This window comes from Zingiber officinale, chromosome 8B (assembly GCF_018446385.1).
Source record: "Zingiber officinale cultivar Zhangliang chromosome 8B, Zo_v1.1, whole genome shotgun sequence".
Lineage (NCBI taxonomy): Eukaryota > Viridiplantae > Streptophyta > Magnoliopsida > Zingiberales > Zingiberaceae > Zingiber > Zingiber officinale.
Window position 1 is genome coordinate 5,209,637 of NC_056001.1, and position 70,980 is coordinate 5,280,616.

Below are 70,980 nucleotides of genomic sequence, written 5' to 3' on the forward strand. Positions count from 1 at the left end.
TTTTATTTTATTTTTGTATTGTATATATTTTAATAGTTTGGTATTTAACTATCTCTAATAAAAGCATATTATTATCAAAAATATTTTTTGCCATCTTAGATGTTAGTTAAATTAAACAAAATCTACATATAATTATAATTTTTTTTGTCACCCCGTTATTTTAATTATTCAAACCTAATTTGTTAAATATATTTTTATTGTGAAATTATATAAGCAATTATATATGAAAAGGAAATATTATAAACCTTTTCTTTTTTCCTCTCTCTTACTTACTTGTTGAAATGAATATATATATTTGTATTTATAGGTACATAATCATCTTAAAAGTCCTCATGAATTTACATAACTTAGGAGGTTATTTAGAGATGATAGATTATGGAGATGAGGGAGTTTATGAAGTATTGAGGGTTATGGGTATCCACATACTTTATTTTACAACACTCCCCCTTGGATGTCCATAATTAAGAAATTCGTCTCGTTAAAACCATACTAGAAAAAAAACCCAATGAGAAAAAACCTAGTGAGAAAAAAGAGTACGTCATTCCGCAATTGTATCACTATGAATTTACCGGACAACATAATATGGTATAGTGAAAATTTACTTCTCCTATTTGAAATATCATTTGAGATCTCTGTACCGCCGCATTCCAATACCATATACTAATTCCGTAAATGTTGTTGTCGGTAATTCTTTAGTGAATAAATCTGTCAAATTATCGCTAGAGTGAATATGTTGAACTTTAATATCACCATTCTTTTGTAGATGATAAGCAAGGGCGGAGCTACGTTCATGGCTACTCAGGCTGTAGCCCGGGTAGCCAATGACGGTGAGAAAGAAAATTATAATGGAAGAAAGGGAAAAATGAGGAAAATGGGGGACTAGCCCGGGGCGGCGATGTCGGCGTTGGCGACTAACCCAGGGCAGCAATGTCGGCGTTTACGGCTAGCACAGAACGATGACATTGACAATGTCTACATCAACGCTTGTGACCTACATCTTGAGATCAGCCCAGGTAGTTCACTCGGGCTAGCTCCGCCATTGATGATAAGTGAAGAAGAACTTTGGTGAACTATATTTAATTATATCCCTTTTGATGTACCCTTCCTTTAATTGAGCTATACATGCCGCATTGTCTTCATACAATATTATTGGACTTTTCTTGTTCGTAGTTAAACCACATTTTTCCTTGATATGTTGAATCATCGATCTCAACCAAACACATTCCCGACTTGCTTCATGTATTGCAGGTATTTCTGAATGATTCAATGATGTAGCGGCTATGATTTATTTGATAGATCTCCAAGATATGCCTGTTCCACCATATTTAAATAAATAACTAGTCTGAGATCGACCTTTATGTAGATCAGATAAATATCCTGCATCTGCATAACCAATTAACTCTAAAGTAGACATATTGGAATAAAATAAGCCAAACCGATGCTTATGGCTGTAAATGAACCAAGCGTTCGTGAACAAGCTTGGTGTTTGGCTTGGTAAGAGCTTGTTTATGTTCGTTCAATATACATAAGATTAATTAAACAAACAAGCTTGAACAGCTCGTTAAGCTAAACAAACAAGCCTGAACACATATGCATGTGTTCTGCTCGTTAACGTTCGTGAACAACGTTCGTGAACAATATTCGTGAACAACGTTCGTGAACAATATTCATGAACCATATTTATTAATAAAACTCTTTTCAATATGCTAAATAAACAATAAAATAAAATAAAATAAAATAAAATAAAATAAATTTAAATTATCAATCTTAATAACCAATCAAACAATCAAACAAGCTTGAATTGAGAGCTTAATAACATTTAAATGAACCAAGCTCAAGCCAAGCTCGAACCAAGCTCAAGGCAAGCTTGAATTGAGAGCTTGATAACATCTAAACGAACCAAGCTCAAGCCAAGCTTCAAACAAGCTCAAGCTCATAAAAAATAAACCAAGCCAAGCTTGAACACTCATTTCAAAAGCTTGGTTCATTTTAAGCTCGGCTCGGCTCGGCTTGGTTATCTTATCAAACAAGCTTGAACACCCCAAAGCTTGGCTTGACTCGTTTACAGCCCTACCGATGCTACCTTGAAGATACCTAAATATATGTTTAATTCCATTCCAATATCTATGTGTTGGAGAAGAACTATATCTTGCTAATAAATTTATAGCAAATGCAATATCTGGTCTTGTATTATTAGCAAGATACATTAATGTACCAATTGCACTTAAATATGATACTTCAGGACCAAGCAGTTCTTCATCATTTTCACTTGGTCGAAAAGGATCTTTGTTCACATCAAGCGATCGAACAACCATCGGGGAACTTAATGGATGAGCTTTATCCATATAAAATCGTTTTAGAACCTTTAATATATAAGTTGGTTGATGGATAAAAATTCCATCTACAAAATGTTCAATTTGTAATCCAATACAAAACTTCTTTTTCTTAGAACTTTCATCTCAAATTCTCTTCGTTTTAGTCCATCCTTTTTTATAAAAAAACATGGACATATTGGATCATTTTGATATTTATGTTGCACCAAATAATCACTTAGATGTTTATACCATATACGTCTAGATTGCTTCTGTTGGAACCCCAATGTTATTTTGGTGTGATCAACAAGTTAAGTTAGGTCCTGCGTTGTTTCTAACCTTGTGTCTAAGTGTGCAGGAGCTTAGGAGCACAGGTACTCGAGCGGAAGACGCAGCTAGCGAAAAGGACGACACGTGGTGCGTCCGAGGGACGAGGTGCTGCGGAAGAATACCCCGGTGGACGAGAAGGAAGCGTGCGGTGGTTCTGAGGGACGAAAGCCAGAGCGGAAGATTGCTCGGGGAGTAAGAGACGCAGCTAGCGAGAAGGTTGGCATGGGGTGTGACCGAGGGACGAAGACTGCGGATGAGTACGCTGGTGGACGAGAAGGAAACATACGGCGATTCCGAGGGACGAGAAGCCGGAGCGGAAGGCTGCTCGAGAAGACCGGAAGTTGGGTTCGGGTGAGCCATATTCCGGATGGCAGAGATCACTCAAGGAAGCGGATCCGGAGCAGAAGACTCGGACCGAGGCGGGGCTGAAACGAAGCAGAGGTCCCGGACGAAAAAGTCAACTCTGTTGACTTTCGGGGTCCGGGGCGCCCGGAGCTAACCGGGGCGCCCGGAACCCTTCCGGACGCCTGGACCAGTAAAGTTGACCAGATTGAGATTTATCTCGATCTGAACGTTGGGGGATAAGTTTTATTCCCCCCAGGGCGCCCGGAACCCTTCCAGGCGCCCCGACCAAGGCTATAAATATAGCCTTGGTCCAGAAGCTTTTTATGAACTTAAAATTGTAATTCCAAACACTTATGCGCTTCAGTTCTAGTTTAGCTTCTGTTTTCTGCACTACATTGCTGTACGAGGCTTCTCCGCCTGAAGGAGTTTTTAGTGAGTTTAATCTTCCTTGGATTAATAACCACATCAGTTGTAACCAAGTAAACCTTTTGTGCCTCGCTTTTTCTTTATACTTTTAATTTATCAGCTTACTTTATATATGCAAGTGTTAGTTTAAAGAGTTCGAGGAGGGTTTGTATTTTTGATTTTATAGGCTATCCAACCCCCTCCTAGCCGGCCGCAACGGTCCTACAAGTGGTATCAGAGCCGAGATGCCTCAGAAGGACTAACCGCCGTCTGAAACACCAAAACGATGGCCGGAGCTAGCGAATACCCACCAACATTCGAGGGGGAGTTTTCTTCATGGAAGAAACAAATGGAGGTATACCTTAACTCAGACCTTGGTATTTCTTTAATTTTAAAATCTGGTTATGAAGAACCGAAGAACATGAACGGAGAAAGACTCGATCTACGTCTCTGGAACAAAAAGCAACGTAACGAATCGATGGCAAACGGACGGACAGAATTTCATCTCCTAACCGTGATACCAAATGAAGATCTCAAAAGAATCGGCGAATACAACAGCTCAAAAGAACTTTGGGAAAAGTTCTTAAAACTCTACAAAGAACCGATTGAAGTCGTCCCCTCAATAGACATCGAGCCGTCATCAGAATCCGAGACGGAAGAAATTACCGAGACAGCCCCAACAGCCGAAGTACATCCCGAGATCAATGAAGGGAGAGAATCTTCGGAAGAAAGTAATTCATCAGGGGGAGAACCAACGGCCGACGAGGTAAGTAAGGTATGGACTCGAACCTCTGAACAACTGGTTCAATTAATCAAATTACCTGAAGATTTTTGCGAATCAAAAATTGAATCATCGAAAGAATTTTTCGAATTACAAAATGTTTTGACGAAAAATTCTTGCGAATCACAAAGTAATTTTTCGAAAACTTTTTCCGGATCTAAAATTTTTTCCGAAATACAAATTATCTCGTTGAAAGAGTTTTTCGAATCGCAAAATGATTTGACAAAAGAATCTTGCAAATTACGAAATATTTTTTCGAACAAAGTTTGCAAATCAGAAGTATTGTCGGAAAACTTTATCAAGTTTATATTATCAAAATATCTTTGCAAATTAGGAATTCAAAATACAATAGAAAATGACATGTTACAATTTGCACAAATTTCTACATGCTCAAAATTTCTTGCTTCAAAGTTAAGAAATTATGATAAATTAAAATGGAAATTTAAATTTTTCTGATAAAAGTATTAGAATATATAAATAAATAAATGCATAGAAAATTTCTTTTATGTTATCAATTCTCTTAAATTTTCTTGCATAAAATTTTTCGGCTTAGAAAGTTTTTAATTATTGATGACGAATACTTAGAAGTTTTTTTTCAAAAGTTATTTCTTGACTTAGAAATTTTCCTTGACTTGGAAATATTTTCCTTGAAAATCATTGTTATATATTTTCATTATATTAACCTTTAGATCTTGCTTTGAACCCCATTTTTTTGTGATCAAAGGGGGAGAAGAAAGTATAAGTCTAGGGGGAGGTACAAATTGAAAATTAAAAATTTTTCTATCCTGTTGCACTTTATTGCAATAACTTGTTTTAATTTTATGTCTAGTTTTGACCCTAGCTTAACTTGGGTTGATCACACCAAAAAGGGGGAGATTGTTGGAACCCCAAGCTTATTTTGGTGTGATCAACAAGTTAAGTTAGGTCCTGCGTTGTTTCTAACCTTGTGTCTAAGTGTGCAGGAGCTTAGGAGCACATGTACTCGAGCAGAAGACGCAGCTAGTGAGAAGGACGGCACGTGGTGCGCCCGAGGGACGAGGTGCTGCGGAAGAGTACCCCGGTGGACGAGAAGGAAGCGTGCAGTGGTTCCGAGGGACGAAAGCCAGAGCGGAAGATTGCTCGGGGAGCAAGAGACGCAACTAGCGAGAAGGTTGGCACGGGGTGCGACCGAGGGACGAAGACTGCAGATTAGTACGCTGGTGGACGAGAAGGAAACATACGACGATTCCGAGGGACGAGAAGTCGGAGCGAAAGGCTTCTCGAGAAGACCGGAAGTTGGATTCGGGTGAGCCCTATTCCGGATGGCAGAGATCACTCAAGTAAGCGGATCCGGAGCGGAAGACCCGGACTGAGACGGGGCTGAAACGGAGCAGAGGTCCCGGACGAAAAAGTCAACTCTGTTGACTTTCGGGGTCCGGGCGCCCGGAACCCTTCCGAGCGCTCGGACCAGTAAAGTTGACCATATCGAGATTTATCTCGATCTGAACGTTGGGGGTTAAGTTTTATCCCCCCAGGGCGCCCGGAACCCTTCCAGGCGCTCCGACCAAGGCTATAAATATAGCCTTGGTCCAGAAGCTTTTTATGAACTCAAAATTGTAATTCCAAACACTTGTGCGCTTCAGTTCTAGTTTAGCTTCTGTTTTTTGCACTACATTGCTGTACGAGGCTTCTCCGCCTGAAGGAGTTTATAGTGAGCTTAATCTTCCTTGGATTAACAACCATATCGGTAGTAACCAAGTAAACCTTTTGTGCCTCGCTTTTTCTCTATGCTTTTAATTTATCAGCTTAATTTATATATGCAAGTGTTAGTTTAAAGAGTTCGAGGAGAGTTTGTCTTTTTGATTTTACAAGCTATCCAACCCCCTCCTACCCGGCCGCAACGGTCCTACAGCTTCAATCCATACAAAGATCTTTGTAATGTAATGGAATAAATATTTTTAAAATTTAAACTTGGTGCTTCTGGCATCGTGAGTCCTTCAAAGATTTTCATATAAATATCATTATCAAGTTTTCTATACAAATAAGCTGTTACTACATCCATCAAACGCATTTCAAGCTTTTCTTGTGTTGTCATACAAAGAAGATATCGAAATGTGATTACATCTACTACAGGGGAATATGTTTCTTCATAATCAATACCAAATTTTTGAGAAAAAACTTTTGCCACTAAATGAGTTTTATATCTTATGATTTCATTTTTCTCATTTCGCTTTCGTGCAAAAACTCATTTATACACTATAGGGGTTACACCATTTGGTGTTTGGACTACAAGTCCCAAAACCTCATGTTTTGCAAGTGAGTTTAATTCCTCTTGAATTGCATCTTTCTATTTTGGCCAGTCATGCATACTACAACATTGTTCAAAAGATTTAGTTTCTTAATCATCATTTTCATAAATAATTTCAAGCACTACACTGCATGCAAATTTATTGTCGATAACTAATCTTGATTGATTCAATTTCTTACTTGTCCTGACATAATTTATTGAGATTTCTTCATTATTTTCAAGTATCTGGACCTCTTCTAGAGGTTTATCAATAGTTATGCCAGTTGTCTCTATAGGAGACCTAGGCGCTTCAAAATGAACATCTTGATTAGTTGTTCCTTTTCTTTTTCGAGGATTTTTATCTTTAGAACCGATTGGTCTACCACGCTTCAAGCGAGTAGTAATCTCATTAATTGATTGTCCAATTGGTACATCAATATGAGTCGGAGCATTAATAGCTGGTATTTGTGACTTAGTCACTCTCTTCACGTCAATGAATGCATCAGGCAATTGATTTGCAATATTTTGCAAATGTATTATTCTTCAAGTTCACATTGATTTGTACGAGGATCAAATTGCGATAATGATGCATGCAAGTGACTTCTTTGGGAAACTTTTTATTTTCTCCTCTAGGTTTGGAAAAATTGTTTCATTAAAGTGACAGTCGGCAAATCGCGTCGTAAAAACATCTCCAGTCATTGGTTCCAAATATTTTATAATTGAAGGAGAATCATATCCAATATATATTCCCACTTTCCTTTGGGGTCCCATTTTAGTGCGTTGTAGTGGGCTAATTGACACATATACCGCACATCTAAATATTCTCAAATGGGATATATTAGGCTCCTGATCAAAAGTCAATTGTAAAGGAGAGAATATATGATAACTGGTTGGCCTGATAAGTATAAGTGTTGCTGCATGCAAAATAGCATGCCCCTAAATGGATGTAGGGAGCTTAGTTCTCATAATCAATGGTCTAGATATTAACTAGAGGCGTTTAATAAATGATTCCGCTAAACCATTTTATGTATGAACATAAGCAACAAGATGTTCAACAATTATTCCAATAAACATACAATAGTCATTAAATAATTGGGATGTAAATTCATCAGCATTATCAAGATGTATTTTCTTGATAGAATATTCTAGAAATTGAGCTCTCAACCAAATTATTTGGGCAAGCAATCTTGCAAACGCCAGGTTGCAAGTTGATAATAAACATTCATGTGACCATCTTGTAGAGACATCAATTAGAACCATAAAATATTTAATTGGTCCACATGGTGGGTGAATAGGCCCGCGTATATCACCTTGTATACGTTCCAGAAATGCAAGGGATTCAATTCCAACTTTAGATGGTGAAAGTCGCATAATAAGTTTTCCTTGAGAACAAGAAGCACATGAGAATTCATTAAATTGAAGAATCTTCTTGTTCTTTAATGGGTGTTATGTGAATTCTTAGTAATTTTTTGAAATATTATAGAACCAGGATGTCCCAATCCATCATGCCAAAGATAAAATCATTTGAACAAGTAAACTTTGAGTTTACTATTGCATTTGTTTCTACTGCATATATTATTGTATAGTACAAACCCGATAAGAAAGCGGATAATCTTTCATATATATGTTTCTTACCCAACACTAATTTTGTCATATAGGGATATTCAATATTCTCATCATATGTCTCAATGTGATATCCATTTCGGCGAATATCTTTAAAACTTAGCAAATTTCTTTGAGACTTAGGAGAAAAGAATACATTGTCAATAACAAATTTCATTCCTCCAAATAATGATATATTAGCTCTTCTAGAATCTTCAATAATATTTGTATTACCAAATATTGTATTAACATTACTTTCACCCATTTCTAAATAAGAAAAATATTTTTTCTTTCCGAATATAGAATGTGTCGTTGCACTATCAATAAGACATAAATCTCCATTATTAAATCCAAAAGTCATGATATTCTTCATTAAAACAAAAGAAATACATAATGAGAAACACCTAAAAGATTACTAAAGAAATATAATAGCAAATAAACTAATTTATTTTAAAATATTTGATCATTTTAGACATTTCCATAAATATCTTCATTTCCAATCAAATTATCTGTCCCTCCATCAGGGTCTGCAAAGAAATCAGAAATATACAAATGTATTGTCATAGAAGGACCAACAATTGTGTTATTATCTTCAAAGACAACATTTGTCTCTATATCTTTTGCTTTGCCCTTTAAAGAGGCTTGGTAGAGATCAGTAAAGTATTTTAGCGTACAACAAGTACGTGACCAATGTCCTTTCATGCCACATCTATAACATGAATTTTCTGATTTCTTTTTGTCATTATCTTGCCCACTTTGAACTCTTTTACCATTGCCATTTGTCCACTTTTGGTGAACATTATTGTTAACCCACTTCTTGTGAGTTGTCGTGTTTCTTTTATTATAACCACCTTGATTTTCTTGAGATCGATCATTTATGTATCTACGACCATGCCATGACCACGACCATGATGAAATTTTTGTCTGTGTTGTCGTTTATCATTTTTACTAGTTATCTCATTTACTTCAGGGATTGGACTAACACTAGTTGGATGAGTCTCATGATTTTTCATCAAAAAAACTCGTTGTTTTGCTCAGCCACAAGAAGACATATAATCAACTCAGAATATTTCTTGAAACCTTTCTCTCGATATTGTCATTGCAGGAGCATGTTAGATGCATGAAAGGTAGAATATGTTTTTTCTAATATATCTTCATCAGTAATTTTTCTACCACATAATTTAAATTTTGAGCTAGCTAATTCTAAATATTGCTGAATTATATTCACTTACAGATTTAAAATCTTGTAAACATAAACGAATCCATTCATAACGAGCATTTGGAAGAATCATGGTTTTATAATGGCTATACCTTTCCATCAAATTATTCTATAGCTAAGTGGATATTTAATCGTCAAATATTCAATTTTCAATCATTTATGAAGATGGTGACGAATGAATATCATTGCTTTTGCATGATTTTGTAAAAATTCCTTATTTCCATCTTTGATGGTGTCTCCAAGATCTATAGTATCCAAATGAATCTCCACATTCAAAATCTATGATAAATAATTTTTTCCTGAAATATCAAGATCCACAAACTCTAACTTTAAAAAATTAGACATATTGATAATCTATTACAAAGAAAACTAAATTATTAATAATAATTATCATGCATTATATATATTTACTAATAAATGATAAAACATGATATAATCAACAGATGATTTTATAATACTTAATTGTAAAATATTAAAAAAAATTTGAAACGTTGCAAGTCATGCAAATAAGTAACTAACTAATAGTTAATCGACAAATAGCTAACAAATAATAAAAAAATTATAAATTTAACTTCTTGACATGTGAATAATTTTGATGGATATACATGTAAAAAAAATAGAACTTTCATACTCATAAGGTGTTGTGAAATTATAAAAGTAATTGCATATGAAAAGAAAATATTATTAAACTTTTCTCAATCCCTCTCTCCTTCTTACTTATTGAAATGAATATACATATATATTTATAGGTATATAATTATCTTGAAACTCTTCATAAATTTATATAACTTAGGAGGTTATTTAGAGATGATAGATTATGAAGATAAGAGAATTTATGAAGTACTGGCATACTTTATCTTACAACAATTTTCAGTTTATTAACAATGTGAAAGAAAGATAATTATTTTATTTTGAAAATTATGAGAGAAAAATATGGTATATTTTGAATTATAGAATAATCGACGGTAAAATGAAATTTTCCCTGATTTTGAAAGAGTTAAATTGCTCCTTTATTATTTATCAGAATTCAGAAGGCGTGGTCTTCTTGAACAGTCGGACAACGAAAGTCGAAAGGAGATGGCGTCGGAGACCTCATCGACGCCTTCTTCGTCTCGTGCGTCAGCGGAGCCGTCTTCTTCCTCATACACCGCCATCCGTGATCCTGGAAGAATCCTTCAATTCGATCCGTTTCAGAGCCTGGTGGATGAGGGTTTCTGGCATCGCCTCTCTTCCCTGAAGCTAGATTCCCTCGGCCTCGACCAATCCCCCATCTCTCTCACCGGTACAAGCTCTCTCTCTCTCTCTCTCTCTCTCTCTCTCTCTCTCTCTCTCTCTCTCTATGTTTTCTAAGTAGATTCCTCTGCGGATCTGTGAAAATTATCCTCCATGGATCAACCTTACATTGTGTAGGATCATAACCGGGCTCTATATTGTGAATTCATCTATTTGGAAGATTAATCGTTTATAATAGAAATTGTTATCAGTTTCTCCTCATTTGCTGTGTAATTTATCTGCGCTGTTCTTTGCTTGGGCAATTTCTGTTTACCGCTCCTTTACCTGTATTTTTTTGTTCTGCTGTTGCAAATGAGATGAAAAATATTCCAAAATAACTTATCATTTGGACGTTCAGCATAAACCCAAATGAAATAAATATAACCCCGCAAAGTGGCATGATCAACTTGATGAGAAAGAAAGCTTGTTGCTCAACAAGGATCAGTACGAGTATTATGTTATAAATACTTATAAATATTTCTCTTGTGGGTTTCAAGTTTGAATTGCAATACTTTTTCACTTATACTAACAGATTGAGTCAAAATAATGTGCTAGATAACTAGATTGGATAACACTATCCCTTTGATGCGACATTAATCATCAGATTGCTTTGGTAGGTTTCTATGCACCCTGTTCACATTCTGAAGTATCAAATCGCTTGACACTTCTTGCGGAATCATTGCCGCCTGATCCTAAGCAGCTAGAATCACCACTCGAGAGAGTTCATGGCAATCGGAATAGATGTCCTGTTCCTGGAACTCTTTACAACATGAATACGTTGGAGAGCTTCAAAGCCCTTGACAGAGTATCTCTGCTCAAAATGGAGGCACAAAAGGTATTCTATTGTTAAATTTGTATTCCATCAATAAGTTCATGATCTTTTTTGGCCTTCTACTTGTAATGTTGTCTACCTATGTGAATGCTTTCATTATCAACTATGACATGCACTTTTTCTTTGAATTGTCATGATAACCTGTGATTTTCTTTTCATAATTATATCTGAAATAAATGGAGGAGAAAAATAAATCTCTTGTTCACGTGCTAATTGCATGTTATATCCATTCAGATATGGGATGATATACATTCTGGGAAGGTAGAGGAGGATAGTGCTGTGCTTTTGAGATTTCTTGTCATCTCATTTGCTGATCTGAAGAAGTGGAACTTCCTTCACTGGTTTGCATTCCCTGCTGTGGTTCTTGATCCCCCAGCAATGATACTCAATATTCAATCAGCAAAAGATGCACTCAATCAGGATGAGGTATAATGATTTGTAGAGTGTTTCGTTGTACTTTCAAAACATATCAAGGTGGCACACCTTAATTCTGTAATTTTAATATAACAGGGACAATCCTTGTCTGCGGTAATGAATGAATGGCGCAATTCAAGCTTAACAACAGGTCTGTGTTTTGACTTCTTTTCCAATTTGGTTAGTCTGTTTCCTATTTGAACTGGTTTTAGTTAGGAGAATATAAGTCCTGTGTTCTGGTGACATGCCATTCTCCATTCATTATACAGATGTGCCATTCTTCTTGATCATCATATCTTCATCACATGCCACTGTTAGGCACTTGAAGGATTGGGAAGCTTGTCAACATGATGGTCAAAAGGTTTGTAATTCGGAAAATTTCTATTTTTGATTTTATTATGTTATCCGTGGTTGAAAGTTGGCTACATAGAGAGTGGATGTTATCTTATTTATAAAAATTTCTTTAGCGAAGTTTTGAGCTGAATCATTGTCTAACTATCCTGTTCAATTTTGTATTGATCTAGTTGTTATTTGGATTTTATGATCCAAGTTGTCGTGCAACTAACCCTGGATGGCCTCTTCGCAATTATCTTGCTTTCATTAGTTTGAGATATAACATTGGGAAAATCCAATTCTTTTGCTACCGTGAGAAGCATGGTTTTGCTGATTTAGGTTTATCTCTTGTTGGCGAAGCTGCGGTCTCACCGCCACAAGGTAGATGAATCAGTATCACATGATTATTTGTGGATGCTACAAGTAAGCCTATGTTTTCCTGTTTGCTTGAATGACCAATACCTTTATTGTTCTTGTAGACTGGAGAGAACCACAGAATATTCCCAAAGCTGTAGGCTGGCAGCCAAAGCCCAAAAATATAAGGCTTGCAGAATCTATGGATCCAGAGAGGTGATTCTTAATTGAGGGAACATCGAACTCACAATTAAATTAAAGAGTTATAACCATGCAAAGATGCTGAATTTTCCTTCTATATCTGCAGGTTGGCTGTATCAGCTGCGGATTTGAACTTGAAATTGATGAGATGGCGTACTTTACCATCTTTGGATTTAAATATTTTGTCTAATGTTAAATGCCTACTTCTAGGTGCTGGTACTCTTGGTTGTCAGGTTGCCCGTATGCTTATGGTCAGTAGTTTCTGCTGTGGTTGACTGTTAAGAGTATATTTCTTACCCTGTTCAGTTAATTATGTTATTCTTATGGTAGGCCTGGGGTGTGAGGAAGATGACACTAGTAGATAGTGGCAAAGTAGCCATGTCTAATCCAGTGAGACAATCTTTATATACATTTGATGACTGCCTTAATGGTGGCAGTTTTAAAGCCGTTGCAGCTGCATCAAGTTTAAAACAGATATTTCCAGCTATGGTGGGCCTTTTAATGGGTTAGCTTTGCTGATACAGTGATATCATATCCCTAATTGGCTACCATAACTTGCAGGAAGCAGAAGGTATACAACTTTCAATACCAATGCCTGGACATCCTATACTTGCCAATGAAGTAGATCGTGTTCATGAAGACTGCAAGCAACTCTGGAACTTGATTTCTTCCCATGATGTGACATTTTTGTTGACAGACACAAGAGAAAGCAGATGGCTCCCAACACTGCTTTGTGCAAGTGAGAACAAAGTGAGTTGTTCTGTCATATTGCAAGAAAGATTGGTGTCGATCATTATGATAATCTAGTAGCTGCAATCATCTTGGGATTTTATGTCGTCAGTTTGTCTTTTTTTTGTGTCCAAAAACAAACAAAAAAAAACCTGTATCACAAATATAATAAACTGAACATCATTCAATTTAATTTTCAGCTCCTTTCATTGTGAGTATATATTGTTGGTGAAAGATAGGGACTTAAGTTAGTTCCTCATATGTAGTTCTGAATGTGTCTTTGATGCTACTGCATGGGTTTCTACATTAGCCTTTAAGCAAAAACCTTTTGTAGAAGAAAAAGTTAGAAAGCATTACAAATTCACTGCAGCATGTAAAATAACTTGGTCAAAATTGAAGTAATGATAAAAGCATTTCAAAAAATCTTGTTCTAATCTTTAGTCCCAGTTGCTAATCAGATAGAGTGCTTCATTAGAATGAAAAGATGATTACCGCTAACATCTAGGCTTCTTTTTTGTTTCATTTTATAGGTTGCTATTACTGCAGCTTTGGGTTTTGATAGTTACCTGGTCATGCGCCATGGATCTGGTCCACTTATCACTGTATCAGATCAGACAGACAGCCCATCTACCCTAGATGATGGCGTGCAGCGGTTGGGGTGTTACTTCTGTAGTGATGTTGTTGCACCTATTGATGTAATTCTCATCATTTATATCTTCTGAAGATGCTCATTCGTAGATAATTATCATAGTGCTCTTTGCTTGCTGAAATTAATCACTATCTGTGCAGTCGACATCAAATCGCACATTAGACCAACAATGTACTGTTACACGCCCTGGGCTTGCACCCATAGCATCTGCCCTGGCAGTGGAGCTTTTGGTTGGACTTTTACATCATCCAAATGGGTAATTTTCTCAAAATAGTGCTGGAATAGGATAAGAGGAAAAAAAAACAATATTTCATATTGCTTCTGTATTATTTGATCAGTTTGTTCATCATTTATTTAATTTTCCAGAGTAATGTGATGCAAGTAGTGTACCAAAATGAGACATAAGTCAACCCTGCTGTTCTCGTGTTTTTTCAGAGTGGTGATGAATCATTTCTTTGTGTCCTTTTTTTCCAGGATACATGCACCGGGTGAGATTGCCAACTCCATTATGAGCTCCAGTAAGGAACCACTTGGTATTTTGCCGCATCAAATTCGAGGTTCACTTCCTCAGTACTCCCAACTGACACTCCTTGGCCACTCATCTAATAGCTGCACAGCTTGTTCTAGTACCGTGAGTATTTTCCTTGTTCTAGCTGTTTTGTTTTATTTCATCATGTCACTAAATCGTCATAGACATTTCCAGTTTGGTTATCAATATTGGGCAAACAATTAGTTGACTAGGGATTAGGAAGTGTGAATAAAAGTGAAAAGAAAATTCCTTTGCTGTTAAAATGTAAATGCATAATAGTTTCGATATTATGCATGGTGAGTTCTAGTAAATGCCAACTGACAGACTACAAATTGTATAGAAGGGGACCTCTCATTAGCAAATCCTAAGGGTTCCTCCTCAACTGTACAACTAGATCTATTTTTAATCTAGGCGGCTTACTAAAATCTGGGTTTGAGTTTTTGGGATCACTTCATCAATGTCATGAAAAATTGTCTGGATCATGTGTGGGTTGGAAGGAATATGTCGTAACATTTGCGATAGAGGTTACTCCCGTAGGATTTGCATTCAAATGAGGGATTGCACAAGCTCATACATGACCTTGTTGTTTTCAATTTATGCTTTTAGACAGTTTGTATTTTTGACATGTTTCCCCTGCTTCTGCAGGTGGTGTTAGAGTTCAAGAGGCGAGGCATCGAGTTTGTACTGCAAGCTATTAACCATCCCACTTACTTGGAGGATTTAACTGGACTAACAGAGTTAATGGAATCTGCCAAGTCTTTCAATTTGGACTGGGATAAAGAAACTAGTGATGACGATGATGCTGATCTCTAACTTCACTCAAAATTTCATCTTCCAGTAATAACTTAATCAACTAAATCATCTTCATCCCAAGGATCTCTATCAAGAACATTGCTGGTGTTTTTTTACTTAGCCACATTGTTTAATTTATAGATTTGCCAGTGTACAAACTGATTATTAACTGGTTTACAAAAACACACAAATTCTTTGGTTACCGACAAAGGTATAGATCATCTTGAGGGTGTATGAACTAAAATATTTAGTGCTTAAGCTATATTCTTCTTTTGCTCTTCTTATTTGTAATATCTGTACTCGGAACGTTCCAAATTGTCAATTTTTCCCTGTTCTTTTATGCGTTTTGTCCTGTTTCTTTAGTGATAATTGAACTAACCATTCTCTAGAAACAGACATCATGAGTGAAGTTCACTGGCTATTTTTGCACAAATCTATTTTCCAAAAAACCTACATGAGCACGAAGAAAAAATACACTATGCTTCAATGTCTTTCAAATGTGAGGGTTCAGGCTCGTGTCATTTTCCATCTGGGCCTACAATAACTGAATCCAGCATTGCTCAGACAGTTACTGAACACTTGCAATTTGGTCAATAAAGTGAAGTTGGAGCCCTGACACAGCTGGTTCATATAAAAGTATTGTTATTAATAGATTTGAGGTCGATTCCCAACAGTTGAGGAATATTTTACTAGCTGTCTCAACTTCTCCTTTCTTGTCCTTTCTTGTGTTGTTATTACTTGGCAAAATTCTTTGTGATTTCTCTCCTCTCTAAGACAGAGCTCACTCTTGAGGAACCTCCGCGACCAAATAAAGTGAAGTTGGAAGAAAGCAAATATAAGTGAGAAAAAGTCTGTTGTTTCCCCCTTAATTATGCATAATTTTTGTATGAGGGAGAAAAATAAAAAGAAAATTAGTGTTAGAAAAAAATTTCAACGACATTTATTCATTTTGTTTGACAGAAAAGCTAAACAAAAGAACAGGGGAAACAAATCATTGCTCACATATTGTTTGCACTCGATTTGGACATAAACTCATTTTACCTACAACTGAATTTAAAATTTAAAATTTAAAATTATTTCCTTTTTTCAAATATATTTTTATTTATATTTTTTAATGACTATTTTGCCAAATGAAAATTTTGAAATATAAAATTTCCTTTTTCTCTAAAAATAGCCGCATAAAGATATCTTATAATTGTATTAATCAATTTTTGCCCCCCTCCCAACTGAATAACTTTCTCCTTCACGGGAGTAAACAGTGCCCATGAACACAGCATCCGCATGTTCCCATGGATGTTTACAGCTCAGTTGCCATTTTCTTCAAAAGCCATCTGGAGACAAAGTTCTGAATCCCAACAGATTATTAAGATAACTCAAATGTACTTTACAAAACTTACACCAAAAACAATATTAAGTTTACGGACTAAACTCTGATCGACACCTTTTCTTATCTTCAGCATGCATGTGATATTTCTACAATATGATCTTTTTTACATACATGCACACCATGAAGAAACGTTTATATAAGAACCTTTATTGTCCTTTCTCATATGTTTAAATATGGTCTATATACATAGTTTGGGATCAAGATTTCACATCCATTGCCTGACAAATTCTTCAACATCTTCCGCCATCCCAGTAAATTCACCATTCAGAAGGCCCATGGAGGGATTGGATCTACAAATAATCAACATTAAAAACTGGAACTCAAGTACTCAAAAATTTGAATTTATGATCTCAGAAGGGAGGATTAAGATGTAAAATTCTCACTAATTAATTGAGCATTACCCAATTTCCACGGGAGGATCACCTTCGAGAGGTTGAAACTCCAATTGATCAGCATCGATATAGTTGTTATCACCCTCTTGCATTGAGCTATCGAGGAAATCATCGGCAACTATTTCTTGCAACTGACAACAAAAATGAAAAAAAAAAAGAAAAAGGATCCCTCATTTTGACATTAAATGTAGACAGAAATTAAAGTGCGTCTTTTTCATATTCTTCTGTTTTTGTCATATAAATAGGACGTTCAGAGCAAGTAATATTTAATCAAATTTTTAGCATCTGATGCATTCAGTAAAGTCATGAACAAAATTATTACCATGAAAAATAATTATTAATAAATGGATAACAAATATTTTGAAATCAGAAACTTCATGTACTACCTTCTTTCTCAGGGTTATGTTAGATTCTTGCAACATGTTTTCCTGCATACATTGAGAAGTGGTGAGGTCACACAGTATATGTATCTTGTGGCAAAAAAAAAAAACAAATAAACAAACAAACACAGTATATGTATCTAGATTAAATACCAGGAGATTAAATGTAAGCAGCATTAATCTGGACTGTAAAATACCTTACATTTAAGCTCAGATATCTGATTAGTAATTACTTGGCTCTGCAAGGCAAGAAAAACAGTGAAGTTACACATTAAATATAATTAAAATGAGAATTTTCTATTTATATTTCTAATTGAGCAATACCGAATTTATATATGTATGCACACAAACCTTTCTTGATCTGATATGGCTTAAAGATACTTCAATTTGATTCTCAAGTTGATCAAGCTCTTTATCGTTTAGGGACAGTAGATCTTCACCAAGCAAGTTTCTGAATATTGACATGGGTAATTAAATAGCAGATAATCTTAAATATTTAATAAAACGTTTCTCCAGCAATATGAATACTACAATAAATCTGCATAAACAAAAAAAGATTAAATTCATGAAGGAAAATTAAATTAAAATTTAAAGAAATCAAGACCTCTGAGAACGTTGTAGAAACTCAACTCGTGTTTTCAGCCTCAAGAATTCTTGATAATTATCCTGTTTTTAAGAAACAACAATCAATTTATGATACAGGGAATAGAAATTAAGAGTCACTAATGAAGGGAATGCATATGAAAGCATAATATTACAAAAGAGGGGGTGGAGTTAATTAATTTACCTGTATCTCATTATTTGATGAGACCAAGGATTCTGAAGGAATATCATTATGGCTACACCTTCGATACCGTTCAATTATTTTAAGCAAACTGGTTCAAAGTGACAAACAGTAACCAGAATGTTAAAGAATTTATAATTAAGGGAGAAAATCTTTTGTGATAAAAATGCACCGGTAATTATTTTAAGAAGTATGTAGATGGCTTAAATAAAAAGCGGATGCACTAATGCACATAATGAACAGAACATATACCTATGTAATCTATAGAATGAATTTACATTAGATAGAAAAAGAATAAACAAACAAAATCGGAAACACACGGTCTATAAAACGATTGCATATATGAGGATTTAACAACAAATAAATATGATCTGAGTAACAAATGTACAAGTGCTTAATTATGATGCCCCTTCATAACTCATAAGCCTAAGACGATCTTTATGGAATTGCACGCGAAGTAGGATGGTTCACAGTTTAGAGGGTTAATTTTTAGTCAAAAACTTATGTGAGTTATCTTGTAGGTCATCTGAGAGTTTTTCTTTCTTTAATTAATAAAACATGATTGTGATTTAATAAATTGAGTTTTTAAATATTAGTCTATATGAATGCTTTTGAATTTGATTACATATTGATATTTTTTCCATCTTCTATTTCATATTTCTTTACTGTTTCAAAATTAAAATTGAGAATGTAAAAAAAATGATAACCAGAATGAAACAGATGCAATATGTAAAAAAAAAAAAAAAAGAAAGGGATTTTTAATTAAGCCTTAATAGCATCGGTGTCTCCTTTATATCTTTTCTTTTTTTATTTATCTTTCTTGCTTTATCTAACGCCTTGGATCATGAACAACACCCAACCCTATTTATCACCACCATGAATCAATGCAGCAAAATAAAGATACAGTTTAAGACGATCCTGAAAGACGGATATATTCGAGATGGTGAATCAGAGATTTGAAAAGAAAAAAAAAACGGCGATAGTTACGGAATTAGGCATCGAAAACTGAATTAAAAAAAAAAACCTAGAGGGTGGAAATTGAATTACAAAAACCTGGAGGCGGTGGAGAAGTCGAAGAGCTTGCCGCGGCTGGAGAAGATGATGAGGGAGAGTTCGACGTCGCAGAGAACAGAGAGCTCGTAGGCCTTCTTCAGCAGCCCGGCCTTCCTCTTGGAGAAGGTCACCTGCCTATTGATCTTGTTCTCTATTCTCCTCACCTCAACCCTCCCCCGCCCCATCCTCAATCTTTAGCAATCAGACGATTAAGAAGAATGAAAAGAGGAAACGAGAGGTTTTGAAGATGACCGTGTACCCAGCAAGCGAAGAGGCCGAGAAGGAGAAAATGAAGCACGGAGAGCCCTTTATGCCTGCAATTTTAGGGTTTTAGCAGGCAGACATACTTCGTTATTCTCGCACTGCACTCGATCTCTCTGCTTCAGAAGAAGAAGGAGACCCCTTTATGCTAATTGGAAGACGTGATTTTCAAATAAAGTATATTCGAAATGTAATATTACCAAACCGCCCTCTTATATAATATAATCCCATTTAAACCCAAAAATCTCGCCATAAACCAATTTAAAAATTAATCTAAAAAATCATTCTGTATAAATATATACATACCGTATTAGTGCTGTTTTCCCTACCATTTAAATGGAAGAAACAAAATTATGTAGCCGTCTGTCATTACCAGCATGGAAAGATCTCAGAACAGATGACAATACAACTGAATTATGAGCCTGGCCCAAACGAGGAAGAAAGCTTAAAGATGAACAAGAATACGTGATCATCTCACATGGGACTGATCCAACAGGCTAGGAATAAGATGTTTGAAACAAAATCCAGCATTCATCTGTTTGTTCCAATTCGATCGTCCCCCTGCTGAGAAAAATGTGGCATGACTGATCTGCCTTTTGATCTTCGTGTCCGCCACCAAGGTGGCGTCAAAACGGCATGGAAAAGTTGCTTATACAGCGATTGCATTTCAGTCTGCATCAAGCAACTGCAGCCATTGAGAAGGATGAGAAAAGGCAGAATGATGGCGACTGAAGGACCAAAACGTTCCAGAAAACTAAGTTGAATGCGCTGTCACTTAATTTGTTCTTATCTCTTCTTTTTACATTGAGACAGGTTGAGTTTTTTTGCCATCGGTCATTAGGAATCGATGGATGCCCAATTGAGCCCTCAGATGTGGTGTAATGATAAAGTAATTTAAAATAATAATATAATAATAATCAGAATTTAAATATTAGAAATCGGCTTTTGAAGATGTATAAATTATATGTTAAATTTGAACCTCTAAATTATTTTTAAAAATGTCTCGCTACTCTCAGCCACTAGAAAAATCCCACTACTTATCTAAATGTCGTCAGATCTTTCTTTAACTAACTTTTAAAAGCTGATTGTGGAACCCTATCTTACATTATCTCCCTAAACTTTCTCCTGCCTGTCACCTCTGTAGAGGTCATTTGTTTCTGCCCCTGCATTTCTGTAGGCCAAAGAAAATCATGCTGATGTTCTTTTGAAGACTGAGACCCGGTCGTCCATCACTACCAAAAAGAAAGAATCAATAATATAGTTATCTTGTTTGTACAATTTAGTCACTAGATTGTCCAGAGTGATAAATTAATTATAATGTGATATAGATTAATTTTTATGGATACATGCTCTCGAAAAAAATTTCTCTCAGCTTTTAATTATTTCACGGTTTATAATTTATCTTTTTTTATATAATTTAAGGATGAACTGTCAAATATCTGAGAACAACTTAATCATCTAACAGACAGCAGACATTAAAGTTGATTGACTAAAACTTAAAGTTACTCTGCTGCCAGGATATCCCAAGTATATAAAATTAGGAAATAATTCAGTACAAAACAATTTGCAATTGCAACTCGGAGACAAGGTCATCGAAGTTAATTGATGCAATTATGCTAGTGACAATATTTAACAGGAAGGTAAAAGAAAAACATTTGGATGCGGATGTTTTTACGAAAGGATTGGGTGAGAAACCCGACGGCTGTAAAATCAAGGGATGGGGAAATCGGACTTTTGCCCGCATAGTTTTTATGAAGCGGCGAGCTCAATTTCATCCGCGCTGCGATAGACCGGGTTCGATCGAGTGTTTGGTCCGAGTCACCTAAGCGCAGGCCATCGTGGTTTATTTGGACGAATCAAAAGGAAGCGCTGGAGATCGGGAGAAGGGAGGCGAACTGGTCAACACCCTACCTCTATGGCGCCCCCGGCTTCTCCCTTCTCCACTGACACTGGGTCGTCGATCACGGTGGAGGAATGGAGAGGATCGTCCTCCACCGAACTGTCCTGCACTTCCGTCCTCATTGCCGATCGTTCCTCGTTCAAGATCCACAGGTGAATGTTACCTTATCAAGTCTTGCGATTCTATCCATTTTTAGGTCATTGGCTTCTCATCGAGCTGAGGTTCCCTTGGCATGCTGAACGGAGCCTTGCGTTGGATTTCAGATCGGGAAGTCGATGGAACGAGATGAGCAGGAAGATTCTCGAGGCATTCATCCCAGAGGTATAATTAGCCTTAAATCCCTGAAAAGGTTGCCATCATCGTATTTATTTTTTAAAAGTACCATTATTATTTTACTCTTTCTTCTGATTTCTGTATATCTGAAGCCCCATCAGTACAGATTGTCTAAGGCCAAGTCCAAGAGCATCAAACTCGATTGTTAAACTATTTCCTAAAGTGAACAGCTTGGATCTCAAGGTTTTTTGGGAAGCGACTGCACTAATTAATTTTTCTTGATCATATAAATTTAGGAGGAAGACAACTAAGGTGGCGTTTGGTTTAGGGGTATGGGAATGGGGAATTTGAATGATTCCTTTTTGTTTGTGTTTGGTTAATGGGAATGGGAATGACATCCAAATTTTTGGGAATGGATGAAACCCATCCCTCCGCTCAGGTTTGATATCCCATTCCAAAAGTAGAGTTCTTTCAACTTCCAACCAATTAGATTCGTCGATATATTCAATGTGTTGATGGTGGTCTTCAAGGTCACAATTTGCCGAGATTTGATTGTTTAGGCTGAATTTTTTAGCTCCGTCGTGGCGACGGCAAGATGATATTGATTTGAATAACAGAAATGTTCCTCCACAGATCTAACAAACGTGGCATCAATGGTGCTGCCACCATTGTCAATGGCGGCGAACCCCACTTTGCTCCCTTTGAAGTCAATGATGTTGACGAAGCTGGAGGAACCAGGCGCAGTTCTGATGTCTTGGTACATGGTGGTGATTAAGGCCGTGGCATTGGTAATCTTGTGAAGCTTCTCGGCACCGAAATAGTCAAGGAGGATGTTGACGGAGAGGGCATTTTTTGAGAGATGAGAGGACATTTTTGTGAAATGAGAGGACATTTTTGAGAGAGGAGGATGTGGACAGATAGTGGTTTTCAAGGGCATTTTTTGGAATTTCAGTTAACCAAACACTATATTGAAATAATGATACCGATTTCCATTCCAGTCTCTTATCAAACCCATTCCGATTCCTATTCTTGCAGCCTAAACCAAACGCCAGCTAAATGTGTAGTAGAAGGAAAACTCTCAAGATTGCTAAGGGGCTTTTGGAGTTATAGAGATTTTCATAGAAATAATTTGATTTGTTCAGTTGTTCTTTTACAATGAAAATATTCTGAATGCAGGGATTTCCAGGCAGTGTGACTCCAGATTATGTTCCTTTCCAAGTATGGGACTCCTTACAGGTACAAACATGGATTGGAACTCTGCATGATTTTATTATGTCATCACTTACCTCATTCACTCTGTAAACATGATAGGGGCTTTCTACATATATACGTGCCATGCTTTCAACTCAAGTAAGTTATTATCCTATATCTTGTTAACATAGAAGCCAAGTACGTGCATAACCATTTCAATGAATAATGTGGTTAACTTGCATAAGGCTCTTTTGAGTGCTATTGGTGTTGGTGAACAATCTGCTACAGTCATCGGTGCCACTTTTCAGGTACCTCTTTTCACTTCGAGTTATCTTGCTAAGTAGATATGTCTAACTACTTAGTTGGTTCTTATGCTTAATATTTAAGAATTGAAATATTCATCTCTACTGTGTTATATCTTTTTCTAGCTTTTATTATGTCTTACATGGATATTTTTTGTTTTCCTCTTGTCATATAAATTTAATTCAAGCTAAGTTCTATCTTTACTTATAGATAGGTGAAAATGTATGATATTCCAAATACTTGCTACTCACATGTGAATTAAGGCAACCGTCACTTAAAAATGGGATAGGTTCAATCTATGGCTGGTGGGAGTCCCCTAAAAGGATTTAATAAATTCATCAAGCTTGTTTATGAACATTCTGTTTGCTCATCACACTAACTTAACTTTACAACAATAAAGAAGTACCACCTCAATTAGTTTGATTGTGGTATCAACAAAGTGGAAATTGCATAGTTGCACTGATATGAAGAGACTTTTTTTCTCTTTTTGAGTCCTTTCTATTTCCTCTTTACCCTGCAAAGTCCTAAATCTTCCGATGAAAATAAGTATTATCTTTGGGATTCCATGTTGGTTGCAAACTCTACATATTTTTATATGCTGACTCATGAAGTTTTCGTTCTTTTTTTTTTAATGTTTCATCTCTCTTTTTATATGTTTTTGTATGATTTGTATGGTGGTTTCAGTTCTTTTTCTTTTGATTATATGTTTCTCTCATGTTTGTAACATATTGTGAAGGCTTTGACAGTGGTTCTTGAGGGATTTCACTGGAATGCTTGGAGGTATTTTATTCACATTTTATCAGGTAAAAGTATATCTTGCAATAAATACTGTGAAAAATTTGGACATGGGCGGTAGCTCTTCTTCAGATGTTTGTGGTACGGTGCCATAAATTTTTTGGCACCGAGAATTCAAGTAGCACTTACGCTATATTCCTACTTTCTTTTACATAAGCATTTGTTTTGAGGAAACCATGACCTTTTTTCAGGGTTCTAACCTTGACAGTAATGCAAAAATGTGGCGGTTAGTAGCAGATTTCATGAATGATCTTGGTATGGCTTTTTGTAACAGATAAATCTGATGCTTTTTGTGATATTGTCCTGATCTTGTTCTATGTAAGTCCAAATTTCGATTAAGTGATTAGTTAGACGTAGCAGTCAACTGTTTCTTCAATTGTTTTTACTTGTTGAATTTCCGTTTCCTGTGCTACTAGTTCATAATTTTATTCAGCAACCTAGCTTCATCTAAATTCTATCAACTGGCCTTGAGATTTGCCAACAAAAATGAATTTCTAATGTTGTGATTGCAGGAATGCTGATGGATCTTGTGTCCCCTCTCTTCCCATCAGCTTTGCTAGTAATATTCTGCTTGGGGAGCTTATCAAGATCATTCAGTAAGTTCATGATATTCTCAAGCAAAACAAAATTCACTGGTGACTGAATTTCAGAATTGCCTCTAATATATAATCTGACTTTGGCTTAATTTCCTACTTCATATGTCCTGTACTGGCAGTACATAACATGCTTTTGCAATTATTATATTGTTGATAATGTGTCACACCCCACGGGTAAGGTTGTCCGACGAAAATCGGACAGCACCTCCCCTATAGCAGAGACAAATGACACCAGTATACATTGCCACATGGTTACTCACAAGCTATCAACAACATCCCTTCTGTCCAGCCGTCGAATTCGAACCGTCGAATGTCACATCAGCTCTGACTCTTCGATCGTGCGGTGACGGCGGTAGCGCCACGTGGCGCTCGCTCACGGGGAGGCATTTAATGAGCGCCATTATTAGGCGTGGGCGCATGCTCGGACCTTAATGGCGGGATTTGCACAAATTCCGAGGATATTTGGGCGACCTCAGCATTGACCGCGCGGGTAGCGCCCATCTGAAGACTCCAAAGGAGAAATTTCCCAAGTGTAAATCCTCAGGGTGTCGAGCGGCCTAGGAGATCAGCCCTACGTGGGCCGATCGAGACACAACCAGCCCTTAGCCGATCGGCCAATCGGTCACCAGACTACTTGTCCAATCAGTCGGACTTACACCCTCCTTAACTAGATTTGAGAGGAAGGCACGTGATCCGGTGGTAAGGGTGGGGCTCGCCTTGTAGAAGGTCATCGTCACGTGGAGGGTCATAGTCAAAGTGGTCAACGTCCTGGGCACTCCTCCGATCAGGCAAACCACCTTCCCGGTCGGCATGAAGAGTAGCCGATCCGACACTTCGACAGCTCAGTCAAATACCGAGCTTTCGACGCTCAAAAAGCTCAAGCATGGAAGGACAAAGGCCGAGCGACTGTCTCGCTTGGTTAAACGGTGGACGTAGCCCCGACCAAGCAGGCAGGGCTCCTTCGCTCGACAGGACAGAGTCGGACAGCAGACCATTGGTCGAGCGGACGCTCGGCCCGACCACGATATCGCCCGGACAACGGATTGGCCGAGCGACTCTCCCGCTCGGCCCAATAACGGACAATAGGAGCAGTTGGGGAATATCTTCCTAGGGACTAGTGTCGTCGACAGGCGGCATGATTGGCGGCATGGTCAGACAGAATCGTATGGTGTAAGTTTTCACTGTCACGTCAGGGATATGCTCGGGCTGTTAAGGTATGACGTTCGGTACGCTTTTCTGACACATCCTTTCCAGGTATGCTCTGAGTAGTGTGCACGCCTTGGGAAGCATGCACGCGTCTCTCGGGAGCCCTATATAAGGACCCCCAGATTTCGACGGAGGTATGTTCACTTTGACTGTAGCTACAGTTACGTTGCTGCTCTTTTCTCTTCTCCGCTTCATTCGCTTGCCGCCGGTGACTGACTTGAGCGTCGGAGGGCCATCGCCGGGAACCCCTCCCCGGCTCGACACTAACGACCTGTGGTTGCAGGCTTAGCTCGTCGGAGGCCCACGTCATCCAGTCAACATGAGCGCCATCTCCCCAGCGTCCGTCGACTCGACTCTCGGACAGGATCAATTATATTGTTGATAATGTGTCACACCCCACGGGTAAGGTTGCCCGACGAAAATCGGACATCATCTCCCCTATAGCAGTGACAAATGAAACTAGTATACATTACCATATGGCTACTCACAAGCTATCAACAACAATCCACACTGCTGGAATATACACAACCATGTACACAGCCGACACGACTGGAACAAAAAGAGCATAACCACACAGTTGTATAATAAGCATCCCACACGGCTGTAGCAAAACACAATGGAAGACAAAATAACGAATGCAAAACCACAATACAATTAACTACAAACCGGCCCGGCTTGACACAATCACATCAAAACAATTACAGGAAGTCAAAGCTAAACTCCATGCAAAAGATATCTATACACGAAACAAATCCAAAGCTAATAATACGATTGGAAGCAATAACAGAAGAAGTCGCTCGATGTGACATGGGACTGGCGGGCAGGATCTCCAAGCACTGCATAAATCCTTTACCTCGGTGTGACATGGGACTGCTCCAGGCACTCCATAAATCTTTTATCTGCTTCCCGGCAAAAGAAAATCAGTTTATGGGGTGGTGAGTGTTAGGACTCAGTGGGTAATAGATAGATAATGCATAAACATAATAAAGAACTAGAGATATAAAGGTATACAGTCTCATAGGGAATAATAGCATATGTTATAGTGATATCATAATAAATGTTCATACTTGAACCATATCCTAGGCTAGTAATAGAAGGTCAGGAGTAATAAAGATCTGCTATAATACTGCTCATAACTACAAGGATAACATGTGAGGTATATACATACTACTAACAAGTAAGTCTAAGCACATGCAATAGGTATATAACTCAACATATGTAAGCATATCACATGGATATAATAAAACAACTGCATAAGTAAGCAATCAACAACATCAACAGGTATAATAATAACAACGTATGCACGGATGTTCACCCCGCCCATCCCTCTGCACCACGACCCCTATGGTCGAGAGATCGAATTGATGACAACTGTACTCACTCCAGCCGCCACTACTCTCGAGTGACTGAGTGGACAGGCGTATAGTAGTTAACTAGCTATGTAGCAACAAGGGTCCTTGCTGCTCGCATTTCTAGCCGCCACTACCCATGAGTGATCCAGTGGGACTACTACAGGACAGGTCACAAGCAGTATCTGCTCCAGCTACCACTACCCATGAGTGGCTGAATGTGCGGCGCTGGTCAACAACTCTCTCGACCACAAGGAAGAATTTGTCGTTGATATGCATGCAATGATATGATGCATAAGATGCATATATATATATAAACAGAAACCAGGTATGCTGCAGGAAGTCATGCTCAATAAGGTATGTAAATAAACAACAATCAAAGCAAGTAAACATGGTATCTAGTATCTGCTAAATAACAAAGAAGTCAATGAGAGACTATATAGACATCAGATCGATTATATAAAAAATCAAGTGGATAAGTATCAAGCTCAGGAAAAATACGAGTGGAGTCAAGATAAATACAGTTACTATCCAAATATAGCTCATGCACTAAGGTCAAAGAACTAAAAAATCAAGGTAAGAAGTATCCGCCTTGATCTGTCAATCGTAATAAACCAATCCCATATCGAGACGCTCGTCTCGAATCAACATCCTGCAAATCATATATTGTACAGTTTAGTTAATCAGATAAGCAATAACTAGCTAAATCCAAAGATCCAAACCCATAGGAAAAATCCTATATAAATTAATCATTAATCAACTCTAATTAATGATCAACTTCAATTAATCCTCTATCCATTCTTCCTGTGAATTAATCCATTTGATAGCTATCAATCACCCTTAATCTATAATCAAATTATAACCATCATCATCACAATACAACTCCATTCAACAATCATCCAATCGTTTAATCCATTAAATCAACTACTAAGCATTATAAACCCAACATATATAGTTCATCCACATAATCAATTGCTAACCATCAAATCTGATAATTAATCTCATTCATTAATTAGACTAGGTTTAACTAAATGATCCACCCAAATCACATCCGAAATTCCAAGAATCAATTAATCTCATTCATAAATCCTTTCATCACTTATCACAATTACAATTAATGATTTCCTATTCAAACTGATTAACCCAAGCACCACAAGAAACTGAGATCAAATCCCTATCAACAACAATAGATTAACAATCTCTAATCGGGTAAAGAAATCCAAATCAATCCCAAGTTAACCACAAGCACAGTAATCCACCTTTCAATTTGGTCAGATCTAGTTTGTTACCTCGGTTTGTCTGCAACAGCTCGGTGGAGATCCCAATCATAGCTTTGATGAATAGGAAATCCCCCTTGTCGAATCCAAAGGAAAGATGGCTGGTTATCGTCCAACATAGTTGCCCTAAATCAGTATCGAGTTTAGATCCAATTCTCAAATCCTCTGCTAGGGTAAATTAATGACCTCTACAGTGGCAGCAAGGCAGCAGAGCACACCAACGATCGGCGGTCGAAGGCAACAACAAAACAATAGAGTAGTAGCCGTTACCCTATATTCGTCAACGTGTGAAAGGGGCAAATCGATCTCCCAACTCCATCTGTGGTCCTTGGCAACCACTGCTCCAAACCACTGCACAGATAGCAAGAAGCTGGAAATGGCGTGGCGTCAGGCACAGGTAAACCAATGGTGGAGATTGGAAGGGGAAATCGAGAAGCCAACGATTTGTCCCCCGTCACTGGCTCGAGCGCTTGACTTCCAGCAAGCTCCGGGTGTCCACGACTAGGAGGGAAAAGGTGGTAGCTGGATCAGGGCTCAAGTGGTCGGCATCGATCGAAGTAGAAGAGAGAGATCTCAGTCGGCAGTGAATCGAGCTCTAGGGCAAGTGTCGGTGTTGCTTGGCGTGAGGAGTGGAGCGTCGGTATCTCGCGGTTGGGCGGCGGCTGCTACTTCGCTGGTTGATCTTCATGTTGTGCTCCGACCATTGGTGCTGGAACAGCCGGCGTCGGCAATCGAGTGGTGGCGGCGAAGGATTGGGAGGAGAAGAGATGAGTCGACAATGAAGGATCGGGAGAAAGGGGAGTGAGCGAATAAACTTAGGTTCTGCTTTTATACCTTAGTTAATTAATCAAAATCTTAGGTTAATGAAATTAATCAACTCCTAACTTAATTAATATTCCAAACAGACTTTTTCTAAGCCCCATTTGATTCATCCCCTTAAAATATGTTATACGATCTCCATTTAAATTTCAAAAAATTTCAGAAAAATTCAATAAGATTATTTCTCAAATAACTTTATTATTTAATTATTATTTGGGTACCATATTTTACATAATGATTGCATGATCAATGCTTAGTGCATCTACGTTGGTTTGCTGAGAGCCTGAGAATACTCCAATGTTTGTGACAAGTCCATAAAACTCAAGTGGAGATGCATCTTAATTTTATCCAGCAACATTGTGTATTTTAAGTCCGTATAGTTCCAGATTTCAACAATACCATTGAATCACTGCTAATTTCAATTCTCCAAGGGATTCATTTATCGAATGGCTAAATGCTATGCAGTTCTTCATTAAATTTGCTGTTTCAAGGTAGTTTAGCATTTTACTAAACATTTTTGGGTAAATAAGTGCTGTTATATAGGAGCTTCTACACCATGTGTTACATATTCTTTGAAATAATCTTGCTTGTATCCTTGGTATAGAGCTCCAACATCCTTAGATTTTGCTCCACTCTCTTTGAAACATAGTCTTTAATGCCTACAAAGAATTTTAGTTGTCTAGTCATCTAGACATATTTAGATTTGGTGTAAAAGTTCAATTCCTTTTTCTAGAATATTTTCTATTTCTTATTTGGTAGCTGGCGTTGCTAGTGGGGCTACTAGAGCGGCATTGACCCAACATTTTGCACTAGAGAATAATGCAGCAGATATATCTGCTAAGGTACATGGGCAAATAAGTTCCCACAATTATGCCAAATAACATTAACAAGCACACTATTTGTAATTTCGGCAGGAAGGTAGTCAAGAAACACTTGCGACGATGGTAGGAATGGCTCTAGGAATGCTTCTAGCTCATATCACAAGAGGCTATCCTTTGGGTGTGTGGATTTCATTTCTTTCCCTGACAATGTTTCACATGTATGGTGAGTTTCCTCTCTGCACTTTCTAGCCTTATAGTTTTCATGACCACAAGTTAAATCCTCAATTGTTATCATCATTGACTGTGGCCTTTTAATGCCACCTACTACTGTTAATATGCACTACTTTATATTCATCAATTAGATTTGGCTTTTTCCTTTTGTACTGCCATCAACCTTAACCTGAATGGTCCAACCAAACATTATTTGATATCATATGAGTGGAGGATGTATGAGAGCATTGAAAGTTCAATTACTTGCAATTTCTATTTTGGTTGGACCATTTTCTTCCATATCTATGATTTGATGGGATGTATACAGTATATCTAACAGAATAATGTCTTTGGCTGAATAACTTCTTTGATTTGTGCCAACTAATGGGTTTGCGTCAACAACACTCATAGACACATACTATAGTGTGCTCTGATTCAGTTATTGGCTACAACATAGGGAGCTGCCGATATTCCTTTTGCATAAACATATTTTTGCCATAAGATTAGCAAGTAGAAACTGGGTGTGCACAGTTGCTTGTTGCACGGGGACACAGCGGGTATTTTCCTCATTTTTTATTTTTTTATTGTTGCACGCATTCTGCTGTTTCAGCAAATTACAGGGCAGTCAGATGCCTTTCCTTGACGACATTGAATAACCAGAGAGGTTCAATTCTGCTACAGCATTACATGCAGAACAAAACAGGTAACAGCCCTTTTCTAGTCGAGTACAAATATGAAAACAAATTAAAAGAAAAGTTATTGACAAGTACACTAGACGCTAAGAAAAGTCATATTCCTGTTACTGGGAATTTTCATCCTCTTGGGCACGTCACTGCTTTAACTCACTTTGCAACTTCACTTTACTCTAGCACCTAAGGCATGCACTGAAGATTTTGCAGAAACTTCATTTTAATGTTTGTTCCATGACATTCTGTACATGCATTTTGCTAGTTCTTGCTCCACAAGAAGTGTCAAGGAAGGAGCACATATTTCCTACTTGGCCCAGCTGGCAGAGAAGTGCCAAGTCACTGCACCAGTGTATTCACTTGGGTGTTAAGGCTTCAAATTTGAGCCATTCAGATATGTAAGTTTATCCCTTTGTTTACTAGTAAAGTTGAGTGTTTGCCTTGCTAAAGGATTACATTTTTCTGCCATCAAATTTTAGAAAATGGCTATAAGTTTCATTCCAGAGATAAAATTTAGCATCTTTTCGTGTGGAAACCATACTCATCTTAAATTTGTACTTCACAGGAAAGAACTCTTGGGAGCAGCAGGTTCCCATTACAGGAAAGGTATAATTTGTTCCTTAGCAGGCTGCCATTTCTTTGTTTAACATTTTTGCTAATTCAGTTGGTTTATGAATACTCCAGCGAACTATTTATTGATCCAACAGAAAGGGATGGTCCAAGTGCTGATCCATAAGGAGGCAACATCCACTGATACACTGCAATCCTTTTTCCATGCCTTGGTTATAGCAAGTCTGGCAGGTAAAAGCAAATCTCTGCATACAGAGAGCCGACTATGGATGGACCAACATTACTCTGATTTTATGACAAAGGTATCATTCACACCCATGACACTAAGCCAAATGCATCTGTTTAGGAACTATATGAGAACTACTTAATTAAACTGCACTTGATTTCTTAACGATCATTATTGATTGCAGCTGAAATCATCAGGATGGTCTACTGAGCGTCTTCAGTCGGGTTCCCATGTTTGGAGGGCTGTATGGGTTCAAAGCTCAGATGAGAAAACGAACTAAGAGTTGGGAGTTATTTGCCCCTTTTAATAGCTCTCTATTTGAAGTGCTTTCCTTCTGTCCGTGCGTTGCTTTGCAGACAAATTGCTAGATAAATATTGTGAAAGGAATACTAATCTGTTATATTCATAAGGTTTTTCTCTCAATTTGTGCTACAATGTTGGTTGGAACTGAATGCACGGACGCTTACACTAATTGTTATACTGATCACCCATGCGAAATCATTCAAATAATTTATCATCAAGAACATGGATTTTTTTTTTATTCTCAATGATGATTTATTTTGAACATTAGCTGGAAACTATAGTCTCAACTCATTTTTATCTGCCACAGTGGCACAGCCCTGCCTCTAAGTCTCTAACCTATGAACCTGAATAGTAATCTTCACTAATTACAATAAGCGCTACAATGAAGGCATAATCCACATTCGGATTCACTCTCGCCTGGATTTTGCATCCAAACAATTTGTTCGCCCGAATGCTCTGTAGTAAAACACACACGTATATATACAATTAATCATGCATAAATAACTTTTGACAAAAAATTTCAAGCGCACCAATCATTAATTAACCTTACTTGTGCTATGATGCTGTTGGATTCGCCAATATAAATGTTGCCTGGCGAGCTAGATAGACCCTTAGCCTTCATCTTATAATCACAACCATCATTGAAGTTGTTGTTGATTGGCATCGTCACATCCAACTCCATATTAATATTAATCAGATGAATCTTGCTCTTTACTTTAAACAACAAATCTTTTTCATCCTTGCTCTCTCCTCGATAAACCTTCCAAGTAATCCCCTAAATTTTGTAGCGGCGTAAAAACGAAATTAACAATAATAATATACTAATAAATAAAAAATAACTAGACACCTTCGCTTTGATGGTGAGCAAGGTATGGCCCGCGGCGTCCAAGAGGAGGAGTTTGTGGCTGAATAACGAGACGACGGTCTCAACCGTGAACACCACATCGCCACTCGTGTCAGTCACGGTTAAGTGATCTCTGAAGGCCTTGCCGGTGATGGTGAGGTCGACGACGTGAGGAACACAGAACTGCTCCCCGACCGCCACCACCGGTGCAAGATTTTCCATCGATGAGGACGTCGTCGCGAACATTTTCTCAGAAGCGGTGTGCATGTGCTGATCTTCGGGGCCAAGTTAATTGAAGCTTTCAACGTTAATGAAATATCCGGTGCTATTGGGTGCGTCGCCCTTGTCTTTCTTAGCTGTTCTTGGATTTACCAACCCGCTGCTGTTGGGTGCATCGCCCTTGTCTTTCTTAGCTGTTCTTAGAGGATTTTTTTTTATATCGATCCTTATAACCTCCGTAATAATGAGACGTCAGATAATATCTGATATCAGAATATGTTGGGTAACAAAGGGTGTACGACAGCTCTCTCCTAGAAAGTTTCGTGTTTATATTTGTCATAGTAGCGGAATATTCCCTAGTAAGCAACTATTATTTTCTGACATATAGTTGAAATTCTTTGACAGTGATGCCTCTTAGAAGGAATTCGTCTGGATTTAGAGCCAACCAGCTGTATGCTAGAAGCTTTGCACATGAAAAGTGAGAAGTTGAGCCTTGAAGATCCAACTGGCGCTGGCGTCGACCGACTGTATGGTAGTAGCTTTACACATGAGAAGTCGGATGTTGAACCCCAAAGGTCCGACCGATACTCGACTGGCATTGGGGACGACCGACTGTATGCTGGAAGCCTTACACATGGGAAGTGGGGAGCTAAGCCCCGAAGCTCCAATCAGCGTTGGGGCTGACCAGTTGTATATTGAAAGCCTTGTATATACATAAGAACTATAGAGCCCCAAAGGTCCGACCGACATTGGAGCCAACTAACTGTATGTTGGGAGCCGTGCTCTTTTAGAGTAGGGAGCTAAACCCCGGAAGTCCGACCGGCTATTAGGCCAACTAACTGTATGTTGGGAGTCTTGCCCATGAAGAATAAGGAACTGAGCCCATGAAGTACACGACTGACTATATACACCCTGACTTTAACTACCATATCACCTTGACTTTGACTTCCACTTCAACTTAACTTTGGTTGTCATATCGTCTTGACTATGTACCCCCACTTATTTTTGGGTCACTCATAAGATGTCATATTATAAGCCTCCCCTTTAAGTCTAGTCGAAGGATGGTTATGACTAACTGACCAGACCCGAGTCCTATTACCATCCGATCATCCGAATGGTTATTGACTCCTCTCATCGCCCCTTGAGGCTACTGTTTATATTTATAAAAAAAAAATGCTTGTTAGGCGTGATATGCAAGGTAATGCGACATGATACACGTGAGGGTGTTTTGGTAAAATAATTTGGTTGTCTTGTTCATCATAAATATCATTTCATGGGCAAGCGCCACATGTTCCACCAACTCCTTATTCTCTGATGCGACAACTGACGCATACCTTTTTGTATGGACCGACGATAATTTATTCCTCTTGATTTAACGATTGCAACCAACTTGGCCATTTTGATCGAACGACTAGACTTTAATAGCATCTTCGAACTCCTATTAAAAAACCCTAAGCGTCTTAGGAAATACTCCATTCGTGCATCGTCTTCTTCAATTTCCTTCTCCAGTGATTTCCATATTGCATTCCCCTTCTGGCAATCTTCTTTACTAGGTGCTTTTTCCAATCTCCCTTCATTTCTCCTTCTTTCATTCATGGCTTAAGAAACCTTCACCCCCTGGTATATGTCTGTTCATTCTAATTTCGACAATTGTGACCTTTAAATAGATGTCTATCTTTAGAGATCCCTAAAAACTTGCATATCCTCATTCCTGGTCCACAAGATCATGCCCATTATATTGTCCTCCCCCAGGCTATGTCACCTTCTTCAAAGATCAACTTCAGGTTGGTTTGCGCTTCCCTATCCCTCCTTTCTATTTGAAATAAGTAAATACTTTCATATTCCACTCCAGTAACTTGCTCCCAATGTCTTTCAATCGATGTGTGGAATCGCAATCATGTTTCGCCTATATGATATCCCCTTGATCCCTTGTACTTTTCAATATTTTTACCATAACAAGAAATTAGAACCTAGGTTTTTTTTGTTTCAATCTCATCCCAGGATAGTTTATTTTCAAGAAACTGTATTCATCTAATAAGGGATGGAAATCTCTTTTTTTTTTCTTCATCCAAGTGTATGATAAAATATCTGGGCCACCGGTTGGCAAGCTTACCTTTCTCCCCTCCCCGAGTTAGGATACTATCACCATGAACCTACTTTTATTTATGCTTCTGAGAAGCTGGTCAGCTTGCAATTCAACATCCCCCAGCTGCTGTATGAGGGTCTCCTTTATATGTTTGGACTAAGTCTTGCCCGAGCAGCCTTTCCCTTCTCTTTTAGTAAGGATTAGGAACTTAGCTTTTATGTTATCACTAACTGAGGTCCTTTTCATTTGGTGCAGTGAGGACCACGTTCAAGATTATAGCTTCCGAGTCCCTTGGTTAGAAGCGGTCGAGCTAGATCGGTCAGGTCAAAGCCTTTTGGTCAAGCTAGAAGATCAACTGGTCGACCACTCCGGAGAGGCCTCTAGCAACCGAGCCGGTGATACTGTAGCGACAACAAGGGTGGAGAAAATTCCCTCCATTGATTTTGAAACACAACTACAGGTCAGGCTCAAGAGACACCGCTCGGGCACTACTTAGCTATCAACTTTTGATCGGATGCCATCTAGGGAAGGCACTCCAACCCTGTCTTCCTAGCAAACACCGCTGGTCCTGCCCACTCATAGCCAAATCCAAGGGGAGATGGTTCCACAGACGAGCGGGTCCCCTATGGTCCCGACTCCTTGGACGTCCTCCCCTTCTTCAACTATCCAACCTGTGGGGGCTTCCTCCGAGCTGATCTATCTCGTAAGTCAAAGAGTCGCTACCAATTCTCGGCTACCTTTGACATGCCATCCACTCAGGGGATATCCTCCTCTTTGGATCTACCTCCGGCCTATGGGTTGATACAACCGAAGGGTTTGTTAACAAAGGCTTGGGAGAAAGCAATGATTTGAACAAAAGCCGCACTATCATGGGGATGGTGGATGAGTTTGTCCAATACATAACCATGGTAAGTTTTTGCTGGCTTACCCTTTTAACTGGAATACTGCTAATAATTCTTCTCTTTAGTTTTTGGGAGTTGGGATGGATATAACCAAAACCTTGGAGGATTTGGCACATGAGAATGATGCACTAAAGGGACGGGTAACATAATTGGAATCTTTTTCGGTTGCCCCCCCAGATCCCAGACATGGATGCATAATAGGGTGATTAGACGCAAGATGACTTGCTGCGTGAGTTGGAAGGGAAGGTGCAAGAGGCTCAAGAGCTGGCGAGTGCTAAGGCACTCAAAAACAAAAACTAGAAGTAACCCTGAAAACAAGCGAAGCCAAGCTCCAATCCTAAATGGCAAGGAGGGCTCAGGTGGTGCTGATTTGGATGAGAAAACCACTGAAGCTCAGGGCCTCTCCGACAAGTTAAAGGAGCTAGAATCTTTCAACACCTTAGAGCTAGCTGTGAAAGATGATGAACTGGCAGCCAAGATTCTGCTGGTGTCTGATCAACAGAAAAACATGGATACTTAGAAAGTAGAATTAGAGTCCCTGCGAGCTAAGCTGAAGGCCACAAGGTCTGAGCTGGAGGCCACGAGGCCTGAGTTGGAGACCATGAAGTTCGACCTGACAAGCTCTAAGTCTGAGCAAGTAGGGACCGTATCCAAACTGGTAGCATCCAAGGCCGAGCTAACAAGTTACAAGGAGAGGGAGGATGAATGCTTTGACGCCAAGAGAGTGGCTTACTTGCACTCCTAGGAGTTTTACTTGTCGCTCGGCACCTGCGTCAACAAGATATTGCTCTATGGGGCCGAAGGGACTCTCAAACAAGTCTGAGAGGTTGGTTTTTTAGCATCTAAACTCCCAACCAGCTTCCTAAATCAGCAGAAGCTTCTAAACGAGCTCCTTGAAGATGCCATCCCTGACTTTAAGTAATGCACCTTGGTTCATCCCATCTTTGTATTTTAACCCCTCATGTGAGCAAAAAATTTAGGCATGTAACTAAATTTCACTAAATTCTATTGGCTCCAATTCCATGCCTTTGTCATTTCATGTTGTTGTCTCTTTGAATCTTTATAAGTACTTGCGTGTCTGTGCGAAAGAATAGCCTAGCTTGTGTCCCTTTATGTGCCAGGCAGATGATAAGATCGGGCTTACCGTCACGGGCGACGATGCCCTTGAATAGGAAGCAATTTTCTTAGGTACTTAGTGAGTGGTGACTTGTATGTGTCTAGCGATGAATAAATATTGCTGCTTGGGCGATAAGTCAAGTAATGAAGTTGTCCGTGGCCTGTTAAGAACTTGTGTCAAGAACAGGGCCACAAATATCCGACTGGATATTAGATTGGTTAGATGCATGCTGGGAGTCCTACCCATGAGAAGTGGGGAGCTATGCCCCACTAAGATCCGACCAGCTTTAGCTGATTGGCTTTAGATAGGGAGCTATACTCATGTAGGATTCTGATCGGCTAGAACCGAATGGCCTTAGACTATCACCAAACGTCATAAGGGTGAAGAAGGATTTTTCATCGGTACAATGATGGTGCATTAGGATAATGATTTTCCTATTATATCCACCATAAAGGTCCTCCTTCTATTCCTACCACGTGTCTTTCAAAACTTCTTTTATCAGATGTGATAGTTAACACAACTTTTTGTACGACTGATAGTCTCTTTCTCTTGATCAGACAATTATGACAATTGACCCGCCTTTTTTCCTAAACAATCAAACGTTCATTTCAAAGAGGTTTGTAGGGTTTTATTTTAAGAAGCCTTAGGGATCCCACGTTTGCATGCCCTTCGTCTCCATTACATTCCTTCTTCTGTGACGCCGACTGCTTCCTTATTCCTGTAATTTCCTATGGGTTCTCCCCTTTTTTCTTCTCCCCTCTTGGATCCTACCTCCGAATCTCCCCATGAATATTCTTAGCGTGTGGTATACTCTAATTACCTCAGAGTTCAATGAGGTAGACCTTGACCACCTTCGTTTTACTTATGAAGTTACTTATGCACATGATCATGCCAAATGCTCAGGATCGTCCACACCTGCCCCCTGGTTACCTAACATTTTTTAAGGACCAAGTCTTGATTGGCCTTTGCTTCCCCATTCCAACCTTCTTCTCTGAAATAAGCTGATATTTCTGTATCTCTTTCCAATAACTAGTCATGAACTCTATTTGCCTTCTCTGTGGAGTTGCAATTTTGTTTCGCTTGTGCGAAGTCCCTTTGACTCCTCGAGTGTTCTATTATTTATGTTACCCAAATAACTAATTAACGAAGTTTTTCATTTCCAACCTTGCCCATAGACTACACTTTTTGATAAAATACCTCCTCGTAACAAGGACTGGAAAAATAAGTACTTCTTCATTTGACTTTCTACACTAGTGCCTTGGCCAACGGGTGGCAATTGGATCTCTCATTTGTGCCAGAGCAGGGTGATTTTAGGACCAAATTGATGTTTAATGAAGTTTTCAAGCGACTGTCTGGCTTGAAGTTTTACCTTCCTACATTCTTCTTGGAAGACACTGGATATCATTTAAAGTCGCTGAAGACACTTCTTGTCCAGTCAGTTGGACTTGCAGCCTCCTTCAACTAGACTTGAAGAAGAGGCTTGTGATGCGACGATGAGGAGGAGCCCACCTGGCACGGGTCAACGGCCACGGTGGAGGTCAAAGTTAAAACGGTCAACATCATGGCTCAAAGGCTCAACCGCGCTGCCCGAGCGAGATGGGGCTACATAGACCGATCGGAGGAACCACTATCCGGTCGACCCACTGGAGGAAACAACGTCTGGTTAGCTCGATCGGCAGAAGAGCGGGCTAAGCGGACCACCCGTCTGTCTCGGAGTATGCCATTGATAGTGAAAAATGAACCGGTATAATGAAAGAGGAAAAAATGGATATTTCATAAGGGGAAGAGAAAACAAAAGAGAACACTCCATCTATCAGTGAATGCGGAAAAGTCAAGACAAATATTTTCTGTCTACAATCAATATCATTAAACAAGGACATATGAGAGATCACTAAACTAGGTATAAGTATGATATGCATGAAGAAAAGTAACTGAAATCTTTGTTCCTTATATTTTCACTCTCTTCTTTTTCTATTTCTAACTTACAAGTCGAAGGCCAACGTCAAGTACTTCTTTCTTAATTTTAATTTTATTTAATTTTAATTTTATTTTATAGAAACGAACGAGATATTCATTTTATTAGCAGAACTCCCCCTTTAACTTTTCAGCTCCACGTCTTCAAACAGGATCACATATCATTTAAACAATTGACCTCACAGTACTTTCGAAGCTAGTCACGACATGCATCACATATCATTTAAACTATTGACCTCACACTACTTTCGGAGTCAGTCACGACATGCAGTATCAATATTTTAGCAATTAACTGATCGAGTTTCAAAAAAACAAAATAAAACAAGAATGCATTTTAAAAGGGAAGGCCATGCGAATAAAGTCTGATTATTTAAGAATTTGACGATCTTCGGGTTTTTTTCTTGTGCTTGTTCGAAAAAGGGAAGGTTCTTTCTTTCTTTTTGGCAGGCCATATTCTTGTTCTTCAGTTACACGAGATTCTTCACATCGTCGTTTGAAGCAGGGTTTGACAAGCCAAAGATCCGGCGAAAGAAGCATCATCACTTGCATTTCATGGATAACACATACTTTCATGTTAGAACAATTGAGCAAGAACATCCATATAAAGCGCTGGAACAACTTCACAGCTTTACCTTGCCAGAAAGCTGAGACAAACATGGACGAACCCTTTAAACAGTTGTTATTAAAAATTCATTACTGCCAAGAAAAGGGAAGTGATTCCAAGACGCCATCAGGTGATTCCTCTCCTCCTATGTGAAACATGCCCTGGAACGGAAGACCATCAGCATCAGAAACTACCACTCCACCAGTTTGCTCATCTTTGACTCCCGAGCAAGAGGATGCCGTCGGAGGAACACCTCTCAATGCCTGAGAACCAGCGAATCGATCATTGCCGCTATATGGGAAACTCGAAACGAGAGGCTGGCACATAGGAACCCTGTTGGCAGGTAGCATGTGCCCAACATGTATGCTTGAAGTTTGAGTTGGCGATGACAGAAGAGAGAGAGCACAATCGGAGTCGAGAGCTTGCGTTAACCCTCCGGAGAACATCTTGATGTTGCTGCTGCTGCTGCTGCTTTCTGCTGAACAAAAAATCTTGAGAAATGGCTGACGCATAGATGGTTCTGTTGCTGTCCTGTCAAGGCAAACTTTGCCTTCTTGTAGGAAAGCAAACTGCTTTCCCGGGGCGTAGTTAGGAGAAAAGGATCCAGCAATATGTTGCTGACTGTTGTTAAAATGCACTGCATTTTCTTCATTTTTAACAGCTGCAGACCAGTTGGGGTTCGATGAATGAGTTTGGGACATGGGAGCGTACGTTGAGAACCTGCCGCCTGCAAGTAAATTGAAGCCTTTAATTGGATCGGAGATAAGCTCCTCGATCGGAGAAAGGGGAAAATAAAAAGATGAGAGAGCATGCAAATCCGAACCTTGTGGAACTGGGAAGAGGCTGGTCGAACTGATTGAGTCCGGTTGAGGCTTTCTTCTTCTTCTGTTGTGTCCATCGAGACGTTTCCTGCAGCTTCTCTTTACCTCATCAAACTCCGCCAGCAAGTGAAACCTTTAAACACCAACAATCACCAAGGGTATTTGAAACATTGATTGTAGGAAGAATGGATCCAAAAGGAACTAGTTTCACAAATGTTGTTCAGAGGATTTACAGTGACATTTCAAGCATGCTTGGTTTATTTAGTGTTTAAATCTTTCTTCGCAACAATCTTTTTCCTTACTGATGATCATATCTCACCCCCAAACTGTCTAATGAGAGGACAAATTTCCCATCCTTTGGACTCCATGACAAGAAAGTAACTAATCATTGAAAAAAAAAAAAAACCACCCACACATCACATGAGCTAAGCATAAAGTGTTACAAGGTCAAAGTGTGTGCTTTGGGATTCTTGTGATGCAGCATGGTCAAAAGCATAGGAAACAGACACAGTTGCATTGCTTTAACAAAAACTAATTTGCAGATAAAAACACCTGAAACTATGCTAACACTAATAGTTAAGATGCTATGTGTAATCAGTTAATGTGATGGGTACGGTTATGCACAAGAACTCTGTACCATTCATTCATCTTGCAGGTATCTCTGTTTCATTACCTGCTGCACTGCTGACAAAACCGCTGCTCGACGCCACCCACCATGACGATCGGGGTCTTCGAGTGGGCCTCGCAGACCTTGTGGCGCCTGTGGTACTCTCTGCAATGGCTGAGGTCGAATTTGCAGCCGTCGACCGAGCACGACACATTCTGCCCAGCGGTGCTCGGCGCACGGGCCCTCTTCAGCGGACTGGATGACGAGACAGACACCATCATCATTTTGCGTTGGTCTTTCCACTTCTCCGGTGATTCAGGGTTGTCTGATCCTCCGAGCTTCAGATCGACGGAACAGTTTACGCCATTGGCCTGACCTCCATGACTGCAAAGTGGCTCGACAATTCCACCAGGGTTGGACTCAGCATTTTGCTCTAGTTCTGCCAAATCCCATGATGGAATCTTGTACTCCCATTCCATCAAAGCAGCCTTCTTCGTCCTAGGGTCTTCTTCCTTCCTACTAATTCTCCCCAGCTATTGACTAAAGAAATGAGGTTCAAATCTTTGATTCAAGCTTCATCCGGTTCCCACAAGAAAGAAAGGGAAGGTCAGAATTAACGATCACCGAATAACTAAACTTATTTCACTGAAACCACAAAAATATATGAATTAAGAATCTAGCATAGACATACTGCATCGACATCGTGGTAATTAAAGAGAAATCCCTCCACAAGTGATGAATTGGAGCGGAAATTAAATACAAGCAAGCAAACAGAAGAAGAAAATCAGGAAGTTAAAAACAAGTCAGAAGATTGTGATACCAGCAGCAAGGGACTTGTGATGTCTTCCCGATCATCAAATTCTTGGCTCGATCGGTTTCAATTATTGAGCTTTGAAAATGATGGAGGAAAGAGAGAGAGAGAGAGTGAGTGAGTGTGTGAGAGAGAGAAAGAGTCCAGGATTTGGTTGACATATAGGAAAACGCCCGCATACATATAGGCCCAGAGAGGCTACGTTGGAATTATTGTAACGTGTGAAACTTATCCTATCCGAGCCTTTTTGGATGGAACACAACACGGTGGAGAAAGCAACCCCAGTAAGATCTTTTGTATATGGCTTAATTTTCCAAGACTAGAACTAAAATTGTTTAAACAAGGGAAGGGGTAGTTCTTCGATCTCTCAAAATTTTCACATCAAACTTTACTCTCAATGTAAAAACTTATACCAGTGACTGTAAACCCAGCAAACAAACTACACATCGTTGGCTTTTCTTTTCCCCTTTCTTTTTCTCTCTCGGAACTTGATGTAAATTCTTGTGAGACGGAAAGTGACAGCTTGAATTTGGTGATGTTTTCAACTTTTCAAGCTCTGAGAAAAAGTTGCGAGCGAGATGGGCGGTGGGTGGGGTGGGGTGGGGTGAGGGTGATGGTAGGTATATAGCATAGCAAGTTGAGGATGATGTACCAGCTTTGTGAACATCCCTTCCTTTTCTTGATTTTTTTTGCTGATGTTACAATTACACAGTGGAGAGCAATCCTACTATTCTCGATTCTCTAAAAAATTAAGTTCTAAAACATGATTTATCTTCGCAATATATATTGTTGTTATTTTTCTCTCATGTATCTCTTGATGAATTTACTGATATACACTTGGAACCCAACTGAAGTGAAAGAACTAGACACCTCTTTTTAAAGTAATATAAACTTGAGAATGATGATGACGAGTACTTACTTGGAGGATTAATGATTTTATTTATCCATCACCAATCAAGATAATCATGAGTCATGAACGCGAATAATTTGTAGCAAACCAACTCCCACAGAATTTGAAGCCAACAAACAAAGATGTGATGGCTAAGCAAAGCGTGATTATTTTAATTAACCCATCATGATTAAAACAGGTTCCAATTATAACTTGTCTAATTTCTAACCTGTCCCACTATAAATAAAATAGTCCATTAACTTCATCGACACTTATTCCGAGAGTCCACAAATACGGATTTATTTTTATTATCAAACCCACTTTTATTTTATTATATTTTTTAAAAAAAAATCTCTGGATTAATGTTTTAAATTAAGCAATCATTTATTTATGGCACACATGCACAAAATATTCGCCCATATATATAATTCACGAAATCTAGACAAAGTTCACGTCTCTATGCGACCACCTTCCGAACCGTCAGATTAGACACTTGCGGCCACGCGTAAGCATCGCCGCGACCATACGACGTTATCGGCCGTATGACAGTGGGCATTTAACTTGTCCGTTGATTATTGAGCAATGTCGCCATCTCACACACTGCTCACCGTCAATCACTTTTGTCTTGTTTAGGGAGTTCACTGTAGTGGTCGATTCCAATGAGTATTCTAAAATTTGCTTTCGGTTTTCGGATATTTTCATTTCACAGAAAATGTTGTTTTGTTTAACATTAATTTTTTGAGAATTTATTTTATTTTTAAAGAATATTTATAATTTTTCCTTGGAACGCGCGGTCTCTTCTCGGCTAAGGTGGGCTCGGAGACAGCGACAAAAGGATGCAAGAGGTTGGTGGTGGTTAATGATAGAGGGCGGTGAAAGTGAAGTTAATTATATTTATAGATGGCAATCAATGAAGGTTAAAAAAAGGGCTCATGATCTCATTCTTGTACTTAAGTTTGCTCGGGGGCAAAGGGAGTCTTGTTTCTTGTTAATTTAATTACCTAATTTAAAAGTAAACTATAGATAAATTATGAATTATCCATCTAATGTTGACTGTCGAGTGGAGCGGCGTTTCTACGCATGTCGCAACAACTCCTCTAACGAACTTGATAACCAGCACCATCACCATGAGACCTATTTAGTTGATCCATTTGTCATCTTTTCCCTTTCTTTATCTTTTTATTATTCCCATTCCTTGAGATAAACAATTCCAAAGGAAACAAAGAACTTGCTAGCAATGATCGATGTAGATAAAAAGGACTCAAGGGTAAAGCTTCACTAATCTAATTAAAACCACAAAATCAGTCTCAAACACATATTTATGTGTCAAACGTAAGATGCAAATTTGATATAGTTGCTTTCGGGGCATGAATAAGTCAATCTATCAATTGATTCTTGGCGAATAAACGATTCAGCTTTTCTAAAGTAAATATTGTTCTCCTAGGCTTTTTCATTTCTAGTAAAGTATAGAAGCCTACAAAGCCATGAGCGGGCATCAAATATTCAGTAGTCAACTGGTCATAAAGGTTGGTTTAACTCAAATAATTAAGGAGCTCTTTAGTAGAATCATTAAGGGAGCATATGGTCTAAAGACGCTGTAAGAAAGTTGAATTATATATTCTCTAGTGTTCTTTTCCTACTGCATGATCTTCTTTCTACTTTCCTTACTAACGCACATATACATGGTTCTCTTTTGCAAAAGTAGAACTAGACAAAGATCCTTGAATCGTAACTGATACGGCGCGTTGTAAGTGGCATGTTGTAAGTGGCTTCAAAAATAATATGGGATTGATAGTCAAGATGATGTGATAGTTAAAGACAATATGAGATATTAGTCAAAGTTAAGATGAGGTAGCAGTCAAAGTCAGGATGTACATAAGCGAACGAACCACTTTTAATGCGGCTCAGCTCTCCACTTCTCATAGGGACGACCCTTAGCATAAATTCGATCGGCCCCAAAGTTGATTGGACCTTCAGGGCTCAGCTCCCCACTTCTTATGGGCATGGCTCCTAGTATAAATCCGATCGGCCCAGAGTCGGTCAAACCTCCAGGGCTTAGCTCCTCACTTCTTATGGGCATGACTTCCAATATAAATTCGATTGACTCCAGAGCCAGTCAAACTTCCAGAGTTCAACTCTCCACTTCTCATGGGCATGACTCCCAGCATAAATTTAATCGGCTCCAAAATCGGTTGGACCTCTGAGCTCAACTCCCCACTTCTTATGGGTATGACTCCTGACATACATTCGGTCACCCCCATTGCCGGTTGGACCTCCGAGGTTCAACTCCCCACTTCTCATGGCCATGCCTCTCTACATACATTCGATCGATCCCAAAGTCGATCGAACCTCCAGGGCTCAGCTCCCCGCATTTCATGGGCATGACTCCTAATAAAAACCCAACTAGCTAGCTTGGCTCCCCACCAAACCCCGGTTGACTCTAAACCGATGGGACTCCCTCTAAGAGACAACATTGTCAGAACATCGCAACTACCTGTTAAAGAACATCAGCTGCTCACTAGGGAATATTCCGTTACTCTGACATATACACGCAACAAAATCTTCTTCTGCCTAGGTGAGGGCTATCGTACATCATCCACTACCCGATATATTCTGATACAAACATTCTTTGATGCCTCATTATTACGGAGGTTATAAGAGGCGGTATAAAAGGGTATCCTTTTCGTTGGTCAGGTACGCATGCACGCACACACATCCACACTATTATTCTACTGCTCATCTTTTTCTACATTTTTTGTCAGGACTACAATTCTGATTTGAGTGTCGGAGTGTCTGTGCCAAGGACCCCATCCTTGGCTCTCGCTTTAACGTTCCTATTTGCTCTCTCTGTGGTGTGCGCAGGTTTACGGTTTCCAACTCCTGGTCCATCCTCTGTCAACATTCCCACCTCTTCACCGATTGATCATCTAGTCAACTTCTAGACAAAATTAAATTTGACATCATTTGTGGGAACACATTCACCTATTTTGGAATGTAAGGATGGACTCAGCTGGTAAAATCAACGTTGCCATGACACTGAAGGAGTATGAGCTACCAAGGCACAAACACTATCCCAAGAATGGGTCATGAATTCTCACCCGCACCTGGCACCTGCAGCCTCGGTAGAGGAATTTCTTGTGTCGGAGAAAAAATCCAAACATAAGCGACAATTTGAGTTTCCCTAAGCATTCTTCCGAGCGCTTAGAGAAAGTTGTGCTAAAATCAAGCGGTCGCAAGCCTCTTTGGATGAAAATTCGTCCCCGAGGGACCCGAAGCGAGAAAAGGCTCATGCAGGAATCACCTGAACAACCTAGCATACCTTTCTCTCAAGAGGTACTAGATGAAAAGCTACCTAAGCATTTTCGACCTTTGTCGATTGAGGAATATGGAGGCAACACCAATCCCGAAGATCACCTCAGAAAATTTGAGAAAACCGCTTTATTGCACCAGTATAGTGATGCAATAAAGCGCCGAGTGTTTCTAACCACTCTCTCAGGCTCGACATAGAGATGGTTTGATCGCCTGCCGGTCAGATCTATTACTCATTTTAAAGAATTAGAAAAGTCTTCCTGCACCAATTCGCCAGCAGCAGGAGGTATCAAAAGACCAGCTTGAGTTTGTTCACACTCAAGCAAGGAGCCAAGAAATCTCTGCGAGTGTACATCAAGCGTTTCAATCAAGTGGCGCTTGATGTTTCGTCCGTCACTTCAGAAATATTAATAAGTGTCTTCTCTTAAGGAATTTTAAAAGGAGAATTCTTTCGAGCTCTCGTCAGAAAGCCCATAAAGGACTTCGATGACCTGTTGGGAAGGTAGTCAAAACATTAATGTAGAGGAAGCCCAGGCTGTCCAGAGGAAGGAGGTGACTGTCTCAGTTTCGACCGGCCAAGCAGATCGAAAAATACTACCACCTCCAATAAGCCCTAAAGACCCTCAGCCCAATCTTCTGTTAGTTCGGGAAGCAAGAGCGGTATAACATGTTGAGACCGTTCGGACCTCTTTTACCGAATCCCTCTAGTGGGTATCTTGATATTGTACTTACCATTGGTCCAATACCCACGATACAAAAGACTTTTATCAGCTCTCTTTGGAAACATACCGAACCATCGAGCTAGGCCTGCCACTTCCTCAAATCTCGCCCTAGCTCATGAAGCAATCAGCTCCTAACCCCCCAGCACCTCTGATTGCCCAGCCAACACACCTCAAGTAATAGAAAACCATGGTAGCCAATTGGATGACCAAGGCAAGGAACTACGACAGACTCAAGAAGAAGAGAACTGGGGAAATGCCGTGGTAACATGTGTCGGTATGATCTTCAAAAGCCCCACTAATGGTGATTTGATGAGAGCCAGGAAGGTTTATGGTTACCGACTAGAGGATCATGTCGTCGACTATAGAAAGGAGCAAGCATTCGACCCTTAAATCAGCTTAGGGTCTCAAGACCTTGAGATAATGGAGCTCCCTCATGATAATGCACTCATCATCAAAGCTGTAATTGCTAACAGCCGAGTGGCCAGAGTCTTTGTGGACACTAGAAGCTCTGTTAATATACTTTTCAAAAATGTCTTCAACAAGATGCTACTTGATGCAAGCAAGCTTTAGCAGATGGCCACAACCCTATACGGGTTCACAGGAAACTAGGTATAGCTAATCGGCCGGATCAAATTGGCCATCTTTTTAGGTACCGAACCCCTAGTAAGGATCCAAAGGAGTACATTTATGGCGGTGGACATTCCGTCTACCTACAATGTTATCCTAGGTAGGCCTACCTTGCACAAATTCAAAGCGGTTGTCTCCATCTTCCACCAGAAAGTGAAATTTCTAATAGAAGGCTAGGTTGGTGAGGTAAGGGGGGAGTAGCTCATTGTGCAAAAATGTTACGTCAATGTGATAAAAACATAGGCGCATAAGGCCTAGTAAATTCAGGATGGAAGAATACACGCCATCCAAGAAGAGTTGTTGCCTCTGACTAACGAGCTGGTCAAATAAGAGGAAGTGCAAATACATCCCGATTGACAAGAAGGCATTATAAAAATAGCGGCCGACCTCCTACCAGAGACCAAGAAGAGCCTGGTGTATTATTTAACTTGGAACTGGGATGTCTTTGCCCGATCTCTACGAGAACTAAGAGGGATAGCCCCAACTGTGATAGAGCACAAGCTACACCTTGTTCCTGACTCCCGGTCGGTTAAGCAGAAGAAAAGAGATTTCTCGACTGACCTGAATAAAATTATCCGAGAGGAAGTCAATAAGTTATTGGAAGCAGGACACGTCCGGGAGGTGTAATTTCCCTCTTGGCTTGCTAATGTAGTCTTGGTATCTAAATCCAAAAATAAGTGGCAGATTTGCATTAATTTTTGTGACCTCAACAAGACAAGTCCCAAAGACTGTTATCCACTCTCTCGAATCGACCAGATAGTGGACTCTACCTCGAGGAGTGAGCTTATTTGCATGTTGAATGCTTATCAGAGATATCACCAAATCTTTCTCAGTCGGGAAGACTTGGAGAAGGCCAGTTTCATTACCTTGGATGATACTTTCTATTACGCAATTATGTCGTTCGAACAAAAAAGTACAGGAGTAACATATCAAAGGATGATGAACAAGATCTTCCGAAAGCAGATTGGGAGAAATATTAAGATTTATGTAGACAACATTCTTATCAAATCCGCTGGGGCATAAGACCTCTATGCAAACATAGAGGAAACTTAAGGCATCTTGAGTCAATATGGGCTAAAGTTTAACCCCCTGAAGTGCGTGTTCAGAGCCAAAAGGGAGAGATTCCTTGGATATATTGTCACTGAATGAGGAATCGAAGCCAACCTTGAGAAGGTGCAGGCTCTTAAAGACATGCAAACTCTCAGAATCTCAAAGAGGCCCAAAAGTTGGTGGATTGGTATTACGTCACCGCAAGTGCGCATTTTTATTGTCAGTAATAAAAAGATATCGATCTCATAGGAACTGATTATAAGCATTAGAGATTTCTTACGAAGAATTAGCTAAACAGCCGACTAAACAAGAATTGATTTGGGTAAAAAAACTAGAAATAGAAATAAGAAAGTAAATGAGATACTTGGTTTTTGTGAATGTTCTAGGAGTTCAGTTTCATTGTGATATTCATCAATGTAAAATGGTTCACTAATTATTATCCTCAATTAACATGCATTTGTAGGAAGTTATCTGTTTTCTCATGTAGAAGATAACTGGTAAGGGATCTAGATCTACACCACTAGTAATCAAATAGACATGATTCCCATGAAGTCCGTTAGCGGAACTACCTATCACTAGCGTCCCTCAGTCATATAACATATAAATACATTTCTACTCAATACACATAATGATGTAGGTAATAATTGTATTCAACCATCCCACTTCTTTATAGAAACTTATTTCACCTTTCAAGGTGACACCCTAGATGTCCGTTAGCGGGATTGTCTGTCACTAGTGTTCCTTGGTCATACAATCTAGGGTATCCCTCTACAGGATCCACACGCATCACAAACATTCAATCAAACATGGTAATTAAGTCCACACACATGAATCTACACAAGATCAAATAGATACAAAACAATGCTAACATCATCTAGATAAGAAATTGGCATATCCATGAGTTCTTACATTAAATCACACCACAGTTACTCTCTTAATCCTAGAACAATATATCTACTCCATAGAACAAAGATAAAGATCCTAAGATATAAGGATTACAAGCATTCCAATCCTAACTTGGAGAAAGAGAAGAGAAATGCTTATATAGTTGCGATGAGTGATCTTTGGAACCAATCCTTAGCTTCCGGAGTCGATATGGAGATGAAGATGGCCTTGGATCATCGAACCAAGAGCGGAGATGATGGAGAATAGCACCAAGATGGATCTCCCCAAAGGGAGAGCATTCCTCCCTTAGAAAGGGGAAGAAACCTCCTTTTATAGAGCTAGGCATACACACCACATGACCCATGACATGGCCGTGTGGCCTTCACACGGCCTCGCGCATCTTCCTCTCGGCCAGGGTGACACAACCGTATGGATTCCACACGATCATGTTCTGCTTCAGTTCTGGATGGCCTATACGGTCGTGTGGCTTACACGACCTAGCCATTCTTAGCATCTGGAAATCTTGTAAGGCCATGTGGACCACACGGCCAAACTCTGCTTACTCTCTGGAAGTATTGCATGGTCGTGTAGATCCACATGGTCATACTTTGGATATGCTGCTAAGGTGACATGGCCGTGTGGATCCACATGGCCATATCATGCTCCCCCTTTGATGAAGTCACACGGGTTGTGTACACCACACGACCAAGGTCACTTTCCTCCTTACTTCTTTGACACGATCGTGTATGTCACATGACCAATGATATTTTCCTTCAGTTGTTGTCTGGATTGACTACGAACACTGTTTCCTCTCCAAATTCAGCTCTTGTCAACAAAAAATACATAAAGAGCAGATATCCAAACAAAGAAGAGTAATTATGCTGAAAGTAAGACAAAGAGTATGAAAGTGCATAGACAAAGCATGCGTAAAGTATATGAATATGCATCAAAACATGCTTAATAAGTGTATTTAATTTATGCACATCAATTGAATCACAACACTTTCTAGATTCATATCCCAGTCAAGCAACTGGACCCTCCCATTCTTCAAAGTACTTCCCTGAGTGGCAAAGTTCCAGTGGGATGAGGAGTGTAACAGGATTTTGAATAATTGAAGCAACACTTGGAAGCCCTGTCTTCTCTTTTTAAGCCCATCTCTAGAGAGCCGCCCTGGTTGTATTTGTTGGCTACCCAAGAGGTTGTGGGGACGATCTTAGTCAAAGAATATGACAATGTATAACAACCAATGTTAGTCATCTATTAAAAGATGTTGAGTCCAGTTACACTGCGTGTGAAAAGTTAACTTACGAATTAGTCTTGATCGCTCGCTATTTATGGCCCTACTTCCTTCCACACCCGGTAACGGTTCTCACCAACAACTCCTTGAGGAGAGTTCTCATTAATCCAGAAGCATTCGATCAACTATTAAGTGGATGATCGAGCTAAGCGAGTATGATATACAATACTATCCTCAAACAACCATTAAGGCTAAGACTCTAGTTGATTTTCTAGCCGAAGTTCATCAGTCGGAGCTCGAGGGAACATAGAAGATTTATGTAGATGAGTTTTCCACTCGGCAAGGCAGTGGCGTAGACCTTCTTCTCATATCTCCGTAGGAAGACATAATGCAATTATCCGTCCGACTAAACTTTCAGGCCTCTAATAATGAGGTCGAGTATGAAGCTTTGCTAGCCGAGTTACAAATAACTAAACACGTAGGAGCCACTTGAGTAACTATCCACTTGAACTCTCAGCTGGTGACTCAATAATTGACTGACAATTTTGAGATCAATAGTGAAAGGTTACAGATGTACAAAGAAACCTAAGAAAAACTAAAGGAGAGCTTTGTGGAAGTCACGCTGGTCAAAATACCTTGATTTAACAATCAAAAGGAGGGATGAGTTGGCTAAAATGGCCAGTTCACTGTCAACTTGGGTCCTGGACAGTTCGGTGGTATAAAATCTATTAATATCCCAAATCGACTTGCAAGCCAATGTGGGGGAGCCGATAGACTGGAGGGCTCCAATTATCCTGTACCTATTACAAAGAGTGTTGTCGGTTGGCTTTGAGCTGGCTCGGTATGCCAAAAAGAGAGTCAGTCGTTGCACCCTAATCGGAGATCAGTTATACAAATGGATATTCTCCCAGCCTTTACTTAAATGCATTTGACCAGATGAAGTCGATTACATTCTGTAAGAAATTCATCAAGGCATATGTGGACCACGTCGATATAAGGACATTAGTTCGCAAAGTGCTATTGGTCGGTTATTTTAGCATACTCTACAGGCAGACACTGACTGGCTAGTAGCTACCCGTGTCTCTTGCCAGAAGCACCAAAACATACCTTATCGCCCAACGGAACGGCTAAAGACGTTAATAGTTTCGTGCCCTTTCGACTAGTGAGAATGGGCATTGTGGGCCATTTCCCCATCGCCTCGACTTAAAAAAAGTTCTTACTAGTTACAGTAGATTATTTCTCTAAATGGATGGAGGTTGAGGCCCTGACCAAAATCACTAAGTGAACCGTAATCAAATTCTTGTAGATTAACATCTTGTGCTAATTCAGAATCCCTCATAAGTTGGTCTCAGACAACGATCAAAAATTCTAGGGGCACAAAATTCAAAAATGGTGTCAAGGGTTTGGTATTCCCCATGTCTTCACCTTCGTAACATACCCTCAAGGTAATAGTCAGACTAAAGTCACAAATAGAGAAATTATCAAGGGTCTCAAAGATAAACTTGATTATTGGGGGGGAGGGGGGGGGGGGGGTGACTGGGTTGAAGAACTCCCGAGCATCCTATGGGCTTATCGCACTACTCCTTGGGAGAGAATAGGATTAGCTTCTTTCTACCTTGTCTATGGCAGTGAAGCAGTTGCCCCTATCAAGATTGTCAAAGAATCCACTCAGTGGTTATTGTATGACCATGATAATGTCGAATGGTGCCTTCTCGAGCTGGACCTTATCACTGAGACCAGGGATAAAATTGCTACTCGACTAACAACTTATAGACAACAAATGCGATATAGCTATGATCAACGGGTAATTTCTCACTTCTTCTAATAACACGATTTAGTCTGGAAGAGGACATAGGCAGTTGAGATGTGACCAAGCTGACACCCTAATGGGATGAACCTTACAAAGTCATCAAGAAACTCGTATTTAGTGCTTACTATCTTCAAGATGCCAATGGTAAGGAATTGGATCGCCCGTGGAGTGCAAATTATCTCCAACCTTAATGCACTTGAAAGTATTTTGTACTTGTACCAATTTTTATCTAATGGAAATGTCAGAGACTCTCACCACAGCTATGAGTTATAGTATGCATGGCTCACGCACCCAACGACGATCCGATCAGCTGCCCCAAACTCTCACCACAACTGCAAGTTATAGTGTGCATGGCTCACACACCCAATGACTATCCAATCGGCTGTCCTAAACTCTTGCCACATCTACGAGTTATAAGCGTGCATGACTTACATGCCTAATAACCATCCAGTCAACTTTCACAGACTCTCGCTGCAGCTGTGAGTTATAAACGTGCATGACTCACACACCTAATGACCATTTGGTCAGCTATCCTATACTCTCGCTACAGTTGCGAGTTGATGAGCATGAAGCATATAGAGTTTTATTATGTGTTTGTGCTATTTTAGATCGACTTTGCATGTATGAATTCCATGATATTCTCTTTTTTTTTGCTTTTTTATTATGATTCTCTACTCTTAGATACTGCTTTTGTGTAATTTTTTTATGATAGAAGCAAAAATTAGAATGAAACGGGGAGCAAAATAACCATGCTAAGGAAGCGCTGTTCTACGATGGGAGGTCGTGCCACTGGGCAGGCCCGTGGCAGCTTCAGTTACCCTTCCACTAGAGGTCATGCCCGTTGGTACAACTCATGGTAGGCTCTGTATCCTCATCACGGGCGGCTCATGCCCAGTGGCACTGGCCGTGCTCGCCTCTACCACCACGCCACGACTTGCTTGTGGCCAACACCATGAGTCGTGGCAGGCTCGACCGTCGCGCTACGGGCTATGGTTGCTAGATCTACGGTTTCTCACGTGACACGACCGCCCATGCCTAGTTGCACAAGATGTGTCACGTGACCATCTTTAATGCCTATATAAGGGGACTCATCAGATTGGAGAGAAAATCTTCGACTGGGGCCCTACCCCTTCCTTATAGAAGGGTTCTCTCCTCTCGGGGGAACCCTAAAGCTTCCATATTCGTCGATCCATATACCTCTGAAGCAAGGAAGCATCCCAAGACACTGACAAAATCCTCAATAAGCATTTCTTCTTCTCCTTTTTCAGATTTGGGGTTGTTATAAGTATGTTTTATTTTGTGTCTTTGGTTTGTAAATCCTTTATAATGGAGTAAATCTCTAGATCTAGGAGTAGGAAGTAGCTATGATGTGATATAATGTATAAACTATATATTTGGATATTTCCCTATGCTATGGAATATTTATTGACATATTTATTGTGTATTGTGCCTTGTATGTGTTTGATAAAATATGTGTGAGGATGACTCATGTAGATGTAGAGTTTTGTTCACCGAGTAGAGGAGGTGCTTTGGATTGCATAAACGGGGAACCTTGTGGCAAAGGATATCCTTACTACTCTCTATAACATCCTCTTGAAAAGTAGGGCAATTCCCTACCAGGGAAGCTAATTAGAGTTTGTGAGTTTTCCCATATTAATGTTAGAAAGTGATTTGCGTAATCTAATGATTGTATGGCCGGAGGCCCTTAATGACAATGGATGACCCTTTAATCGGACTTTCTAGATTACCTCTTTTACTTAATATCATTAATCTACCATTAGGAAGTAAATAGGATAACTCTAGCGATTGTATGACTGAAGGGACCTAAGATAATTCTTTAAACTGATTTTCTAGAGTTACTTCTTTACTTAATGACATTAGAACTTAGGTAAACTCTCCGGAGCGATCTTTGCTAGGTTGTGCCAAACTTTGGTTATATTCCCTATAAGAATATAAGCATAGAGTTAGGTAGATGAATAATTCATAGAAACATTAAATAACATCATAATAAAACTAAAATCCTAGGTCATTCCCAAATCCAACTTCATCATCTCCCTTCGTTCACTTGCGCTCACACTCTTTCCCTCTTTCTTCTCTCTCTCCCCTATCTACTGTCTCTATTTTCTTTTTCCTCCTCTCTTTCTCTTCTCTAAACATCTCTCTCTCTCTTTCTCAAGCGCCCGTGAATCAACTTTCGATTGTCTAGATAATTCAACATGTGAAATCAACTAGTATGTATTCAACAGTCTCTGTGAAATCGATATTTTTCTATTTGACGACAGAACTGTGCACTTACAGTTTCCCGACATCATGAGCTATAAACGTGCATGGCCATGCGCTCAACGACCATCCGATCAGCTGTCTTAGACTTTCGTCGTCGCTGTGAGTTATAAGCGTGCATGGCTCATGCTCCCAACAACCATCCGGTCTGCTATCCCAGATTCTCCCTACAATTGCGAGTTATAAGCGTGCATGGTTGACACACCCAATGATCATCTGGTCGGCTATCCTAGACTTTCGGTGTAGCCGAGAATTATAAGCGTGCATGGCTCATGAGCCTAATGACTATTTGATCGGCTGTCCCAAACTCTCATCGCAGTTATGAGTTATAAGCGTGCATACCTCACGCACCCAATGACCATTCAGTAAACTGTCTTAGACTTTCTTTGCAGTTGCGAGTTATAAGCGTGCATGGTTCATGCGCCCAACGACCATCCGGTAGGCTATCCCAAACTCTCGCCGCAGGTTCAAGTTATAAGCATGCATGGTTCACGTGCTCAACAACCATCTGGTCGGCTATCTCAAACTCTCAACGCAACATCTAGTCATAATCATACATAGCTCACGCACCCAACGATCATCCGGTCGACTGTCCCAGACTCTCGTCGCAGCTGCAAGTTATAAATGTGTATGACTCACTTATCCAACGACCATCTGATTTGTTGTCCCAGTCCCAGACTCTTATCACAACGCTATGTATAAGTGTGCATGGCTCACGCGGCTAATGATCATCCAGTTGGTTGTCCCAAACTCTCACTACAGTTGTGACTTATAAGCCTGCATGGCTCATGCATCCAATAACCATCCGGTCAGCTGTCTCATATTTTCGCCTCAGTTGCGAGTTATAAGCGTGCATGACTCACACGTCCAAGGATCATATGGTCAGCTGCCCCAGACTCTCACCACAATTGTGGATTATACTTGGGCATGACTCCCAACATTAATTCACTTGGGCATGACTCTTGACACCAATTCACTTGTGCACTGCTCCCAATACCTACTCACTTAGGCATGACTCCTAGCACCAATCCACTTGGGCAGGACTCTCAACACCAATTTACTTAGGCATGACTCCTACCTGCCCAACACTCACATATCTCCGCTTAACGTTCCTCACAAATCACCACTTGCTTGACATTCCTCACAAAGAGCCACCTACCCGACACCCGTATATCACCGCTCGACATTCCTCACAAACTGCCACTCTCTTAGCATTTCTCACAAATCACCACTCGATTGGAACTTCTCACAAAGCGATGCCCACCTGACACATGTATATCGCCGCTCGACATTCCTCACAAATCGCCACTCCCTTGGAACTCCTCACAAACCGCTGCTCGCTTGGCATGTCGCATGAATCGCTACTCGACACTCATCCCACATCCCCGATTACTCAAACTCGCCACTCACTTGACATAAAGCTAATTATCCGAAGCCTTGCCATCTATGGCACATCACACTAAAGGCATAGAATGTTCAAACGACAATAGAAAGTATAAAGATAATCAAAAGAAGTAGGCACAACACAACAATTGTGATACTACATATTTAAGGTTTTCTTCCCATGAAGGTCAAGAGTTCAAGGGTTGCTACATTAGTAAATTACTAGAATTCGAGAAAGTGGTCATGAGGAAGCTCATCTATAATCTGCTGACAGTCTAAGAATCGCTCAGGCAGGTCAGTCAATAAATATCCTGCCTCTCAAAGCTGCTTGGCTACTCCTTCGGCTCTGTATAAAAATATCTTTATAGTATGCCGATTGAGCTACAAGATAAACTCACGAGATCGAAGGTATGTTTTTCATCTGGTCTCAAAATGCTCATCCTCTACTGCCTTATAAGCCACTAACTCGGACCTAGAAGTTGTCAGCTCGGATCTAGCAGGGTCTAGCTTAGATTGCAGTGAATCTAGTTTGATCTCCTATGCATTCAAGTTCCTTTGTTGGTATGATATCAGTAGATCCTTGACTGCCAATTCCTTGTCTTTTCAATGACTTCAATTCTCCAATATTTCACACCAAATTGGATATTACTTTGGCCTTCACTATAATTTCATCTCAAAGCTTAGCCTCGCTAGTCTACAACAGGATTTCAAGTTTCTTTTTTGCTGCTTGTTGATTACCCATCGCTTGTCATGTCTCTTCCCAAACTTTTTTCATCTATAATAATAGATTTGCCTAAGTCTCAACCTCTTGTCACAGTCTGGTCACCTCTGGAATCAAGGTAAGAGCCGAGGGAGATTCCAACTCCTCCATGCAGTCCTTTAAAATCATATTTGTACAATCCAAATCCATCACCAGTTGGCTTAGGTTCAACTTGGCAACAAAGAACTAAGAGAAATGATATTAAAAGTCCTACTTAATAAAGGGAAGAAATCAAGAACTTATTGTGATAGCATCCTGATCAAATCCGTTCGCGCACTTAGATATAGTGATTCTTCGCTCGTCCCATTATGTTTGTCCAAGCATCTTCCAGCGACCCTTTTAGTTTCACCACCCCTAAGGGTGGCCTAGGATCGAAACACATCCATTGTTTGGATGACACATTGAAAGAAACAGCAAATTGTCACTCGGACATATGGGATGTACTGAACCTCGAAAAAAAAGCACCAAGGGTTGGGTTAGCCAACCAGGATAGACTCATGGATGGAGGCAATGCGTAAGTAGTCCTAGTCAGCCATAAAGAAAATGACCCCTCCAAAGTAGGGTGGTCAGTTTCAATCAGGTTCTTTCCCCCGAGTGGAAGGAGTAGGGGGCATGGTTGTCTGCTCGGTCCCTACCTGTTCAATTGAAACCGGGGTGTCTAGTCGGCATCTTTTGCATTGGATCCTAAGTGGCTTGTCCAATTCTGTGGACTCGGAGGTCACTTCTAGTACTTGAAAATGGCCAGGAGGCGAACATTCCCGTTCGGCCAAGATGTATTTTTCCCGCCGATTTAGCTTGGTCTCATCTATTCATAAGGTCTTTGACACTAAAACCTTAGACAAAGTCTCTATTGTAAAAAGAAAGAAAATGTCTCAGTTAGAGATAAGATGGAAATTGAGTTGAAGTTTCTTACCAAAAGAAAATTGCAGCTCAACTTGGTTTGAACTCAGGCCGAAAATGTAAAGAAGCTCCTCATGGAGCAATCTAGGAATATCAAGCTTCATACAAAGTCAGCTGCTCTAAAACTTCATTAAATGTCAGCTCTATGCAAAAGCCACCCAACTCGGATGCAGGTGGGAGATCTTCTTGCCACCTTGTCAATCAGAGTACCGATGTAGGGAGTCGAATAAAGAAGTACTTGTCATTCTAGTTTTTATTATGAGAAGACATTTTATCAAAATGTAGTCTTCGGGTGGGATTGGAATCAAAAACCCCATTAGCCAATTGTTGGGGTAGTAGAAGTAATGAAATACTCAAGGAGTCAAAGAGACCTCACATAAATGAAATAAAATTATGATTCCACATAGAGGCGAATGGAGTTCGGGACTAATTTTTGGAGAGGGATACGAAAATACTGGCTTATTTCGGAGAAGAAGGTTGGAATGGGGAAATGAAAGCTAGTCAAGACTTGGTCCTTAAAAAAAGTCATGTAACTTGTAGGAGTAAGATAGGGATGGTCTTGGTTATTTGGCATAATTATGTGCAGAGAGCCAGGAACTTCATAGGTAAAATGAATGTGGTCTAGGTCTACCTCGTCAAACTCTGAGGTAATCAAAGTGTACCACACGCTGAGAATGTTCATGGGAGGATTCAGGGGTATGATCCAAGTGGGGCAAAGAAATGAGGAGGGAACCTAAAGGAACTTATGGGAGCAAGAAATCAGCTGGCGTCACAAAAAGAAGAACATAATGGGGATGAAGGGTAGACAAACATGGAAATCCCTAGGGCTTCTTAAAAAGAAACCCTACAAACCTCTTTAAAATAGATCATTCGATCTTGTAGGTACATGGTGGGCCAATGACCATGGCCATCTAATTAGAAGAGAAATGGATTGTCATCCGTACAAAAAATCGTGTATCAGTTATCATGTCTGGGAAATTGAGTTTGATAGACATATGACAGTAGTAGAAGGAGGGTCTTTATAACGAATGTAATAGATAAATCATTATCCCAATGCGCCATCACATGTATCAACAAAAATCCCTCCCGGCATTTATGGCATATGATGATCATCTAAATTTAATCGACTCAAGCCAATGAAAATCCTACTTGGGCATGACTCCTTATCTAAATCCGATCGACTTAAGCTTATTAGAATCCTACATGGACATGACTCCCTATCTAAACCTGATTGACTATAATCGATCAGATCTCAATGGGGCATAATTCTGTTAGAATGTATACTAAAAGTCTAGATTTTTGTAAACATTTATTTGAAATAAGAATCACATTGGTCAAATGTCTACATTTATGCTAAGTGTAGTTGTCCATTTAATTTATATTGTAGATAACATGGTGTGAGGAGACACACAGAAGTTCATGTTATCAGTTCCTTATAAATTATAAACAGTTGCTTACAACCAAGATGGAATGGGACAAACCATTGGAGTAGTTGTAGTGTAATTAGGTATTAGTTTATCTTGACTAATAAATTACACTAGTACACTATGAGTGTATTGAGCAGGACCATTTGATGTAGTATCTTTTTATACTGACTAAATAAAAGAACAATACCTCTGTTATTATGGAAGTGTGTACTCTTAATCATGATATAATAATAAACACATATACTTAATATTTATTTCTTTAATTTATCAAAGGGTGCAATTTAGCTCGTTAAATCAATAGGCCCGATAAGTTGGGAAATGATATTATTTATATGATGTGTTGTTGATTATAGAATGAAACTGTGTCCTAGTAATCTAGGTTGATGATGTCTCCTTGAGGAGCTCATAAGAATTGTCATGTAAACTCTTCAGGTAGACTTAGTCCGACATGACGATAAGGTTGAGTGGTACTACTCTTAGAGCTAGATATTAATTAAGTGAGTTGTCAGTAACTCATTTAATTAGTGAACATTCAATATCTTAAAAACAGGGAGACTAACACACTCATAATAAGAAAGAGCACATATTGTAATATGGGATTGATGCGGTAGTACAATAATAACTCTTTAGTGGTATGAGTTATTATTGATGAACATGAGTTGGGTGTTCGAGGCGAACACGGGAAGCTCAAGCTCATCGGGAGACCAAAGTCAATTCCTCCTCTAGGTCCCTATTGTAGCCTCTTGTATAAAGCCTTATATCCACCCAAAGCCTAGCTTCTTAAGGCCCAAGTTAGGGCGGGCCAAGCCTTGCTTGGAGACCAAGCAAGGGGTCGGCCAAGCCTTGCTTGGTGCCCAAGCAAGTGGCCGGCCACATCATGAAGAGAAGGAAGTTTTATTTTGTAAAATCTTTCCATTTATAGAGATCCATAAAAAGGATTTAAAAGGATGATTTTAATATAAAACTTTCCTTTTTTAGATCGGTCATAAAAGGAAATAAAAGGGAGTTTTTATTTTGTTAAAAACTTTCCTTTTATGTTGGTTTTAAAAGAAAGTTTTAATTTTAAAATCTTTTCTTTTATAAATTTCTACAAAGGAATAAAAGAGAGATTTGAAATCTTTCCTTATTTGTAGTTATCTATAATGTGAAAGAAAGATTTTAATTTTTGATAAAACTTTTCTTTTGTAACCATATTTTATTTTAAATCTTATCTTTTATAGATATTCATAAAAGGATTTAAAAGAGAGAGATTTTAATTTATAAAACATTCCATTTATAACTATCCACAAAAGGGATTTTAAAAGAGATATTTTAATTTTGTTTAAAATATTTCCTTGCTTGGAGAATAAGCATATGGCCGGCCATGGCATGGGAGAAAAGGAAGTTTTATTTTTTGTTATAAAACTTTCCTTTTTTGACAAGACCAAGGAATATAAAAGAGAAGGAGGGGGTGTCTCACCTAATAACACATCTTCTATTCCTCTCCTCTCTTCCTCGGTGGTGGCCGACCCTTTGCTCTTTCTCTTCTCTTCATCTTTGTGGCCGGCGACATCAAAACTTGAAGGTTGGATTGGTGGCCGGTTCATGCTTGGAGAAGAAGGAGAAGAAGGAGACATTGCTTCCTAGCATCCCTTGGAGCTTGGTTGGTGGCCGAACTTCATCATTTCTTGGAAAAAGTTAGTGGCCGAAACTTGGAACGAAGAAGAAGACTTGGGTGGATTCTCGTCTTGGTAGATCGTCGCCCACACGACGTTCGAGATAAGAAAAGGAATACAATAGAAAATCAAGAGGTCTATAAGTTACAAGAGGTATAACTAGTTATTAGTTTCCGCATCATAACTAGTTCATCTTTTGTATAGATCTTGAAAAACCAAACACAAGAGGTTATCGATTTTAGTTATCATTTTTGTTATCGATTTTCATTTCGATTTCATGTTTCGATATTGTGCTTCTATTGAGGTCTCTATAGTTAAACCTAGTTTACTGTAAGAAGTTAAATATTTAATTTCTCTGTGAGCCTTTGTCTAGGAAGTGGTGAAAGAAGGCCTAGTGCCTCGCCATGTTTAACCTGGAAGACGATATTAGAAATAGATATTTGATAAATTTTGTAATATGGTTTAACTTAGGAAGATCTCATCGGTTGAACTTGGAGTAAGAATGTTAAGTTTCGTTCCCAATCTAAGTTTAACTTCTAAAAGGAAAATTTGGATTAATAATGTTAAGCATCGTTTGCAATCCAAATTTAACTTTAGTAGAACACATGGGTAGCTAGGATAGTTCTATGCTTGTACAACTTTTTGTACAGGGGAACTAGGACGGTATTCTGAGTAGCAACCAACAAATTCCTCACTATTTGGTCAAGGCTCACAACATACACCTGAGCAGATCCAAAACCGGTTGGACCTCTGGAGCACAACTCCCCACTATTTGGACAAGATTCCTAGCATACACTTGATCGGTCCTAGAACCGGTTGGATCTCTGGAGTTCAACTCTCCACTCATGTTCTTAACATGACACAGTCATCCACTTTATCAACAGATTCACTACCTGATTCATCACCCGATCAGCAGTAACAATTCGTCGCTCGACACATATGGGCCGTCACTTATGCACTGTCACTCACGGGGATAAGCTTGGTCTTATTATTTGCTTGGAACATAAAGGGACAAAGACTAGGCCATTCCTCCCCATAGACAATCAAGTACTTACAAACGTTTAGAGAAATGACAGCATAAAATGACAAAGGCATGGAACGGGAGCAAATAAAATTTAGTGAACTTAGTTACATGCCTAAGAAAATTTTCTACTTGCGTTGGGGTCAAAAGACAAGATTAGATGAATCAAGATATATTACTTAAAATCTAGAATGACGTCTTCAGGGAGCTCATCCAAAACCTTATGTCAATTTAGGAAGTGTGTCGGGGGTTCAGATGCTAAATAACCAGCCTCCTGAAGTTGTTTGATAGTTCATTCGACTCCATAAAGGAATATCTTGTTAACACAGGTGTTGAGCTATAAGTAAACATCACGGGAGTGAAGGTGTGTCATTATTTTAGCTTCAAAGCACTCATCCACCTCCACTTTGTAGTCCTCTAGCTCGGCTTGAGATGTTACCAGTTCAGATGTGGTCCCCGCTAATTTAGACTTAGAGGTTGTTAGCTCAGACCCTGTAGCCTCCAACTTAGCTCGTAGGGACTCCAGGTCTATTTTTTTGGGTATCCATGTTCTCCTGCTGATCAGACACTGGCAAAATCCTTACCGCCAACTCAGCATCCTTTGCGTCCAGCTCTGAAGCATGGGTAGTTTCTAGCTCCTGTAACTTATTGGAGAGCCCCTGAGTTTCAACTATTTTGTAATCCAGATCAACCATCGTCTAAGACTGCCTTGCTTTTTCAGATCGGAGTTTGACTTTGCTGGTCCTCAGGGCGACTTCCAGTTGTTGTGCTTTTATTGCCTCAGTACTGGCCAGGTCCCGAACCTCCTGTACCTTCTTTTCTAGCTCTCTAAGTGAGTCAACTTGTGTTTGAGCTCCTTGTTGTGCAGCCACGTCTGGAATCTAGGTGAGGGTTGGAGAAGATTCCAATTCTGCTACATTCCTTCTCAACGCCTCGTTCTCACATTCCAGTCCCACCAAAGCACGAGATATGCTCATCTCAACCATCCAAAACTAAAAAAAGACATTATTAGTAGTATTCCAGTTAAGAGGATAAGTCAGCCGAATCTTACCGCAATTAGGTCTTGGACGAACCCATCCGCCAACGCCATTGTTGTGCGGCCTTCCATTTGGGTCACTGAGTCCTTCCAAGCCTATGCTAGCAAACCCTTCAGCTGTATCTGCCCACGAGACGGAGAAGTATCCAAAGACGAGGTTACTCCTTGATGGATGGCACGTTGAAGGCAGCAGAGAATTGGAAGTCACTCTTTGACTTGCGGGACGGATTAGGCTCAGAGGAAGCCCCTACAAGTAAGAGGTCGGACGAAGGGATGATGCCCAAGGAGTTAGGGCCATAGAAGACTGCTGGGAAATTGTTTCCCCTTGGATTAGGTTATGGGAGGCCAGAGCTGAAAGCATCTGCTCGAAAGATGGGACTAGAGTGTTTTCCCTAGCCGGTGTGGATCATGGGGAAGGAGCGATAAGCGAAGACATCCGCTCAGAAGATGGTTATATAGTAGTGTCAGATCGGTGTCTCTTGCATCTAACCCTCAGTTGTGTAGGTCCTCAGTCATCTGACAAAAGGGGGATGAATTGTTTGAAATTACAAACACCTTTTCTCGATCTTTGAACTAAGTTAGGCAAACACTTGTTTATAAACTGAAAGTACATGCATAAAATAAAGATAGATGCAAGAAATATTTACTTGATATGCAATCAGAAGATTCATAATCCAAGGCAAATGTGGTTCACTAAAATCTCCTTCTTCAAAAGGTGGAGTAGTCTCTTATAACATTGTAAGCGTAGAAAAGTAAAGAACAGAATTAGAAGTTGAAGAACAGAATTTATTTACGAGTGTTGTTCTAAACTACTAAGATCAGGACTCTATTTATAGTCTGCTAGTCGAATTTGACCGTTTGTTGATGTGACAGCTTCGGACGCCTGGAAGGGGTTCGGGCTTCTGGGGGTGGATAAAACTTTATTCACGTCGCAATGGCTTGGTAAAGATAAAATTTATCTGGTTCGGGCACCCAGATGCCTTTGCTCACGCAGGTTCCTGCAGAGGCACCCTGGGCTACTTAGGACGGTTCAGGTGCCCGGACGGTCTGAGCACCTGGACTTGGTCTAGGCACCCGGATAGTTAACAGCCTGTTGACTGCCCATTTCTCCTCCGTTTTAGCTCTGTTTGCTTGAGTGATTTCGGCCATCTGGAATGAGGCTCACTCGAACTCATTTTCCGACCTTCTCTTCGAGCAAACTTTCGCTCTGGCTTCTTGTCCCTCATAAATACTGTGCGCTTCCTTCTTGTCCGCAGGCATACTCTTCCGCAGCACCTCGTCTCTCAGACACATTGAGGCTGCCAACTCTCTTCTGTGTTATCTTTCTAGTTGCATCTTTTGCTTGACTTTCTATTTTCCTAAGTTCCTACATACTCAGACACAAGACATCAAATAAACATAGGACCTAACTTGACTTGATTGATCACACCAAAATCACAACGACGTACTTACAAGTTGTGTTACATATTTGAGGGAAGGAATTTCCTCTGGTGCTGTTGGAGGGCCGAGAGGTAACTTTCTTCCCAAACTTGTTGCCACGCTATTACCACCTGCTCAACTACTGGAAGCCTCTCTAGAGAGGTCGGTCGGCTGATCTTCTCATTCGGCCAAAAGGGTTTGGCCTCATCGATTTAGTTTAGCCACTTCCAATCGCAAAGACTCATAAGCTAAAGCCTTGAACATGGTGCTCGCTGCACGAATAGAGAGGACCTCAGTTAGTGATAACATAAAAACTGAGTTACCAATCCTTACCAAAAGAAGAGGGATGCGTTGCTCGGGCAAGACTCAGTCCGAACATATAGAGGAGACCCTTCTGCAATAGCTAGGGAATGTTGAATTACAAGTCGGCCAGCTTCCCTGAAGTAGAAATGTGTGCACGTTCGTGGCAGTAGTATCCTTACTCGGGAAAGGTGAAAGGTCTGTTTGCCAATCGATCGGCCAAGACACGGAAATAGACACTTGGATAAAAAAAGAAAAGAGATTTCTATCCCTTATTAGACGAAGACATTTTCTTGAAGAAAATTACCTTGGAACGGGATTGAAACAAGAAAACCCTAGGCTTCGATCTTTTAGGATAATAAAAATAGTGGACAGTACGAGGGACTTAGGAAATATCATATAAATGAAATAAGATTGTCATTCCACACATCGATCGGAAGGTGTTGGGAGCAAGTTGTTGGAGCGGAATATGGAAGTATTGGCTTATCTCGGATAGAAAGTGAGGGAGGGAGCACAAACTAGCCTGAAGTTAATCTTTGAAGAAAGCAACGTAGCTCGTGGGGAGGATGGTGAGGATGGTCTTGATGGCCAGGAATGAGAATGTGCAGGTTTTTAGGGATCTCCAAATCTAGGCGGATCATCTCAATGTCGCAGTTATCAAAATCAGGGTTAGTGGGCGTATATCAAGGGGTAAACATTTCTTGGGCCATGGATGAACAAAGGAGAGATGCAGGGAGATCGAAAAAAGCACTTACTAGGAAGTTCACAAGAAAGGGAGTGTAGTCGGTAGAAATCGCCAGAGAAGAAAATGAAGAAGACAAAGCATGAATGTACTACTTTCTGAAATGCTTAGGGTTTTTTACAAGAGCCCTGAGATATCTTTAAAGGTTGATCATTCAATCAAAATGTCCTAATTAGTTGCAATTGTCAGATCGGAAAAGATGAATCATTATCGATTCATGCGAAAAGGTGTGCATTAGCTGGTGCATCAGAAAAAGGGGAGTTGGTGGAACACGTGGTGATTGCCCATAAAATGGTATTTATGATTGACAAGATAATCGAATTATTTCGCTAATACACTCTCACGCATATCACCAGCGCCTTACCTTGCTTTTCAAGCGCCTAACATACATTTTTTTTAGAAAGATAAAGTTGATGGTAACATTGATAGTGAGGGTTAGTGTCGTCATCCGATTGGATGATTGGACGGAACTAGGACTAAAGTGTAGTCAGTCGGTTATGAACCTCCTTTGACTAGACTTAAAAGGAAGGCTTGTGATATGACACATTGTAAGTGATCCCAAAAGTAATATGGGGTCGATAGCCAAGATGATGTGACAGTCAAAGTCAAGGTGAGACGATAGTTAAAGTCAAGGTGGGGTAGCAATCAAAGTCCAGATGCACGTAGCCGAATATACCACTTTCAACAAGATTTAGCTCCCCACTTCTTATGGACACGACTCCCTGCATAAATACGATCGGCTCTAGAGTCGGTCGGACCTCCGGGACTTAGCTCCCCACTTCTCATGTGTATGACTCCTAGCATACATCGGGTCGGCTCCATAATCGGTCAGACCTCAGGGGCTTAGTTCCCCACTTCTCATAGACATGACTCCCAGTATAAATCTGATCTGTGCTAGAGTCGGTTGGATCTCCGGGTTTCAGCTCTTCACTTCTTATAGACACAACTCCTAGCATAAATCTGATCGGCCCTAGAGCCAGTCAGATTTCTAGGGCTTAACTCCTTACTTCTTATGGACATGACTCCCGGCATAAATCTGGTTGGCCTTATAGTCCATCAGACCTCTAGAGCTCAGCTCCCCACTTCTCATGGGCATGACTCCCAACATAAATCTGATCGGCTCTAGAGCCGGTTGGACCTTCGGGACTTAGCTCCCCACTTTTTATGGGCATAGCTCCCTGTATAAATTTGATGGGTTTTAGAGCCGGTCAGACCTTTGGGGTTCAACTCCCTATTTCTCATAGGCATGACTCTCAGCATAAATCCGATTGACTCCAGAGTTTGTCGGACCTCCGGAGCTTAGCTCCCCACTTCTCATGGGCATGACTCATAGCATAAATCCGATTGGCCCTAGAGTCGATTGGACCTCCGACTTCCAGCATACATCCTACCGGCCCAGAGCTGGTTGGACCTCCAGGGCTTAGCTCACTACTCCTCATGGACAAAACTCTCAACAAAAACCCAACCAGTTCACATCGATCAAACTTCAACAAGGTTCAACTCCCCAGCTCACATGGGCATGATTCCCACCTAAATTCGGTCATCTTTAAACTGACATGACTCCCGTTAGGAGACAACATTATTAGAGAATCACAACTATTTATCAGAGAATAATAGCCACTCACTAGAGAATATTCGGTCACTCTAATATATACACGCAACAGAATATTCTTCTGGCTAGGAGAGGGATGTCGTACATCCTCCACTACTAGACATGTTTCAACACCAGGCATTCTCTGATGTCTCATTATTGTGAAGGTTATAAGAGGCGATATAAAGAGAAGTCATCTCCATTGACCAGGTACATGTGCACGTATACGTAACCATACTATTTTTCTATTGTTTATCTTTTTCCATATTTTTCACCGGGATTACTATTCTGAGTTGAGCGTCGGAGTGTCTGCGTCAGAGACCCCCTTCCTGATTCTCGCTCTAATGTTCTTGTCCGCTCTGTTTGTGGTGTGCGCATGTCTGTAATTTCTAGCTCTCAGTCCCTCCTCCGTCAATATTTCCGCCTCTTTACCGGCTACTCATCTGCTCAATTTCTGGATAGGTACAGTAAGCTTTGTTGAACTAGATTAAACCCACTGTGAATGAAATTTACAAACAAACAAAGCAGTGATGAGTTCGAGTGAAAGAACTTCCCTTCTAAATGAATTAATTAAGAAATTCACATTAGTTCCTAATTAATGTGATAGTAAATTGTAGCTTTAATTAATGCTGAAAATTGAACAATTTAAGTTCACTTGCAGTCCCTAGTTGCCTAACCAAGACACTAGCCAGATCTTTGGAGCACTTATGGTATAGGAACTGTTTAAGCAAAATTGTGATGAGTTTCTCTGATGAGACAAGGAGAAAAGACCGGTACTTTTGGCCATGTTACAAACAACAAGACATGTGTGGGGCACAGGACCATTAGATCCCAATCATGGAGGAGCACCCAAATCTTTACCTATCAAACCAAATCTAAGGACTTTAACTTTGTTTTTTTTTTTGTTTGAAAAACAGTCTGATTGGCGAACAAACATAAAAAAAAAAAGTTAAATCTTAAATAAAGGTTAGGAGAGATTTGAGACAAGAGGAGAGGCCTAAGGTGTTTTTAATAGATCAAGGAATCGACAAACTAGTTGGCAAAGAGGAGATAATTGTTTGGATGCTTGCAAGACTATCAACTATTATAAAGTTCCCTGAAGGTTCGACAAATATGTGATATTCGCGTTAAGTTTAGGTTATAGTTTGACGGGCAGTGGCTTTGTTGTCTCACAAAATTTGCTTGATAGATTATTAGGGAAAAGAAAAAAAAAAAGAATGAATTCAATTCTGTCATTTTTTTGACTACTTGTTGGATTGATTGAATACTGATGCACGACGTGACTTAGGAAAACTAAAAGTAAGTTGGGGAAAGAAATGAAAATAAAAGTTTGTCATCTTTTTGTATTTAATTTGTTAGTATTACTTTTGTCTTGTATCTTTTCTTTTAACACACACATGTATATATATACTAATATACTTGTATACACACACAAGAAACGTAACAATTTGGAAATTAGAAAGAAAAACTTAGGACCGATCATTTATGATCTATTTCGGATAGATATTTATCTCTATCATACTATCATGTGAGAGTGTCGGAGAAATAAATCCATTCATATGGGACAAGCTTTCTTTTAAACAAAAAACAAAATCATGAAAAACATATAAGATATGAGATGGGCAACGAGGAACTAGATAGCTTTTTAGGAAAAGTAAAAGTTGAGGCCTTCGTCCTTTGGCCACACAACATTATTAACATGAGATAATAAAAACAAAATTTAGGATAAAGTAAAATCCAAAAAACCTTTTAGCTAAAACACTGTAGTTGGGCTTCTCTTCGATCGTCATGGCTTTTTCCCATTGATGTGACCGTCTAACAGCCACTTCTGTATGCTACAGATATAATTTCGAGCTGCCTCCTATTTTGATGCACCAGTCAGATACTCTAATAGTTAATTAGGTGTACACGGTTTAAATCTTAAATACGATCTATTATAGGATATTTTTTTTCAATAAAATAATAAATTTAAGAAGCTAATCACTTTGTACGGACAATCATGTAAAATTTCCGATTTACTGAATGGGTGGAATATAAAGCTAAACCGTTCATTCTGAAATTAATCTGCTTACATACTTGATTTTTTTGTTAGTGTTGTTTTTGCTAGATTATTTATTTATTTATTTATAGTTTTTGGACAATTTAATATTTTCCTTTTTTAGGATTTAAAATTTTTTAAATTAACTATATAAAATTTTATATTCTATATTTCTCGTATACTTTTGATTCAATAATACGATGCTGTCATCATGAGTGATGATATAGATGATTCACTTAAATCAATTAGTGTTTGACTGGATGAAAAAATTATTATTCGTATTAGAGATATGTTATGAAAAAATTATTATGGGAAAAATATATCCTTACGTGGGGATATGTTTCAGGTGTGCGAGTTAAACCTACGGACAATAATGTTGATGATTATGTAAAGCCATTGGTTGCTTGTGAGGTCGACAATCAAAGATTATTACATGAATCAATAATTCTGTTTCACACTTTATTGATGCATAGTTGGCTAAGTATGAGACGGCCAAAGAGGTTTGGGATCATCTGATAAGATTATACATGCAATCTAATTTTGCTAAACAATATCAATTGGAAGTTGATATTCACTCAGTTTTATAGGAAGATATGAACGTCTAAGATTTTTATTCTGTCATGTCACTCACATAATCCTTAAAATTGTGAGTATTCCCAACTTATGTCACTCGTAGTGAACAACAACGTTTGGTCCAATTCTTGAGGGTTATTCGTGATGACTTTGAAGGATTGCGTGAGAAAATTTTATATCGTAGTCCTCTCCCTTCGGTTGATTCGATGGTTCATGAATTGCTAGCCGAGGAGATTCAGCTTAAGTCTCAGGTTGATAAGAGGATTATTACACCGTCTACGTCATCTATTTTTGCAGTACCATAGCGGCCTCCGCCTCATAACAAAAATGATCAACTTCGAAGGTTTCTAATGATGAGTGTGCTTATTGCAAAACAAGGGGCACTAGAAGTCTTGGTGTTCATTATTATTGAACAAAGGTAAACCACTACAACAATAAAAATAAACACCGGAGCAACAGTGTCAGTAGCAACGATCTCAACAACCACCATTGCTACATCAGAATGTTTCATAAAAATTTGATAATCAACCACAATAGTTGTCATATTGACTACCTCAGTCTAGTAATACAGTGGTTGTCTCCTCTTTAGATTCATATATGTTTGAGTAGTTTCAACAGTTTCTTGCTTTACAGCCTTTTGTCATGACAACTTCCTCTCATATAGGTTTGTTATCATTTGGTATTTCAGATATATCTTTATCCTTGTGAGTTTTAGATTTTGATGTCTTCCATCATATGTCACTTAATTTATCATCTTTTATTTCTTTTTTCCCCAGTTCATCTATATCTATTATGACTATTGATGATACTCTTATGTCATTAGTAGGTATTGGTTCAATTGTTACGTCTTATTTATCTCTGTTGGTGCAATCATGCCCTGGAAGTTTCAATGTGTTGACAATTATTTAAGTTTAGGTTAATACGGTGGAACTAACATGCATTGTGAGTTTGCAGGAGGAGTTTCTTGCAGGTCAGAAGACCAGATGCAAGAGAAGACCAAGAAGGTCGAGGACTGGATTCTTGGCAAAAAGAGTTCTTGCAGGTCAGAAGACCAGATGCAAGGCAAGAGAAGTCCAAGAAGGTCGGGGACCTGATTCTTGGCAAGAGAAGCTCCTGCAAGTCACAAGATTATGTGTGTGATAGGCTCACTGTCAGAGATCGACTGGAAAATTGATTCAGACATGGCTGTGCGGC

General features: G+C 39.5%; 5 protein-coding genes across 8 annotated transcripts; 2 read left to right on the forward strand and 3 right to left on the reverse strand.

Moving 5' to 3' along the window:
* Positions 1-10,293: 10,293 nt before the first annotated feature.
* LOC122015976 (ubiquitin-like modifier-activating enzyme atg7) lies at positions 10,294-15,705 on the forward strand. Its single transcript, XM_042573090.1, has 14 exons — positions 10,294-10,542; positions 11,150-11,367; positions 11,599-11,790; positions 11,875-11,929; positions 12,048-12,139; positions 12,303-12,492; positions 12,591-12,681; positions 12,773-12,917; positions 12,997-13,155; positions 13,228-13,416; positions 13,926-14,090; positions 14,185-14,300; positions 14,519-14,675; positions 15,219-15,705. Exons 1-14 carry the CDS (start codon positions 10,338-10,340, stop codon positions 15,384-15,386), a joined length of 2,142 nt encoding a protein of 713 aa, XP_042429024.1. The 5' UTR covers positions 10,294-10,337; the 3' UTR covers positions 15,387-15,705.
* A 1,168-nt stretch (positions 15,706-16,873) lies between these two features.
* On the reverse strand, positions 16,874-19,767 carry LOC122017031 (truncated transcription factor CAULIFLOWER A-like). Of its 2 annotated transcripts, XM_042574495.1 has the most exons (9): positions 19,621-19,767; positions 19,362-19,553; positions 18,312-18,399; positions 18,129-18,190; positions 17,876-17,975; positions 17,722-17,763; positions 17,531-17,572; positions 17,154-17,275; positions 16,874-17,042 (listed from the first exon to the last, which is right to left on the reverse strand). In XM_042574495.1, the coding sequence occupies exons 2-9, from the start codon at positions 19,544-19,546 to the stop codon at positions 16,958-16,960; spliced, it is 726 nt and encodes a 241-aa protein (XP_042430429.1). In that variant the 5' UTR covers positions 19,547-19,553; positions 19,621-19,767; the 3' UTR covers positions 16,874-16,957. The 2 variants fall into 2 exon arrangements, with proteins under 2 accessions (XP_042430429.1, XP_042430428.1); XM_042574494.1 differs by having other exon boundaries at positions 19,362-19,756.
* Positions 19,768-21,469: 1,702 nt separating this feature from the next.
* On the forward strand, positions 21,470-32,267 carry LOC122017562 (protein root UVB sensitive 3-like). Its single transcript, XM_042575210.1, has 15 exons — positions 21,470-21,674; positions 21,786-21,843; positions 22,972-23,031; positions 23,107-23,145; positions 23,232-23,294; positions 24,036-24,092; positions 24,276-24,339; positions 24,597-24,680; positions 30,091-30,173; positions 30,246-30,375; positions 30,973-31,065; positions 31,314-31,446; positions 31,614-31,654; positions 31,733-31,920; positions 32,029-32,267. The coding sequence occupies exons 1-15, from the start codon at positions 21,538-21,540 to the stop codon at positions 32,122-32,124; spliced, it is 1,326 nt and encodes a 441-aa protein (XP_042431144.1). The 5' UTR covers positions 21,470-21,537; the 3' UTR covers positions 32,125-32,267.
* Positions 32,268-32,421: 154 nt separating this feature from the next.
* On the reverse strand, positions 32,422-33,265 carry LOC122017563 (protein LURP-one-related 15-like). Its single transcript, XM_042575211.1, has 3 exons — positions 32,995-33,265; positions 32,698-32,922; positions 32,422-32,603 (listed from the first exon to the last, which is right to left on the reverse strand). Exons 1-3 carry the CDS (start codon positions 33,256-33,258, stop codon positions 32,484-32,486), a joined length of 609 nt encoding a protein of 202 aa, XP_042431145.1. The 5' UTR covers positions 33,259-33,265; the 3' UTR covers positions 32,422-32,483.
* A 6,290-nt stretch (positions 33,266-39,555) lies between these two features.
* On the reverse strand, positions 39,556-42,299 carry LOC122016644 (squamosa promoter-binding-like protein 16). 3 transcript variants are annotated; one of them, XR_006121147.1, is made up of 5 exons: positions 42,142-42,299; positions 41,388-41,894; positions 40,717-40,847; positions 39,922-40,620; positions 39,556-39,831 (listed from the first exon to the last, which is right to left on the reverse strand). XR_006121147.1 is itself a non-coding variant. In XM_042574015.1 (4 exons), the coding sequence occupies exons 2-4, from the start codon at positions 41,798-41,800 to the stop codon at positions 39,983-39,985; spliced, it is 1,182 nt and encodes a 393-aa protein (XP_042429949.1). In that variant the 5' UTR covers positions 41,801-41,894; positions 42,142-42,299; the 3' UTR covers positions 39,838-39,982. The 3 variants fall into 3 exon arrangements, 2 of the variants coding, with proteins under 2 accessions (XP_042429949.1, XP_042429951.1); XM_042574015.1 differs by lacking the exon at positions 39,556-39,831 and having other exon boundaries at positions 39,838-40,620; XM_042574017.1 differs by lacking the exon at positions 39,556-39,831 and having other exon boundaries at positions 39,838-40,620; positions 42,013-42,148.
* Positions 42,300-70,980: the final 28,681 nt, after the last annotated feature.

Coding starts and splice junctions, on each gene's coding strand:
- LOC122017562 (XM_042575210.1), top strand. CDS start 21,538: ATGGCGCCCCCGGCTTCTCCCTTCTCCACTGACACTGGGTCGTCGATC. Junction 24,340..24,596: donor AGATTTCATGAATGATCTTG/GTATGGCTTTTT, acceptor TTGTGATTGCAG/GAATGCTGATGGATCTTGTG. Junction 30,174..30,245: donor CAGCAGATATATCTGCTAAG/GTACATGGGCAA, acceptor TAATTTCGGCAG/GAAGGTAGTCAAGAAACACT.
- LOC122015976 (XM_042573090.1), top strand. CDS start 10,338: ATGGCGTCGGAGACCTCATCGACGCCTTCTTCGTCTCGTGCGTCAGCG. Junction 11,791..11,874: donor ATGCACTCAATCAGGATGAG/GTATAATGATTT, acceptor TTAATATAACAG/GGACAATCCTTGTCTGCGGT. Junction 14,091..14,184: donor ATGTTGTTGCACCTATTGAT/GTAATTCTCATC, acceptor CTATCTGTGCAG/TCGACATCAAATCGCACATT.
- LOC122017031 (XM_042574495.1), bottom strand. CDS start 19,546: ATGGGGCGGGGGAGGGTTGAGGTGAGGAGAATAGAGAACAAGATCAAT. Junction 17,573..17,721: donor TATCTGAGCTTAAATGTAAG/GTATTTTACAGT, acceptor CAATGTATGCAG/GAAAACATGTTGCAAGAATC. Junction 17,276..17,530: donor ACATAACCCTGAGAAAGAAG/GTAGTACATGAA, acceptor TTTTGTTGTCAG/TTGCAAGAAATAGTTGCCGA.
- LOC122016644 (XM_042574015.1), bottom strand. CDS start 41,800: ATGGAATGGGAGTACAAGATTCCATCATGGGATTTGGCAGAACTAGAG. Junction 40,848..41,387: donor TTTTGTCAGCAGTGCAGCAG/GTAATGAAACAG, acceptor TGGTGTTTAAAG/GTTTCACTTGCTGGCGGAGT. Junction 40,621..40,716: donor CCTCTTCCCAGTTCCACAAG/GTTCGGATTTGC, acceptor ATTTACTTGCAG/GCGGCAGGTTCTCAACGTAC.
- LOC122017563 (XM_042575211.1), bottom strand. CDS start 33,258: ATGCACACCGCTTCTGAGAAAATGTTCGCGACGACGTCCTCATCGATG. Junction 32,923..32,994: donor TGCTCACCATCAAAGCGAAG/GTGTCTAGTTAT, acceptor TACAAAATTTAG/GGGATTACTTGGAAGGTTTA. Junction 32,604..32,697: donor CCAACAGCATCATAGCACAA/GTAAGGTTAATT, acceptor GTTTTACTACAG/AGCATTCGGGCGAACAAATT.